General features: G+C 35.5%; 1 protein-coding gene across 1 annotated transcript; it reads left to right on the plus strand.

The window, feature by feature from the left end:
- Positions 1-2,222: 2,222 nt before the first annotated feature.
- LOC149784293 (putative peptidyl-tRNA hydrolase 2) lies at positions 2,223-33,717 on the plus strand. The gene is made up of 6 exons (XM_089932308.1): positions 2,223-2,300; positions 8,185-8,293; positions 14,498-14,587; positions 17,013-17,224; positions 20,010-20,124; positions 28,246-33,717. The coding sequence occupies exons 2-6, from the start codon at positions 8,189-8,191 to the stop codon at positions 28,330-28,332; spliced, it is 609 nt and encodes a 202-aa protein (XP_089788434.1). The 5' UTR covers positions 2,223-2,300; positions 8,185-8,188; the 3' UTR covers positions 28,333-33,717.
- Positions 33,718-69,290: the final 35,573 nt, after the last annotated feature.

Raw genomic sequence — 69,290 nt, forward strand, 5'->3', positions numbered from 1 at the left:
TAAAGTTTAGTTTGCTGAATTTTCGGGTCACCCTTGAAATTTGAATTAAAATGTGCGTTGAGAGAAGATTGGGTTTAGATAACGAGAATCCCTGATTTAAAACTATTACTTCATTTGTTTTTATTTAGTCCACTACACTTTCATTTGCAGATCCGGTCTAAGATTGGACGCAAATCGTTATTGTAGCGACACGTTGACAACGAGGACGCGTGCTGGCTACGTGACGCTTTGCCAACTTTGTAAATAATTATGCACCAACTGCTAAGTCGAAAGCAGTACGATCAGGCTATACATTTCACCGGAATTTGTTCCACTGCACAATGGCCAAAGAATATATATATATATATATATATATATATATATATATATATATATATATATATATATATATATATAAAGAGAGAGAGAGATAGACAGACAGAGAGACAGACAGAGACAGACATACAGACATAGACAGAGAGAGATTGTGAGTGTGTGTGTGTGTGTGTGGTTTGGATTGTTAACGTAGCTTTTTGTCAAATTCAGTCCTATCGCAAAGATGTCTGCAGTGTGACAGTTTATGGTGATGTCTAGCACTGGGGCGTCATGCCGCAGACATGTAGCATGATGTCCCACCCAGTCACATTATTCTGACACCAGGCCGACCAGTCTTAACACTAACCTCTTAATGCTGAGCGCCATGCGAGGCAGCTGTTAGAACCATTTTTGCAACTCGTTGGTATGACTCGGCCGTGGATCGAACCCTAAACCTTCCGCATCCGAGGCGGAGAGAGAGAGAGAGAGAGAGAGAGAGAGAGGTGTTTACGCTCTTAACATAAAAGAGTGAAATAAATACAAGAAGCTTTGTAAAATTTAACAAAATTATTGATTTCTATAATACAAAGTGAAAATGAGAAGAAATAAACCCCACCCAACTTACGGCGATGCAAATTAAATCCCAAAATAATCCAGGAATTACAAACATAAGTCCTACTAATTTAATGTCCTGAATATAAATATTTTATCAGAGCACTTTTGTATTTTCAGAGAAAATAATCACTTGGATTCAATAATTTGAACAATAAAGATTCGGGCCCAAAATAACTGGTCACATCATATAATATAAAACTTGAAAGTGCAGGATGTTAAAGCACGAAAGACCAAGTCCTCACAATCATAAGACTATATAGTTCACTACCTCAGGTCACTATTAGAATTTTCTATAAAAAAAAAAAATTATTTAAAGGAAAATAATCTTCTAGATTGATTCTGCTGTTTACAAAATCAAAGGCATGCTCTGTAAAATTCACTAAAAAAGTCCAAGAACCTTGACCCAAATAAACATGTTTACTTATTCTGTTTATACAGATCCTGATATTAAGCCATACACACAGAGAATAATTTATATATGTATTAGCTGTTTACATAAAATAAAAAATAAAAAGTCAATCAGGTAAAGAAAAAATGAACTCTTTTTTGGACACGGTCAAGTCCAGCATACAATGTTACATTGCAATAGCATGTAATGAAATATTAAAAAAATAACAATTAAATTATATATATATATATATATATATATATATATAGTGACCATTACCTGAAAATTCTGAGGACTTATAAATAGCTTATGTTTCTGTTTCATTTGCGTGGTTGTCGATTTAGAAAATGACCAAGTAAAATCTACGAGGTTTTGGCACGATTTTGTAGAACAGGATCAATCGGACATCTGAGTATCTGATGGAAGGAATCGCCTGTTTGTTTTCCATACATGTTATACTATTATTTTGCGAGTGATTATTTTTCATTTATAAATATGCTCGGCTTTGAATTTTTGTATTTTTATTTTATTTTATACTTGTATTCATTTGAGTCAGGTACGCCAAAACCAGCAACTTTTCTCTAACGTCTGAATTTATATTTTGAATATTGATTCTAAATATGTACATACATCTGATAAATAGTCCACATATCTGCGCTCATTTAAGATCTACACTTTTTAACTCTCTGATTGCAAGCACTTCTTTGATGATCTATTTTTTCATCTCTATATTTTCTATATAAATCCGTGGCTCCAAATGTTCAATTTTTGCATTTTTAACTGAATTGGCAGCATCTATCTGGACTTTCGGACCCACACTCTGTGAAAGTAACGGTACCGGTTTCTTAGAGGCATATCGCTTGTTCCTCATTGTTGAAACGCTTTGTAATTCATTCTCCATTGATCGACATTTCTTCTAGACTACATTGACAAATAATGGCTGCGCCCTGAAAGAAGAAAGCACGCCCTGATTCAATAGGTTTTAGTGATATACCTGCGGAATGTAAATATAACATAAACTTATCTGATGACCAGGCATACATGGCCATTTTATAAATAATTTCAAGAATATTGAATTGAAGGCATTTATCTTAGCATATTTTCCAGATCTTTATCTCGTAAAAGTTTTAACGTGGTTAATGCATTAAAACGCACGTATTACCGATCATAACGGTATTTGGGCTACTTTTTTATGATTTTGACCATATACATGAAGACATTTAAAATGGTTGTATTTGTATGGCTTTTCTATAAAGTTATATATGTACACTTTGTTTTCTACGGACAACCGGCATTTCTATATATCTGTATAAATAAGTTGACACAGTCACACTTGACTATTAAGCAACGTAATATGGGGCTACTCGTGGAGAAAGTTGATATATAACGGACATGTATAACAAGTGTTATATTGTTACAGGTTAGAACCCCAATTCCTTGATTCATGGACGGATACTCCTAATTTTCTTTGTAACGAACCCCTTTGTAATGGAGGGCTGTGGTATTGTGATTCTTAAAGTTTGCGATTGGCAAATATGTAAATAATTCTTACCTTAAACATATTATATGTCTGCTTGTTCTTTGCTTTGTGATAGTAGTTTTAAGAAGATATAGATTCTATTTGGGAATATGGTCATTATTTGGAAACTGATATTCATTGGTGTATTTTTTAAATAGTGTACTCATCAGCAATTCTGAGAATTTGCCAAAATCAACTAATGAAGCAGAACTAGTAAATTATGGCCATGTAAGTGTATGTTATAAAACAAGTACATGATAGGTGGCACTTAGCAGAAAAAATGCCAAATTTCTGAATACTGCCATAACATAGACCCCACGATATCATAGCAGCCTACCATAAATAATAAAAATGACCTACCTCTGTAGATTTCTTCTTTTGATAGTTCATTAAGTATTTACTCTAAAGTAAGAGTCATACAGGCCATTTATGAATTCAACACTGATTAGTTTAGTAATGGGTGTCTTTTTTTAGAATTTAATTCTAGATATTATACAGAGGTCTGGCAAGGATTTTAAAACTACAACTCCAGGAGTCCGTTTTGGTAAAAATAGGAGTCCCATCAGCAAAAGTTGCAATCCCCTACTAAAACATTATACAAATTTTTTTTGAAGAACTTTTGGTTGCCATTGAGTTTAATTTCTACATTCTTTATATCACTGACATAGCTATTGTTTGTCCATCAGAGTGAAGACTGAATTTTGTCATTCCAGGGAAGGTCTTATTCCAAGCAATAAGCTAGACATTTTCTTACAGTTAACTACTGTACCATCTGAAATGTCAGTTCTAGCAACTTTAGCACCCTTCTGAATATCATTACAATATTTGTTAGTTTGGCATTTAACCCCAAAATACTTATCCAAATTTGTGAATGGCATTTTGTTTAAGTCTCAGCATATCTTGATTCCAAGGTCACGTGCACTGCTTATTGCACCACACTCAGATATAATCACAATAATGAAAACTAAAAGTTGTTTATTTGATGTACTCTTATATATGACCACATGTACATCTCTGGGTCTTCTGCCTCCGAAATAAATCACTGTAAATATCAGTGCATCTTATTACCCACCCACCAGCCAAAGACTTTGAACTTGCTGCCCAGCTATTGCATCATATTTTGATGTCTCTTATGATGGCAACATGTACATCAGGGGTATTTCTATCACAGAATTCTATGATTGTAAATATCAGCACATTTTTTCCCACCCAGCCACCAGTCCGAGTCTTTGAACTTGTCACCCAGCTATTGCATTATGTTCTTTTGATGTACTCTTTATAATGACAACATGTACATCAAGGGGTTTTTCAGCCACTGAATTCTGTCACTGTAAATATCAGCACAGCTAATTGATCAACACATTTTACCACTGAGGAGGTGGCTGAAGCAGGAGTGGCAAGTCTTTGTATTTTCTGCCCACCTATTACATGCATACAGAAGACTCCAGCCTAAGTAATTTTCTGTGTCCCAGATAAAACATTTGGCATCCAAATATGCGTGATTAAATGGCAGGTATTCATTTTATTTGGATCCTCATACATCCATATTTCATTGGGAGGTCATTATTTACGTGAAGTTCATGTAGAAAAATCAATGTTAATGTATGTGGATATTTGTGGACAGGAGCAATTTAAATGTGTGATCAATCTGGACTGAATGTTGCGTGCTGTGATATCACAGTGAAAACTAAACATGTTGATAAATACGTACTATCCGATATTTTGATGATTAGACTTTACATGCTCTTTTCTTGACCCATTGTGGTTCCTGGCCACCATAGTAAAAATCCATAGTGATCAGTAATTTTTTTCTGGAAGTATCATTTTGATGTGACCTGTATGTCAGCCATTCCAATCCAATTATTTACTTTCTGATGTAAGACTATGTTAGTACTGACTTGATCTATAATGTCGTGATAAGTAAGAGTGATATCTGTGGTGACCCAACAAGTCCCTGAATATATTAATGCTGTTAATAATATTACAAAATATATTTGTATGGTTAGCTCTAATATAGAATCTGTAATGTCTGTGACACTGATATTTACCCTGTTTAAATGTATTTATTGTGTTTTATGGCACAAAAAGGGGTTATGTCAAAATGCTTAGGGCCCCGAGTGGTCTGAAGCGATCTCTATTTTGGATCACTGCCATCTCACTTCTTTCTGCTTGAGTTGGAGTCTCGGATTCGGCCAAAGTGGGTATGTGAGAAAGCTTGCCAGTAGCTTCTTGTGGGTCGGTGGTTCTTTCCGGGGTTTTCCTGGATTCTTCCTCCACCATTAATACTGGCCGCCATGTATAGCCTATCTTGTGCTGAAAAATGGCGTTAAACCCCACAACAACAACAAAATCAAAATGCTTCTGTCACATAGGGTGGAAATCAACACTCTAGACAAGAAAGTGCATATTTTGGTTGAGGTTTGCTGTTCAGAAAAATATGCATGGTACATGTCCAGTACACAATTGGCACAGTATCATTTCATCTCTCAGATTTGTGCTATACAAGTGATGTCACTCTCAAGTTGTAGGTTTGATGCTCCAACGTTTGTTTATGGAGTTTTCATACTATATGTTCTGCCAAGTATGCTCAACATGTTGATTTATTTGAATTCAGCAAATTGAATCTCAGAAATGAGTGATAGGAGGTCAAAACTGGCTGCATTATCTGAACTATCACCACCATTTATGCCAATTTAAGCAGGTGGCCAGTGGAACAGTATGAGGTTTTTTTAATTCCATGAAAACATCATGTTTCTGTAATATCTAGGATATTAACAGGTGGTCAGATTTAGGATTCTCCAAGGCTTTCAGCATGAACAGGGAATCTGGAAAAAGATGTAGACATCACTTTAAACTGCCACACTGTAGACATCACTATAAAGTGCTAAACTGTAGACATCACTATAAGCTGCTACACTGTAGACATTGTAGTGATATTACTGAAAAATTGTCAAAGCTACTTTAAAAATCCAAATCACACACACACACACATAACATAGAAACTGTACATGGTCCTACCTTTGTTAAAGATATATCTATATACACACTGCTTGGAATTACAATAGGTGTTGATATATGTAATTAGCATTAGGTACATGGATCTGTCTTGTTCTGTTATTGCTGGGAGAGAATACTTGTGTAGTAGAAGACTATCTGCCCTGTAAGTATTCTGTATTTCAGCCTGCTGGCATTTAAAATTATCAATCATAAGGACCACTGTTCAAAATGCAGAGCCATATAATAATCACATTTCCATCAGTCTATTTGTTCACAGATCTTGTAACAACCAAAAGTTCTGCAATCGTTGCACATAATTTAATGAGCCAAATTGCCAAATTAATGTGCCTCTTAATTGTGGCATAAATTCAGATCCAGTTTTGACGAGTTATGTTCCTATTTCTTGCCAGTTTCATGGCTCTGCCACAGTTTATAACATTTGCTAAAATCCACATAAAAGTACGCATATTTTTAGATTTAGATCCATGAAAAATTGCAGCGCTTGAGGTGTGGATACGAAAAGCTTTTTATTTTGCAATATTCTCTTTTATTTGAACCATTTCAATAAAACTATAGTATCAGTAATATAGTGTGCAAACAATCAAGCAATGTTCAAGCATTTGTAATGGAATTAGGTTAAGCTACATGGATTGGATCTTTCAGAACAAAGAAATTAAGACACCACTTAATCTACATAAGACACCTATTAGTCTGTTGTCAGTACCTAATGATCGGGTCCCTGAGTCGCAAAGTGGTGTAAAGAATTCACCATTATAGATCACTGCCATCTCATCTCTGTCTGCGTGGGTTCGAGTCTCGGGCTTGGCCAGTGTGGGTATGTGAGAAAGCTTGCCGGTAGCTTCTCGTGGGTCAGGGTTTTCCTGGGTTCTTCCTCCACCATTAATACTGGCTGCCATGTATAGCCTATCTTGTGTTGAAAAATGGCATTAAACACAACAACAACAACAATAACAACAGTTCCTAATTATCATTTTGATCAAAAGACTAATTACATGTGTGTGATTTGACACATGTCCTCAAAAAATGTTATTCAACATGATTTTAGTTTCATATATTGTAAATCCTTACATGATGTCTGGAACACTTGACTTTTATTGCATACATATTTACATATTTAGAAAAATAGTACCAAGATTTTGAGACTTACTTTGTTTGTTGCAGGAATGTGAACTCCCATAATAATCATCATAAATCATAATTCTAAAGTCAGCATTTCTTCATTGTCATGTACATAGTCATTTTTGAGAGATTATATATGTACTTTTCCAGTGGCAACATTTATGTTTCTTAGGTGCCAGGCACAAGCTGCATATGATTATAATTTTTGCAGGAATGACTTTAATTTTGGTATAGAATCAAAAAACTGAAGATACTAAAATATTCCTGGAAAAAGACAGTCCCACGGGCTGAAAAATGAGAAGATAATGGATTGTTGTTAGCTGTGTGCAAATGGTATGATCATAAAAATATTAGGATTTTGATTATAAACCTGTTAAAGGTTGTTTTAGGAAATAGGTGATTGCAGCATGCTGTGTTGCTTAAAGATGAAATGAAAAATGGGGATTGGAATGTGGTTATTTGTTTCTGTTACCATTGTCCTGGAAAATGTATTGATCTGAAATGGAACTAAGTTCATTGAATAATTTAATTACAAAAATAATGAAGAAAGTATAATCTCTTCCTTGATTCATTCTAGCTGTGGACAAAATTAGAGTATCAATGTAAAGGCATTGAGAATTATTATAGTTATAAAATCATAAACCACGACCAGTTATCATGGTTATCAAATGCATTACTTTTTCATTCATTTACTTATAAGTCCAAATAAGAAAATTATATTCATGGTCAGCAGGATCAAATAAGGTTTGTCAGGTAACCAGAACCATGCTTAATTTGTAATTTGGACCAATTCGACAATTAACATGGGCATTACTATTCCTATAACACTGTTGACACAACAAGACACATTCTGAATTATTGCATCAGGAGAAGTTTTATCATTGGGACTCTTAGTTTTAGGACTGGGACTGCAATCTTCTCCAAGGAAGGAGTGGTGGACAGCAACTCTTAAAGTCCAGCAGAGAACCCAGCAAAATTCATGAGTGTATTCAGAACATAGTCTTTAATTTCCAATATATTGGCCAGTATTTGGTGGCCATATTTTGTAATGGAATAAACCATTGTTAGTAAAATGTTCCATATCTGTATTTCGATTTCCATATCAACATAGTCCTGACATTTACCAAAATTTATTTTTCATAAAACTCTTTGCAGAAAATGTTTATTTTTCATTAGTCACTGTGGTTTGGCATCACTTGAATATAATCTGCTTTTATTCTCTTATGTGCAGAAAAATGGATTCAGCTTCAGGAGGAGGAAGTAGCACCTTTTTCCAACCAAAGGAAGACCTTCTTGAGTTACTTCAGTCCCTTGGTTTTTCGAGAAATGCATCCATAAAAGTAGGTCACTACAGGATAGTTACATTATTAATCTTGTGTTTTAAAAGGATTGCTAAATCAATCAAATCATTCAAGACATTTTGCTTTTGTTTTAGATTTACAACTTTTCATTGCTAACTTGCTGCTTTTAATTTGCATTATGAAAAAAGCAACAGAACAGAACAGATTTTTTTTATACAGGTCAACAGTATTTGTAACACCCCAGAATAAGACTACTCCCAGTGGCAAAAAAGTTTGTGAATAGTATTTGTATCCTCTGACATTTGACAGTGTGCCATCTATGACCATTTTTGTACATCTCTGACATTGGACATTGTCCAATTAAGACCACTTTTGTTCACTTCTAACACTGGAGTATCCATTTTAAGACCACTTGTGCTTACATCTGATTTTGGACAATGTCCCATTTAAGACCACTTTTGTTCATATCTGACATTGGACAGTGTCCCATTTAAGGCCACTTTTGTTCACCTCTGACAATGTGACAGTGTCCCATTTAAGAACACTTATGCTCACCTCTGACATTAGACAATGTCCCATTTAAGACCACTTTTGTTCATATCTGACATTGGACAGTGTCCCATTTAAGGCCACTTTTGTTCACCTCTGACAATGTGACAGTGTCCCATTTAAGAACACTTATGCTCACCTCTGACATTAGACAATGTCCCATTTAAGACCACTTTTGTTCACCTCTGACATTGGACAGTGACCTATCTAAGACCACTATTGTTCATATGTGACATTGGACAGTCTCCCACTTAAGACCACTTGTGCTCACCTCTGACATTGGACAGTGTCCCATTTAAGAATTTTGTTCACCTCTGACATTGGACAGTGTCCCATTTACGACCACTTTTGTTCATCTCTGACAATGTGACGGTGTCCCATTTAAGAACACTTATGCTCACCTCTGACATTGGACATTGTCCCATTTAAGACCTCTTTTGTTCATCGCTGGCATTAGACAATGTCCAATTTAAGACCACTTTTGTTCATCTTTGGCATTAGACAGTGTCCCATTTAAGACCACTTGTGTTCACTTCTACTATTGGACAATGTCCCATTAAGATCACTTTTGTTCCTGTCTGAGATTGGACAGTGTCCCATTTAAGACCACTTGTGCTCACCTCTAATATTGGACAGTGTCACATTCAAGACCACTTTTCTTCACCTCTGACATTTCACAAGATCCATTTTAAGATCACTTCCGTTCTTGTCTGACATTGGACAGTGTCCCTTTTAAGCAAACTGTCATTGATTCTGACTTTTTGTCATGAGGATGCTCACTTGCAAAATGTTGGCATATATCACTTTTTGAGAAATTACATTTTTCGCATACATACGGGTTCAAGCAGTCCGATATGACTTGCAGTGAATAAGTTCTTTCACATTTTCTTATGCTACCATTACTTGTATCCTTATTCTGTAGATAGTCTCATTATGTTCAAAAGAATGGGGAAACGTTTCCTTTACAAAGTAATCATACTATTGCAGTTGAAAAATAAAATACAAACGATCATGAAATTTGCACGGGTTGAAGATCATAGGTTGCTTGTGTAATTACATTAGAGTTTGTTGGGAAATGAAATTTTTTAGTTTGCCACAATTATTAACATCGGATTGGTTTTCTGTATTAAAAAGCTAGCTCTGCTGAATTAGGTTTGGTCAGACATTGCTATTGATTTCCTGTGGCCTTTATTTTTTGTTGACTCTGTAATTTTCTCTTTTAAGTAGTTTTCATCTCCATGACTTATAAAGAAATATAAATATTTTATCTCCAGTCTAAACCAGACTTTACAGCACTTAGCACAAGATACTTATGTGACCAGTATTTGGGTGACACTGCAGTAATGATTACTTTACTTTGAGCTTTGGGGAGTGCATTTTTTTTCTAAAATTACCTACCTTAATTGGGAATTTTTTGTACTGTAAAGAATGCCCTTTGTTGTCTGAATGTTCAAGCTACACAAGAGACCATTAATGAGATAGAAAGTCTTGCACTTGCTGGCATATCATTATGTCTGATTGTAGTCATCGCATAACTGAAAAAACTCTTTTGTTGCACAGCAATGTTGCTGTGTAGCAGCTGTTAGACGTTCTTTTTCTCAAGGGTGCATGATTGTGTGAATATCACACTAAATTTAATGAATACCTGCAGCAAAATGAACGAATTAATGAAAATTTTGTCACAGATGAAAATAAACCTTCAACATTCATTAATATCAGAAAAGCTCATGCAGAGATACTCATCATCCTGAATGTGGAGTGAATGTCCCAGAATGCTGAGCCTGTTCATGAATTTTGCCACTTGACAAAAATTATGATTTTTCCACAAAAAAAATAAACCAAAAGAAAAATTTGAGAAAGTTGAAGCCATACAAGAGTATTTTTGTCATTTCAGGTCGTTTCTGGTAATTTCTAAGATATTATCAGTTTCCAGCCTATAACATGAAAATGTTATTTGCTCTTTTCCTGACCTTCTGGTAATTTGTGACAAGAGACCTTCTGTGGCATATAATTTGTATTGACTTTTCATTTAACAATGACCCATTACATAAAATTGAGAATACTTTTACATTAACGATACAAATAAAAACTAGCTAAAGATTTTTGTAGGAAGCATGCTTGTAAGATTTTGACTGGTACCTTTTTTACTGAACAGCCACTGCCACCTACCCATCTTTTGTTACATATATTTTTGACAGCAAAGAGATATTTTCAATATTTTCCTGAGAAAAGGCAGCTAAAAGAATCAGTATGTGCCTTACGCATGATTAAAGTTAACAAATACTATATGGTGACACCTTAAGACTTCATATACCAGACTGATTAGGGAAAAGCTACTCAGTTTCAAAGATCTGGGTAATTCTGAATAAAATGCAACTTTGACATATTTAATGTAAAAATCGTTTGTTTCCTATGTTGTATTGCATTTGTGGTTGAACAAGAGACATCATATTGAGCAATAGCTATAAGACATGTTCCTATTTCATCTTTTTCTTAAGCAACATAAACACAAATGTGCTTAAAACATGTCGGTTTCATCAGTTGTCATAGATAACCTACCTTTTAATGTTAGTGCTTGGTGATATCAGTGATATCTCACAGTACAAATAGTAAAACGTTGTGAAATCAGAGAATGTAATGAATAAAAGATGTAAAAGAGACCAAGCTGATTCTCTTGTAAAAAACCGCAAAATGTGCATCTTAAGTATTTAACAAAATATGACACATACATTGATCAACACTCACACTGATTTAATGAAGAAGGTCAAATCTGTGGTACAACAGAAATTTGAGATAAAGTATAAGGGAGGCAACTCCTCAGGTAACCCAAAATATATGGATCAATATATGTAAACTGTACCACATTATTTGGGATACTCAAGCAATGAAATTTTATACACAGACTCACTCCATCAGCTGTAGGACAGTATGTATGGAGAATGTATTTTAAGTACACTAGGAAGGTCACTTTGGGGTCATTTTCACACTGGCCAGCTGAAGCAGCTGTTACTTAAAGAAGTTTCATTTTCTAGTGATTGCTACATGCCAACAATCTAATGTAAAGCAAATAAAATAATGCAGAATGGTGGTGGGTGAAAACAGTTTAAAAAGGGACATCCATTTTACACAATTCAAGAAAACTCCAATGAATTTGATGCATGTATACCTGTTTTTTTGTGAAAGCTTCACAGCTGCTGATGTGGCTGACTCCCAAGTAAATATATGATGTCATCCAGGCTAGCTGTATCACTTCAGCAGGTGTGCTACCATACACCTTGAGGACTACAAGAAAATAAAACCCTGAACTTCTTATATATAGGTCACTATATCTTAAATTTATGTAAATAATATGAAAATCTGTGTATTGAAACATTACATCATGAGTAGATATGTATCTAAAAACATTAAATTAAAGCAATCACCATTAAATTAGGAAAATATACTAAGTATGTACTGAAAATATTTATAAACTGAATAAGTAAATGAAATACATCAATGAAACCACCTTGTATGAAACTTATAAGGTTTTTGTTTTTTATTAAAAGAATGGATCTGACAGAAGTAATCCATGTTGACTCTGACAGAAGTAATCCCTGTTGACTCTGACAGTGGTGAGTTAGTGCACTAATGTGATTTAGTAATATCAAGTCTATAGGAAGTGTGTATTTGGAATACCTTTTAATGTCAGATTCAAGACAGGGAGGTAATAAAGAAATGATGTATGGCACAGCAAATCAGATTTGATAAGACTGAAAAAATGACATCAGTTCTTAGGGTCTGCCTTGACAGTATTTGGGGGTGAATTTTCATCCAACAGTGTCCTATTGCAGAAAAATGAGAATAATTTTACATTAAAAATACAAATTGAAACTAACTAATGACTTTATAGAAGGCATGCTTGTAAGATTTTGATTGAGATTGAGGTTAATTCCTTTTACAACTGGTGTCTTTCATACTCAGCCAACTCTACCACCAACCCTTCCTTTTTATATTCATTTTTGAGAGCAAAGTTCAGTTTTGAATATTTTCCTGAGACAAGGTAGCTTAAAGAATGAGATTTTGCCTTACGCATGTTTCAAGTCCATTAGTACTATAACAGATTAGCATCCTTTTCATAACCCCTCAACCATCTCATTTGACTGCTCCGGTGGCCTTGTGGTTAGAGCATCTTTCTCAGATGCGGGAGGTTGTTGGTTTGATCTCCAGCCAAGTCATACCGAAAACTTATAAAAATGGTACTAACCGCTGCCTCACTTGGCGCTCAGCATTAAGAGGTTAGTGTTAGGGCTGCTCGGCCTGGTGTCAGGATAATGTAACTGGGTGGTACATCATGCTACATGTCTGCAATGTGATGCCCCATTGCTAGACATCACTACAAACTGCCACACTGCAAACATCGTAGCAATATGACATATTTTTTTAAAGCTACATTAAAAATCCAAATCACACACACACATCATCTCATTTTATTCCTATTTACCTCAGTAGCAACATGTAAATACATAAATCAGATTCATTTGGCTGTTCATATGCAGCCCAAGTTGATCTCCAGTGCTAGTCTAATTATGACAGGCCATCATCAAATAAGTCAATCCATTTTCAAGCCTAACTCAGAGCAAATGTAAACCACATTACAGATTTAGTGTGAATTTATAAACATTAGGCTTGTGATAATTAAACTCATGCTTTCTACCTTACAGTTTAGAGGATACTTAAAAGAAAGAATGCAAAGAGCTGTGTACTGTAAATAATGTTTTATAACTGTACAAAGATATGTTTTGTAATGTTTTTAAATTATTTTATCATTCTTTTGGCTTCCACTTGGAATTTTTCTTTGCTGCAGTAAGTGTCCAGAATTTTTTAATAAAATCACACACTTTTCCCCACTTGTCCCTGGTTAGCTTTGGGCATCTTTGCTCATGTTCGGTTCGAGCATCTATGTGTTTGACTTCACATTAGCTGCCATAATCAATTTCTTACTTAGCGGTCTTTTGCATTTGAGTGATGAGAAGGTTTTCATGGATTATCTAGTTCTTACCAACTCCATGACTGACTGAAAAAAATTGTTAAAGCTACGATAAAAATACTAATCACACACACACACACCAACTCCATGCTGTGAGGTTGTACAATGTTGGACATGTAGTTTCTGGTATTTGGTGGTAATGTCTCTTCCATTGCATGCCATTGTAATGCATAAAACATAAAACCATTTTTGTAATACATGGTTAAAGGCCACTGAAGATACAACGATAATACACAACTGTTCCTGTATCATTATTATTAGTTATTTATACGTTGTAAGGGGTCCATTCAAGTAGACAGTTTTCGTATAAAAACTGCCCTCACCCAAACTGCAAATTCCCATCTTATGAAAATGTCAGTGCAGAAATTCCCCAGCTGTGCAAAAATGTCTTGTTCTTTGTGTCACAGTATTACAACAGGACTGTAATATGTCAATATGTGTTACATTGTAACACTGGTACAATGACTTGTTAATGTATGTGTGTCACAGTGTCCCACTAGTAAAATGACATTTCAATATACATGTATGTGTCACATTGTCACACTAGTATAATGACTTGTCAATATATATATATATATATATATATATATGTATGTCACAGTAGTACAGTGACATGTCACATTGTCACACACATTAATACCTTTTAATTTTGGGTGTTTTTTTTACAGAGTCTCTACTACACTGGAAATTACAATGCTGATCTTGCTGCAGCATGGATAATTGAAAACCAAGACAGAGACCTGGATGGACCATTAGAAGTAAGTATCTAAGGACATAGTTGTCACTTTTACTATCAGTGGATGTCAGCTTGGATAGCATGGGGGATAGAGCACATGACTATAATTTGGAGGATTTGCATAAATGCTAGGGGTCTTAAAAATGCGTGCATCCCATGGACTGCATGTGGCCTGTAAAGCCATATACTGTGACCCGCAAAATGATTGGCATCACAAGGTGTCATGAGAAATGTGGTGCAGCCCTTGGGCCATTCAAACTGCCCTCATGCAGCCCTCGGGGTGGTCTGAATTTGAGACCCTTGGTCTCAGTCCTTACCATAGTGTCATAGAACTTAAGCTGACTCCATTTCTTACTCTGATATGTTTGATTCTGGGAATCATTTTGAATTGTTGAATGGCAAGATATTCATCTAGCACATCACAAATGTATTCCTTAGACTGAGACATATTAGAGTCTTATTATATGCCCACTAAAAGACAGTGTCTAATTGTATGACATTGTCTGTCAGTCCATATGTGCTTACATAAGGCAACCTGATACCTTTTCTGTTTATGTACAATAACTTTAGTTTTACACCATCTACCATTTACACAACTTTGAGGATGGAATAGACATGGGATAAGGAAAAAGCCTATTGATTTTTTTATACGAATGTCCAAACTCAAAAAGTCTGATACTGACACAAAAAAATGGTTTCAGCACATTGACATTAGTTCTACAAACATGACCTTGAGGATGACTTGCAATTCAGGTTAATATATCCAACATTTTAAGGTCACACTGACCACAAAAAAACTGGTTTCCAGACAATAATTTTAATTGAAAAATTCAGACATAATTTTGTTGATAGCTTGTTCTTGGAGTAAAGAAGAAGTGCCTTCATTTTTTGCTAAGTGGTAATTTTTTCAAGGTAAGTATGGCAGCAAAATAAATAGGGTTTCTGTACAAAACATAATATCTCAACCATATGACTTCACTAAATTTTGTGGCAGACTTCATCTTTGATTTTACGAAAGAGCTTTTGACTTTTGGGTTAAGAAAGGTTAAAGGTCACAGTCACTAACTGGAATAAGAGAAATATTGTTTGCTTATTAACTTTTGTTTTAGGTCAAATTCTTTGACTAAATTTTGTTGAGGGCTTGAACTTTAGATAAGAATCATGACCTATTATTTTGTTGTTTTGTTAAAGAGGGGAAAGCTGTTGTTATTTGTGACTCAAAGAATACTATTTTTTTATGATTAAACTCCTTGACCAAAGTTGGGGATGGCTGGCACTTGGGGTAAGAAAGAAATTTAGACTTTGAGGTCTGATGTTCAGAGATTAAAGTCATAGTAAGCCTGGTATGAAAGTTTAGCTAAGAATTGCATGACTTGGTATTCTGATGTCAACTGATCAGTAATCTCTGGAGTCAGTCATGTCCAACCAGTATGTCAACTGATCAGTAATCTCTGGAGTCAGTCATGTCCTGCCAGTATCTACAAAGAGAACCATTAAGCATTGGGTGGATCTATATTGTCTCCTTGATGGTACTCTTTTTGTTCTTGCTTAACAACATTAATTTTTTTCCATGATCATTTAGCAGCCATTACATTAATAATTAGAATATTGTAATAATTGTTTAATTCCCCTGAAAAGAGCATTGTTTTACCTCTGAGGAAGCCCTTAGGATATCCTCAAATGTTAGGAATCCCTCAACTCTATTTTCATTGGTGAAATGAATTCCAGGTTTACATGTCACATTTGTGTTCTGTTATTGTATCACCTTAATTTCAGTAGTTATATGCTGAAGTTTTGAATGTGTCTGTGTTTCAAACATATTTCCAAGTTTACATCAAATTTGTCAAATATGAAAATGTCTTTTATGTATGTTTTGTCCTTTTTTGTTTATCCATAACTACAGGGTGACATTTTGTTTATAACCAATGATTTGTGGCCAAGAATATGAGAAAAATAATTGTTAATTTATATTTCAGTAATGGATAAAAATAAATTCCACAAATACTGTCTGGTGACACCTTAAGAGTTCATATACCAGACTGATTTGGTTGGAATTGTCCTATACAAAATTCTAAACCCTTGGTTGGAATTGTCCTATACAGAAATCTAAACCCTTGGTTGGAATTGTCCTATACAAAAATCTAAACCCTTGGTTGGAATTGTCCTATACCAAAATCTAAACCGTTGGTTGGAATTGTTCTATACAAAAATCTAAACCTTTGGTTGGAATTGTCCTATACAAAAATCAAAACCCTTGGTTGGAACTGTCTTATACAAAAATCTAAACCTTTGGTTGAAATTGTCCTAGACAAAATTCTGAACCCTTGGTTGGAATTGTCCTGTACAAAAATCTAAACCCTTGGTTGTAATTGTCCTAGACAAAAATCTAGACCCTTGGTTGCAATTGTCCTATACAAGACAGAATTGTTATTCTTTGTCCTTATCAGGATGATCTAGAGGAAGAAGAAGAAGAGGGCGAGGATGATTTCCCTGATGATGTGGATCTGTGTAAAATGGTATTTGTGGTCAACACGGAGCTAAACATGGGTATGGGGAAGATAGCTGCACAGGTAGCTCATGCAGCTGTTGGAGTTTATCGCCAACTGCAAGAACAACCACAAAAGTATGGAGAGATGTTGATGAGCTGGGAACAGTTTGGGTGAGGCTTTGATGATTACGATCTGTTAGACTACTATTGACTTTCCTAGGCAGTCTAGTCCTTTAAGTTTGGGGTTGGGTGTACCAGACATAGCTGTGAAAGTGAAAAATACAGCGTGAGAATCAGATTTCACTTAAATGTGTGAAGTTCTGGCCAGACTTGGTTGTGTTATGTCCAGGATAGATTTAAGTTGAGATGTCCAGCTGTGTCTTATGTGTATGAGCTCTAGGTCAGGTTTATGTATGACAAGCCAAGGTCAGACTTAGGTGTATCTAGTGCAGGCCAGATTTATGTGTGTGATGTCCAGCTCTGTATTCTTAAAACTTGTGCACAAGACTTCATATGAGGCACAGAATCCAATAAATTAGATATGATATATACAGTACAATTTTGCTATTTGAGGAATCAAATATAGAATGATGGTTCAGGTTCAGTTATTGAAATGTTTTATTTTTTCATAAGTAAATTTTGAGCTTGAGCTTGGGTAACTTTGGTTTAGAAATTTATAATAACATGTCCTGAGGAAGCTGGGTTTTTTTTCTTGTTCTTTTTATTGCGTTAGTTTGGATAGAGATCCAGATAAAAGATTTTGTTTATGGTCAAAATTAAAACTTGAACAAACTGGGATGACATAAAAATCTATGGGGTTCAAAATGTCCCATCCTGTTTTAAATATAAATATTGTTTTGGTCATGTGACATCCTTCCTTGTACTTTTTTCATGCACAGTGGGGGACTGCTTTATCTCTGTTGGCTGAGCATTAGCCTTGTAATCCAAGGGTCACATAATGATACCTGACTGTGTCAGTCTGTGTTGGCTGCCCCATTTCCTCAGTGTATTAATGGGAAAGGCACTTAGGTCCATTTAAAGCTGTCAACAGGTACCTGGGTACTTGGGTACCCACCCATTCATAATTACCTGTGTAATAAAATGAGTTGTAAGGTTACCTGTTTACCTAATATAATTTTTCTGTCAAGGCTTGATAAGGCAGCACTTTATTTTCAGGTTCACAGTCCTTTTCACAGATCATCAATTATGTGTACATTTTCCATGCCAGGCAGAGGTGTGACTCTTCTAGTAAATAGTTTACCTTAATCCCATAGCTTGTTTTCCAGTGTGACAACCCTTTCATTTTGCTGCAAGTGTGGTTCAGTGGCAAGTAACAGTGGGTGGTTATTTGATCTTGCCACACAACTGACGTGTTTAATTGCAACCTTGAATAGATTTCACAATTAGTATATAAAGTATACTAAGTGCTTCAAGTACTGGGCAAAACTGACTTAATTGATGAGGATGGAGGATTTCAGAACAGTCAGGCAAAAAAGAAATATGTGTTTCCTATTGCACTTGTTTTAAAACAACAAGTCTAGATAGGTAATTTGTTTTTGTTTTTATTTTTTAATTATACATATTATAATAATTAGTATATAAAGTATACTAAGTGCTTCAAGTACTGGGCAAAACTGACTGAATTGACTTAATTCATGAAGATGGAGGATTTCAGAACAGTCAGGCAAAAAGAAATATGTGTTTCCTATTGCACTTGTTTTAAAACAAAAAGTCTAGATAGGTAATTTGTTTTTGTTTTTATTTTTTAATTATACATTTTATAATAATTAGTATATATGGTATACTAAGTGCTTCAAGTACTGGGCAAAACTGACTCAATAGGATCTGCAAATCAGTTTCAAAATTTTAAAATTAAAAAAAAATTCTTGGAGAGGGGAGAGTTCTTGGAACATTGAACTGAATGGAAACATATCTCAGACAGTGAGGAGGAATTCTTGGACTTTGTAGCAGATGTCATTAGTTAGTAATTTTTATTGGAGACTGTGAATTTAAAAAGAATGCAGACTTAACTTCAGGTTTGTACACCTTTAATACTATTTCCCTTTGATTGAGTACATGGATAACCAATCATTAGGAACAAAGGGGACTGTGTGTTCTTGGGAAATGCACTTAGGTCCCTTTTCTTTTGTGTGTTCTTGTGAAAGGCACTTAGGTCCCATTTCCTCTTTGAGTTCTTGGGAAAGGAATTTGGATCCCATTTTCTCTGTTTTTTGGGAAAGGCACTTCGGTCCCATTTCATTTATGTGTTCTTGGGAAAGACACTTAGGCCCCATTTCCTGGGAAAGATATTTAGGTCCAATTTCCTCTCTGTGTTCTTGGGAAAGACACTTAGGCCCCATTTCCTTTATGCGATCTTGGGAAAGACACTTAGGTCCCATTTCCTTTATGTGTTCTTGGGAAAGACACTTAGGCCCCATTTCCTGGGAAAGATATTTAGGTCAAATTTCCTCTCTTTGATCTTGGGAAAGACACTTAGGTCCCATTTCCTTTATGTGTTCTTGGGAAAGACACTTAGGTCCCATTTCCGCAGTATCATATAAACAAATAGTGTCTTCATAGTGCAAGGAAAACTATCTCCTCAAAGAAAAGAAATCTAACAAATCCATTAGCAAGTGTATTAATATTTGCTGATTTCCCATGTTCATATTAGTGTACTTTTCGTATTTATGAATTACTGATTATATAACTCTCTTAGTCTGAAAAAAATGTTTGATCCTACAGCCAAGTAGAAGTAGAAATTGTTTGGACAATTACAGTTTTGTGTAACTTGCCCAGTTTAAATAAAAATAATACAATTTCATTAAAAAAAGATAATTGTGGAAAAGATGAGGATAATATCTATGTGTTTTTTGAGAGATACAACTAGCCATTTCTCTGGGGCAAATATTGTGTACAGGAGATAGCAAACATACATGGTCTACAACTATTATTTCAGGGAGACAAAGATTGTATTAAAGGGAGATAACACCAATCAGCTTAAAGAGCTTGCTGCAAAGGCCAACTCTATTGATTTGCCAAACTATCTGGTTCAAGATGCTGGAAGAACACAGGTATGTAATATTTAGATAAAGGCTACTGGTTATTTTTTTCTTAATTCTACACATAATTAAAACAGGAGACAGGAGGATTTGAAGTTTGTGGGCAAAATAATACATGTAATTTATTCATGGTCCATAATTATTTCTGCACACATACATTTTTTTATACTAAAATGTTTTATGCATAATTTTATTTTATAACTGAACACTTTTTAATTTTGTACAAATGACGTAAAAAATCCAAACATTGATCTGTTTGAGGTTTAAAGAATACATACAGATATTATACAAACAATTTCAGAAATATAGCAGATTTTTTAATGAAAAGATCTGTTGCATATGTCATTTAATTATTGCCTAACATTTTGTTGTTGTTGTCATTTTAAGATTTTTCTCTCTAGTACCAGTGAGAGTGAAATAAAGATACAAGGTACTTTCAATAGAATGAACATTATGTTGAATTCACTACAATAATTTGGGCCTTTTTGTACATTTAACTATCACACATAGCTCCTTTCCAGTCATATTAAAATGACACATACCAGTATCCTTCATAAAGAGATACATTTAGAAGGTGTGTTGATAAATATTTGCTGTATAACTTCTGGTTTTCAAAATTTGAAACATGCTATAAAGAAATAACATCCGTTATTAAAAAAAGCATTTTTCACAAAACCTTGATTATATGGTTATAGAAATCAAAGCCCATTACGCCATGTTGATTCTGTGTACATGATCTTTGTGTTATGACCGCTTCAATGGCCTAAGTGGTTAGAGTATCTTCCTTGGATGCAGGTGGCCATGGGGTCAAAATGAGCCAAATCATACTAAAGGCTTATACAAATGGCACTAGCAGCTGCGCTGGTAGGCTTGGTGTCAGGATAATGTGACTGGGTGGGACATAATACTTAATGTCTGCCGCATGATGCCTCAGTGTTAGGCATCACTGTTAACTGCCACACTGCAGACATCGTAGCAATATGACCAAACAATTTTAAAGCTACATTAACAGTCCAGATCACACACCCTCACATTCTTTGTGTTAAAGAGATCAAAGCCCTTTACAAAAACATGATTCTGTAAACATGAGCTTTGTGTTATAGAAATCAAAGATCTTACAAAAATATGATGATTCTGTACACATGAGCTTTGTAATAAAAATCAAAGGCCCTTATAAACATATGATGAATCTTTTCACATGAGCTTGTTAAATAAATCAAACCCCATTACACAAACATATAGAAACATGATTTACACACGATCTTTATGGCATAGAATTCAATGCCCCTTACTGAAACATCATGTTTATTTACACATGAGCTTTGTGTTATAGAAATCAAAGCCCCATATAGAAACATGATGTTTATTTACAAATGATCTTTGTTATATAAATCAAAGCCCCTTACTGAAACACGATTTTTATTTACACATGAGCTTTGAGTTACTAAAATGAAAACATTTACAAGGAAGACAAGGAGTGAAACAATCAGGACTTATTGAAGTAGCTTTAATCTTCAGTTTGAATGGCAATTTTGTTTTTTAAAAAATATGTAAAGCTTGTGTGAATTTAGTTTGACTGCATTTAAAGTAGGCAAAAGGTAATGAAGTAATGCCAAAACCTCTTGCGTATTAGGGTATAATAGATTTGGATCGCTGGTTGTCATGTGGTGATTGGATACCTATGTCCATGTCCTAGTTATCTGAATATAATATTGATGCTCATTTAGATAGAGTTCTCAATGGTGGGTCCTTTATTTCTCCGAACAGTGGTGGGTCCTTTATTTCTCTGTACAGTGGTGGATCCTTGTTTTTCCATCAGTGGTAGGTCCTTTATTTCTCCATACAGTGGTGGGTTCTATATTTTTCTGTTCACGTTCTCTTCCTCAGTATGATTTTAACCTTTTTCCACACTAGCTTTTGGAATTTGAGTTGATTTCTTTTATTGCGTATGGAAAAAAAGATGCAATTCAGTTGCTTAGTTATGAAAGGTATGCAGTGAATTAATATTGTTTAATAAGTTGCTTATATTACAGTGACATATCATTACTATTGAATAAACCTCTTGAAAAAGAAGTAATAAGTTACCATGATATCCATTGAGTGATAATTTACTATGATATCTACTGAGTGATAAGTTACCATGATATCCATTGAGTGATAATTTACTATGATATCTACTGAGTGATAAGTTACCATGATATCCATTGAGTGATAATTTACTATGATATCTACTGAGTGATAAGTTACCATGATATCCATTGAGTGATAAGTTGCCATGATATCCATTGAGTGATAATTTACTATGATATCTACTGAGTGATAAGTTACCATGATATCCATTGAGTGATAATTTACTATGATATCTACTGAGTGATAAGTTACCATGATATCCATTGAGTGATAATTTACTATGATATCTACTGAGTGATAAGTTACCATGATATCCATTGAGTGATAATTTACTATGATATCTACTGAGTGATAAGTTACCATGATATCCATTGAGTGATAATTTACTATGATATCTACTGAGTGATAAGTTACCATGATATCCATTGAGTGATAAGTTACCATGATATCCATTGAGTGATAATTTACTATGATATCTACTGAGTGATAAGTTACCATGATATCCATTGAGTGATAATTTACTATGATATCTACTGAGTGATAAGTTACCATGATATCCATTGAGTGATAATTTACTATGATATCTACTGAGTGATAAGTTACCATGATATCCATTTTGTGATAATTTACTATGATATCTACTGAGTGATAAGTTACCATGATATCCATTGAGTGATAATTTACTATGATATCTACTGAGTGATAAGTTACCATGATATCCATTGAGTGATAATTTACTATGATATCTACTGAGTGATAAGTTACCATGATATCCATTGAGTGATAAGTTACCATGATATCCATTGAGTGATAATTTACTATGATATCTACTGAGTGATAAGTTACCATGATATCCATTGAGTGATAATTTACTATGATATCTACTGAGTGATAAGTTACCATGATATCCATTGAGTGATAATTTACTATGATATCTACTGAGTGATAAGTTACCATGATATCCATTGAGTGATAATTTACTATGATATCTACTGAGTGATAAGTTACCATGATATCCATTGAGTGATAATTTACTATGATATCTACTGAGTGATAAGTTACCATGATATCCATTGAGGTAATAATTTCACTTATTTTCAGTGATAACAGTCTTAAGGAGGCAGGGATAGCTCAATTCACAAAGCTGTTGTTTCATATAAATTAGCTACTTGCTTCGCTACCAAATCTTTCTTGTCATACTTCATAATGATTGCTATGAGGTGAATTCAAATCTTTATTGAAATAAATACCCTATGTATATTGCCCGTGCATTTAATTGCATTGGTTTTTCTTGGAAATCGTCTAATTAATTGATGTAGCAGATTACTTTGACATTGATATCTCGTCTTATTACTCTTTGAATGAAAGATATGAAACTGTCATTATTACATTTAAAGGGGTATTGTTTCAATGAAACCCACTGAGTAAATAAGCAAAGTGAGTGAGTGAACAAGTGAGTGAGTCACACAAAAGAAATGGTTTTGGTTTTAGTAAATAAACTTGTAAAACAAACATACACCACTCCCTCGATAACTCATGCCCTGATAACTTGTGAACTCGCTTATAAAGCAGGGTCAGGCATGGATCCCATTTTTTTAACCCGAAAATACCCCAAATATTGATCCCTATTTGTTGAACTTGAAGAAAATCACGATCAAAATTGGTAACGGGAACTATGATGTATGGTTCGTTTTTTTGTCGAAACCGGTAGATAGGACCTAGAAATTTTAATCAACACTATGAAATATCAAACTTAAAAATAGGTCATACAGTGTTTTACATTTTCTTTCCAAACAACATTCCTAATAGACCGAAATTGACATTATGTAAGGAAATTTTGATCATGGAAAATGTCACTTACACTGAGTGGAGGCAGTACTTAATAAAAAAAATACAAATTAACTAATTTTTTTGTCAATTGAAATCTGTGTTCTAGTTTTATCTTTTAGTTCCTTTTAAGTGTAATTGTCATAAATGCAATGTGTCTTCTTGTAATTAGGCGTAAAATGCGTCACTCTACCTTAACAGCTATGTCCGCTAGCATTTCTTTGAGAACCTAATTAAGTGCATACTGTGTTTTGATAACTGACTTGCAGAAGTATTTGTTGTATAGTTGCACTGAATTAAAAGCTGGCCTTCTTTGTATTATCATGTTAATTACGTCTTTTGAACAATGAAAAAAGAGTTGAAGTAAAAGAAAAGTTAAAAGGCATGAAAATCCTATTAACTTAATATTTAGCTTCGGTTGTACGTCGGGTTAAACTCACTTCATGTAATCAATCAAACAGTTATAAATGTTATTGTGTATGTAACATAAACTACCTTAAATTAACCAACTTTTTCATAACTGTCATCAAAGATAACAAGGCAGCCAAGTGAAATGAATACTTCGTAAAATAAATAGCTTGATTTCACAGATACAGACCATTGTGGACAAGTGAGTTTCAGAGAATTCTTGAACCAGTACTTAGAGATATCCTCAGGGATGATAATTAGAGATATCCTCAGGGATGATAAGAAATTTAATTTTTACTTTCAATGATTTTACGACATCAATATCGTACTAATTGAACAAAAAACAAAAAATGAGTTTCAACACAGACCTGTTATGAAATAAATGTCACTTGGTTTTGTAAAAAAAGAATCTTGTTTGGTGGTGTATCAACAGTTAGTCTAGTTCCCTGCTTGTGGCCTCCCGATTTGGCAGGATACTATTAAACACCACTACGGGAACCAAACTCATCAAAAAGAAAAAAAGCAGTGACGTAATACAGATTTTTTGCGTACATGTGATGGTTGTTCTAACCAGTTGGAACTATCTTTCATATGTTGGATATTTTGAAAATAAATGTTGTTTAAGCAGAATAACAAACAGCTTTATTAGAAAAAGCTCGTTATTAAAAATTATCAGCAATGTGGTTGTAAAATGAGGAATCAGTCATTAAACAGCGCAGTTCCCTAACACATCTTCCCCCACCCACCCCGGTTTTCGTGATGTTAAAGCGATATTTTTTTAATTTTTTTAGGTCCCTTGGTAATTTGTGCCTCACTTACAGTGCGATATATCTGTGTGGACCCAGTTGTGCGCGAGTTATCGAGGGAGCGGTGTATATTGATAGAATGATGTTAGCAGTTGAGTAGTAATTTTAACCTGTAACCATGTGATAAGAATGTTAGGTTTAATTTTAATTATACATAAAAGTTAATATTTTTATTCTTTCACATGTAAAAAAAATTAAATAGAGACAAACAGTCACACATACAATTATATTTTTAGGAAGGATATACAACATATCAGTTGTTTGTTTTAATTGGCCGCTCCGGTGGCCTGGGGATTAGAACATCCACCTTGGATGCGGGAGGTCATGAGTTTGATCCCCGGCCAAGTCATACCAAAGACTTACAAAAAGTGTACTAACAGCTGCCTCGCTTGGTGCTCAGCATTAAGAGGTTAGTGTTTGGACTGGTTGGTCTGGTGTCAGGATAATGTGACTGGGTGGGACATAATGCAATATGTCTGTGGCATGAAGCCCCACTGTTAGACATCACTATAAACTGCCACACTGCAGACATCATAGCGATATGACTGAATTTTTTTTAAAGCTATGTTAAAAATCCAACTCACACACAGAGTATTTTTAATTAACGTTTTATACAATTGTATGTATTGCCTTGGTATTAAAGTCATTAGGATACAATGTATTAAGGCCATTAGGAATCCAGTAACTTTCTTTTATGAGTCTATTCATGTCTCCAGTCACAATATCTATTGGCATGAAAGAAAAATCGAGTGATTATTTGTATTAAAATGTATTGAAATATTAGAAAACTGAGGATCTCTAATTTTTTTTTATATGAAAGCGATGATGATTCATTCTCTAAAAAACTTGTTAAGTGTTTGTCCAACATATTGCATGTTACATTTTGTACAGGTTATCAAATAAATCACATCAGTTGATACACAGTTAGTGTCATAACATAGAGAAAATATTTCTTTTGTACTGGCGCTGCTAAAATAAGTACTTTCTCTTATATTTGTACATTGAGAGCACTGGTCTCTGTTACATTTAGATGACGAAAATAATCTTTTTTAATTTCCTGTCTGTTTAGTTCTAAATAAACGTTTTGCAATTTCTTGGGTCTTCGATAAGCAAAAATTGGTTTATTTTTCTAAAGTGTTTTTATGCTGTTTCTGTTTGATAAATTTAGGTGCACAGAATTATTGGCTTTTGTGTTGGTTTTTTATCCTAATTATATTTCACATGCAAAGCTTAAAGGAACTGAAGTACACATTTTTTCATCTCACATTATTCATATAAAGAACATATGAAAAAAGTCATCAACCATTCATGTGTTGAAGAGTATAAAATCTTGAAAAAAATGTTTCAACAAATACTGCTTTCATTATCTGCATTGTTATTTCATGGAGAAAAAAATGCTTACTGTGAATGTTGGCTTATATTGCCATAAGGCTTTTAGAATAAATGCTTTGTCAGTCGAGTGAGTGAAGTGTCAACAGATGGCATTAAAATAATTATCTTCACATAGAAATAATGCATTTTATATTAATTCCTAAAAGTTCAATAAAATATAAAAACTAAAATCAATTTTTCAGTCCATTGCGTGGCAGTCTAAACACTTTTGACCCTCATCCACAGAAATTTAGCATTCTTCATGAAAAATCATCTGTAGATATGAAAAGCAATTCTCATAATGAGAAACAAAAATATAATTCATTTTTCATTCTGAATCAGGAGATGTGCTTAACCATGATTTAAATTTTCTTTAGGATAGAATTATTATGTGTAAAATTAATTTAGAACACTTGCAAATAATGTTTCTTAAAAAATGTATTCAGTAATTTTTACACAGTGACTTCATCAACTTAATTTAAACCCAGTACCTTAAAATTTTTCTGGTAGTTCTTTTTTCTTCTAAGTAATTATCTTGATGTGTATCACCTGTCAGATAGAGAAGTATCATCAGTCAGCCTTATAATTAAAGGGAATGACAAGGATAAGGATGAACAAACATACACACTTGCAGATAAGTGGTTAAGTAAATGAATGAATGAATGAATGAATGAATGAATGAATGAATGAATGAATGAATGAATACTAAAGAAGAAGATAAATAAACGACCATTACAAGAATATGGTTTTGAGAAAGAAATTAAATCATACTAGTTCTGTTCACAAAATGATGATTCTATTTGGCAATTGGATATTTTAACTATAATGAAACCAGGAATTAAATTACAGTTTCAAGGGGTACCTTATGAGAATGGGGTTTTTCTTTAATGTTCTTTTTACACCAAGCAACAAAATACATTTTCTTTTTACCCTGTTCCTCATAATCATTTAGCATAGCAAACAAACCACAAATTTCCTGAAATAAGAGGATTTAAAGACCATAAACAAGCCTTGATTATTCTGTACCGTGTTGATACAAATGATTTTTGTGTTATCTCTGTATGTTCTTTGTACACATTGAAATGAACTGAACAGAGCGACACAGTTTTAAAAAAATTCAGTTGCTTATGGCATAGTTGATACGTTTGCCCTCTCAAATTCTTGCATCATTTCATAGACCCAGAACATGTTCACAGATAATGTGAACTCCTTTTGTGAGAAAATCTTAAAGTTTTGTAAGAACAAACCTGCTGGAAACTCATTTATTTACTAACCTGTGTTATTACAAATGTATGTTACCTGCAAATTTGTGATAATATTAATTTATGTGAGTCTTATAGAATGTGCAGATTTCAGCCAGACTTAAACTGATAAAAAAATACCAGTCTTGCAGCTTTAATATAACCTGTATAACTTGATTGATGTTTCCTTTTATTATAGTATACATTTCACATTAAAGCATCTGTACCCATTGCATTGGCAACTAACCATTGGTGACTGAGTCAGGTACATGCCCTTAAATTACAAAATGTTTGATATTTTAATTATTTTTTTATGTTAGTTTTATTTTTACCTTATTTTCTACTTTCAGATTGCAGCTGGATCCATAACGGTGCTAGGAATCATGGGGAAGGTTGCAGAAGTTGACAGTATAACAGGAAAATTGAAACTCCTGTGAAACTTTTTCTCTTTTTCTGGACCGAATTATGTATAATTTTATCAAATGTCCTTTTGCCACCATGGCAGTTCATGAATTTTTATTTATTTATTGAGTTTTCACATATTAAGCCTAACAATCTCACAGAAGTTTATCATCGATAAACCTTTTCATTTTATACTTGTTGTTTAGCTTAGGCAAATGAAAAATGTTCAATGAATTGTTGGCTGGTCACTTGTTTGTCATGCATGGTATTTTGTCCATTTGTTGGTCAATACTAACTTGTAAACATACTAGAGCAATCATTTCTGATAGATTGCAGTCAGATATGGCATGTGAGCTTATATCAAGACCCTACATGAATTCAGTTATGAGGAACATCAATACATATTAATGAAGTGATCTTGAACCTAAAGCAGATTTGCTTTGTAAGCTTGTGTTATTAAGCTCTCACATGAGTTAGATTATGTACAACAGCCACATATATTAATGAGGTAAACTTGTATCTGATTGGCTGAACTTTTGAAAACTATTGGCCATATTTCTGATCAGATTTGGTTCATGTGCTTATATTGTCAGGTCAAGACTTTGAATGAGTTTAATTTTGAGTGACATCCTTGCATATTAATAAGGCAATCATGCTTCTGATTGGCTGAGCTTTGAACATGCTAGAGGTATATTTTTTATCAGATTTGGTACGCAGGCTTATATCATCAAGATCTTTGATAATTGTGATCATGAGCAAGATCAATGCATACGAATGAGGATACTGCTTGATGATTGGTCATCAATCTATGCTTGAATCACTGAGCCACCGTTTCTGCTTTGGCGGGGATCTCAGTGGTTTCTCTGTAATGACACCAGGTGTGTGGACTGAGGTGGGATATAGACAGACCCAGTAATCCATGCTGACTACACACGTTGACTCTCCTTATAATGTTAAGTAAGTGTATGCACTTATGAGCACTTCCTGAATGATGAATTAATGGCCTATTCCCCGGGGGTGGTGGAATCCAGTGGAGATTGCTGGTTGTACAAATGACTTGTGCCTTGTATCCATGTATATATATATATATATATATATATATATATATATATATATATATATATATATATATATATATATATTAAAAACTGGCTTGAGAGACCACCTGTCTTGAGAGACCAGATTCTCCATGTAAAGATGTATGGGTTATATTGTTTTATGTCCTGTCATGAGAGACCATTATGTTTTGCAGAAGGGATGGTCATTCAAGACATGTTCCACTGTAGTATGAGAAAGAAGATAAGTTACACCAACATTTTATTTAATAACAGTGTTACAGCTATGTACTCCATCCATTTCTTAGCTCTCTACAAATGCATTGCATGTATGAATTTGTGTTGACTGCCAAGGTGAACAATGTCAGGCCAACTTGGATCTCTTGTTTAGGACTGAATTGGAAATATTTATCTCTTCTAATGTACATATATTGTATTAATTATGCTAATAGCTCAAGATGAAGTTGACCTTCTTGTCAATACTAGCAACTTAGCATTTGCTTTTCAGCTGTTATAATTTGCATGGTCTTTTATTGAAAAACTTAGATGTAACATGATAAATTTTGAATAAGATAGTTTATATCATTTTGAAAAAATTACTCTTGTTTGCACACCTGATAACTTAGTCTAATTGCTTGTTATGGATAAGTTTACAATATTGAACAGTATGTTTTGGTTGGTATTGTGCATATTAGGACATCACTGTTTCAATGTATGTGTTATAAATTCATCAATATTTTCAGTGCATATTATTGTATCACTGGGATCTAAAGTTTTAAGTAGCCTGACTAGCACAGTGATGAGTGGATATCCACCATGTTTTCTGCATTGTGATCTTGCATGTTGAGAACACATCATGTGATGCATATGTCAGTCACATATCAAATTTTAAACCACTTCCTTTAGGAATTGTAGCACATCCAGCCTTGAATGACCATGTTAACACTTAAAATAGGTACCGTAGGAAAAAGGGAAGAGAAACAAATTGTGGGTCCACTAGGGTATATTATACCAGGCACACTGAGTATTTAATGTATGAAAGTTCATCATTTTAAAAGAAATTTTTTAATATATACTCGCTTATAATTGGATCCAGGTTTAAGCACCATAGACCCAGATCTGCCATCGCATAATGAGCCAGCAAACATGGGTGTATGCAGTTTGTTTGTTTTAGTCAGTAGAACAAAAAAGGTTATTCCTGGTCTGTTTTTGCACTTCCTGTCAGCAGATATGGGTCTCAGTTGATTTGCAGTTGGACCCAACATATAAGCTAATATATACAGTACATTCTGTTCCATGCTTAAACATCCATCAAAAATGGTAGTAATAAATAGTTTCAATTACGTACCTTTGTTCATTCTGTGTCATAAATGTCATCATGTCCATATTTAACCTGGTTAATATTAGGATAAGAATATTTTTGTTTTGTTTCTGTTTGTTTTAATTGCACTTTTAGCACATTATTGGCTTAGTCGTACCGAGGAAATGCGAGCTTTGTGTCTTTCTGCACAGTCCTGTGTATCAAACCCGTAACTTTTGGATTATGAATCCATTCCTCTACCAAATGATCTACTGCAGCTCTCTAGGATAAAATAAATGAAATATCTAAGTGTGTTAAGTTTGTACCATCTTCTTTCCATGCAGATATTGCAAATAGTCTCTGAAGAAGTTTATGTAAAACCAGAAGTTCTAGATGTCATAAATTTTATTAAAATTAAGTCAGATTTTTTTTTGTTTTCTTTTTTATGTTTCATTATTCACTTTATCAAATAATGTTAGAAAATGTTCTAAAAGATGCGTTTCAAATGTCAAAAAAGATAAAAGTACATATATGTTATATTAGTTTGGCCAGATTTGTTATAACATCTCAAAAAAGATAAAAGTACATATATGTTATATTAGTTTGGCCAGATTTTTTATAACCATTTCTAAAGGTGTCACAAGCAGAATCTATATGAAAGTAATTGGAGCCTAACTTAACTTTAGGAAAAATTCAGGTAATTTAAGCCAGCCTAGCCTCATCTATAATTCAAGTAATTAAACTTGCCTAACTGTGTACAATTCAGTTAATTGAAACCTGCCTAACTGCATGTAATTCAAGTTATTTAAACCTGCCTAATACCATCGATTGTTAATAAAAATCTTCACAGAACCTGAGTGCCATTTGAGCTTAATTTTAGTTTTCTTGGTGGGGAATAGCACTATTTCTCTTTGCCATCACACCATAATCAGTCGGACAGGGTGGGTAAACATAACTATGTGTTTGTTATCCCACCGTTTTCAGTTGGACTGTTTGGAGTAAATATACCTGTGTGTTTGACATCACACCATAATCAATTGGACAGGGTGGGCTACACATGCCAGTGTTTGACACCACAGGGACAGGGTGAGGTAAAAAGAAAACATACCTGTGCGATTCATTTAAATCATGACACAGTAATACAAAGATGTTCAAAGCAAAAAATAGTGTGTAATATCTAATTTTTAATTTCTTCAACTATTTGAGAAATGTACTTGTAGATCTTGTTATTAAATATTGTCATGTTCCTGCGAATAAACCCATAAAAATGTAACTCATTCTTTGGCTTCGTAATCCGTTTAGAAACTGTCAGAATTTTCCCAGCTTAGATGTCTTCGTCATTGAAAATTTGATATTATATGCATCACCATGTCAGATCATCATTGTGCATAATTATCATCATGCCAATAAAAAAAATTAACAAACTATTGTGTCATTAGAGTGAGAAACTGCAAATAAGACTCGAAACAGTTCAACATCATTGATGCAACATGCTGAAACTTAAAATGTGTTTTATCAAGTTTTTATTAAACAAATGCCACATGTCTGTAACATTAATTTAAATAGTTCAGGAATTAAGGTGAATAAAACACTTGATATCTATCAGCCAGGTCATTGTAATGAAAATTATCATCAGCCTTTCCCTTGTGTTTTCATCCGTCAGCACAGTGAGGCCTATATTGTGGAAATTGTCATCAGAATCCTCCTTTGTTTACATTGATCAACACAGTCAGTCTGTTGCAGTGGACATTGTCATTGTTCTCCATGGGTTTACATCCATCAATACAGTCAGGCCATTGTGATGGAAATTGTCATCGGCCTTCCCGATATGTTTACATCCATCAACACACCATTGTAATGGAAATTGTCATCAGTGTTTCCCCTGTGTTTACATCCATCAACACAGGCAGGCCTTTATAATGGTAATTATCATCAGTCTTCCCTGTTTATTTATATACATCAACACATTTAGGTCTTTATAATGGAAATTGTCATCAGTCTTCCCCCTGTGTTTATATACATCAACACATTCTGGTCTTTATAATGGAAATTGTCATCAGTCTTCTTCCTGTGTTTATATACATCAACGCATTTAGGTCTTTATAATGGAAATTGTCATCAGTCTTCCCCCTGTGTTTATATACAACAACACATTCTGATCTTTAAAATGGAAAATGTCATCAGTCTTCCCCCCTGTGTTTATATACATCAACACATTCTGGCCTTTAAAATGGAAAATGTCATGTCTTCCCCCCTGTGTTTATATACATCAACACATTCTGATCTTTAAAATGGAAAATGTCATCAGTCTTCCCCCCATGTTCATATACATCAACACATTCTGGCCTTTAAAATGGAAAATGTCATGTCTTCCTCCCTGTGTTCATATACATCAACACAGTCGGGGTATTGTAGTGGACACTGTCATCAGCCTTCCTGTGCTTATATCCATTGATACACTATTGCAATGTAAATTGTAAACAGCCTTCCGCCTATGTTTTTATCTATCAACATAGTCAAGCCATTGATGTCAATGGACCTTGCCCCCATTGTTTACATCAATGGTGTTATTATGCATCAGGTCTCTTTTGGTTTATATTTTTCAGTGCCTTGTCATTTAAATTTTTACCTGAATACAGTTTAATTTCAACATTGATACTCATACTCTAATTGGCCTGCATGCTCTCTGAATTTATTTGCTTTTCCTTTACCCCCAAATAGATGAGAATGGCTTGAGTCAAAATAGATTCTGTATAAGGTCTGTATTCAGAATAATATATCTATTATATTATCAATTCTATCTTTTAGTTTCTGTAAAAGTTTTGTTTACCACATTAACGTGCCATTAGATTATAATCAGATTAATATTTTATTGTAAGTTTGTATAATTTTAACTTTATTCAGCTCTGTTTTTTATTTGACAGTTTGAAAATTCATATGTATCTTTTTTAGTGGTATCCTTTGCAATTGATTTGTAGCAGAAACATTATCTAATGATTAAATAATTTTATTGTTAGATATATTTCATGCATTTCATTTGTTATTAAAGTTAAGTATTGAACATATTTATGTTGTCATTGTCTTTTTTTCTTCAAAAGACAATTTGTCAGTATAAAATCATTTTCTCATTATAAATATGGGGCCTGGGCTGGCTGTGTGGTATAAGTCAGTTGCCTTTAAAGATCACTCACACATCTGTCCTCTATCTGTCTGAGATTAAGTCTTAGCTTGTCCAACGTGGGTATGTGAGAAAGCCTGCCATTAACTTTCTCTGGTTAGTTGTTCTTGGAGTTTTCCTGGATTCTTCCTCCACCAAAAATATTAGCTGTTATGTTATAGAAAATGTGGTTAAATCCCACAAAATGAAACAATCTTTACAAAAACAAAATTACTGTTATGACAAATTTAGTCAAATACTCTGAGCATTCATTGGTAAAAAGTATGTAATGCAAATATAAAATTTTAGATTTTTTTTATGGACTACATTTTGCTGGTTGGATTATAATATAAATTTGAATGTTTTAACAACAAGCCAATCCTAATCTATAAAGGGCCATTTTAAAATTTGTTATTGTTTGCTTGTTCAGTAAAAAGCCATACAGAATATGTACAATTTCAAACTCAATTTGTTTTATAAATGTTTTTTTCTTCTCTTCACATTCATTCCACCTTGGATATTTCTGCAAGACAGAATTATACCTTAAATGTAAGACATCAAAGTAATTTACAGATAGTCATACATTTTCAAAGCCAGAAATTGTTCTGCAAAGACAAAACAGCAACCAATTTGAAACATCTTGCTTATTTCTTTGTAGAATTAACTGTATGTTGGACCAAGAAGGAACAAATGAATAAAGTAGTTTCATGCATTCACAACTTGTTGGTCAGTCCATGTTTTGTAAATAGATGAGGTGGTCTGAATGGCAGATGAGGTATGATCTGTAGGATTACCCTTTAAGTTGCAAATGGCATAATCAAATTTATGTAGAGTAGTCGTCTCTCTTTATAAGGCAAACCTTTCTGCAGCAGGAAAGAAGCCTTACATGAAAGGCGGCCTTTCTATCGATGATACAGTTAAATGCTTTAAATATAAAGCAAGAAAGACAACTCAAGTAGAAATATATAATATCCTATGCAAAAGTTATGGTATTTAATAAATGTGATAGCTATGAGTTTTTGTCATTTAAAATAATTGCAAATAGTCATTATGTTTTCACAGCTGTCTAAGTACTGATATTTGAATTCAAATCATCTGTCACTGGTGGGACATTTGAGAAATGATTCTTAAGAATTCTTAAGCATGACATATTATTCAATTGTTTCTTTTTTCTTTCATGGAAATATCTTGATAAATTTTATCACTGTTAAACTATTTTGTAGCTTTTATATGAAATGTCCACAAAGGCCATGTGCTGGTCATGTCATGAACTGGTTATTGTCTGGTACCTTTCAAATAAGTTTAATATTCTGTGCAAGTGAAGCCAAGAAAACTGTCACACCCTTTTATTTTGAAGTTGTTGTTGTTGTGGTTGTTGTTGTTGTTGTTGTTGTGGGGTTTAACGCCATTTTTCAGCACGCGATAGGCTATACATGGCGGCCAGTATTAATGGTGGAGGAAGAACCCGGTAAAACCCCGGAAAGAACCACCGACCCACGAGAAGCTACTGGCAAGCTTTCTCACATACCCACATTGGCTGAATCCGAGACTCGAACCCACGCAGACAGAGGTGAGATGGCAGTGATCCGTAACGAATAGCGCTTTAGACCACTCGGCCACTCGGGGCCCCTTTATTTTGAAGTAAACCCACAATTGCACAATGATTTGAACTCAACACCTCTGTGCCCTAAGCTGTTAGATTTCGTCATTTGGATAATTATATGTGGTAATAATACAGCATCAGTATAGCTTAAAAGAAAAAGTGAGAAAATATTTATATCAGTAAATTCTTCATCAACCGATGAGTTTGTCTCAGAAGGGGCAAATTGGACATTTTCTGCGCTGTCATATTGGCCACATAAACAGGAATGCCATTTAGGAAGGTCGATTTATGAATATAAGACCACAGATGGGAAAGGGTACTGACTGTAAACAACAAGAGTCTGATCATCACAAGGGTGACCACGTTACCATAATGGATTTTAGTTTTGTGTACAGTGGAGAAAACAAATTCCTCTGAGCTACATAAGAAAATATGCTAAGTATGAAGAATCTGAATTTTAGCTGCATAGAAATGTCTGAATCATAGTTGTATGTATAAAGGTTTCCAGGTGTTTTGAATCATAAGTATCTGCATCCATTTTAGTGACCATCAGATGTTTTGAGTCATTGGTGTCTGGAACCATTATTAGGGCCATCAGATGTTTTGAATCATAAGTGTCTGCATTCATTATAATCATAATAATAATAATAATAATAATGAGGACTTTGTATAGCGCCTAATCTTTAGAAGCTTTAAGCGCTTTACAACATTAGACAACACCTATAAGATAAAAAACATATATAATGATAAGATTACAAAAACAAACACCATGAAATTAGAAAACACAAAAAACATGCTGAAAATATTTAAGGTAGGAAACATTATTAGGTCTTTGAGATTGTTCTTGCAGTCGAAATAAGTGAATTTTATGAGCACTCTTGAATGGGATCACTGTGTCTTTGTGTCTAAGTTTAGTGGGCAATTCATTCCAAGTTGCTGTGTCCTGGTATGCAAAAGAACGCTGTCCATATTTGTTTCCATAGTGGGAGTAATGAGTATACGATTATCAGAAGGGGAGCGTAAGTATCTTGCTGATGTGTATACATGGGTGAGGTCATATAGGTATGTTAGACTGGAGTCCATCAGTGAAACGTAGCACAGAGAACAAATTTTGTGTTTGATTCTGGATCAAATGGATAGCCAGTGTAGGGTACAGAGCAGCGGGGAGGTGTGCTCTGATCGTGGTACTCTAAGTATGATCCGAGCAGCCGTGTTTTGAATTTTATGAAGTTTCTGGAATAGATATTTAGATGAACCAGACATAATGAGTAACAATGGTCCAGTCTTGAATGTACTAATGAACACACACATGTTTTAGTGGCATCAACTGAAAGATATTTGCAAATTGAGCTGATGCGTATCAGCTCAAGATATGCAGCCTTGCATATGTTCATGACATGTTGGTGCAATGTGAGAGTACTGTCCAGAGTAACACACAAGTTTCACATTGATTGTGTGAATCTAATGTTGGTGTTGCTGATATTTATTGTTTGAGGTAAACGATGTGAATGAGAAAGTATTTGTGTTGAGATCAGAATGGCCTTAGTTTTATCATCATTCATCTGCAGCTTGTTACATGTCATCCATAATTTCACATCAGAAATGCACCTCTCTACACCTTGGATGGCAGCATCAACATCAGTTGGGTGGCTAGATTTGTATATTTGGGTGTCATCAGCATACAATAGGTGAGACACTGGATGATGATCTATGACACTTGAGAGCGGCTGAGTGTATATAATGACGAGAACAGGTCCAAGAACAGACTCCTGTGGAACACCACAACATAGATCAACTGGGCTGGAGTGTATTCCATTTGCAGACACAATGTATGGCCTGTTGACCAAGTAGGACTTGAACCACAATAAGGCTGTATCATGAATGCCAAATACATCCTGGAGATGGTGAAGTAACATATCATGGTCTATTGTGTCAAATCCTGCAGGCAAATCAAGGAGGGTGAGGACTGTAATCTTTCCGCTATCCAAAGCAGAGAGAATATCATTAACTACTTTTAGAAGAGTAGTTTCAGTACTGTGGCAAGGGCGATAAGCAGATTGTACTTTGCCAGCAAGACTGTTTGAATTCAGATGAGATGCAAGCTGGGATAGAACAACCTTTTCCAAGATTTTTTATATGAATGGGAGATTAGAAACTGAGCGGCAGTTTTTTAAATCGTCATGGTCTAGTGTTGGTTTCTCCTTCAAATACGTTCCCCGATCACATTAACGTTAGGAATATAAGCCTGCTACCTCTCGAATCCAGCCCTACTAAAAGACGAAAATTCGTCTTTTCGGTCTATCTTATATAGACCAAAGGGCAATAACTCTTGCCCCTTACCTCCCCTTGCCACCCCAGGTGTCGCTAGTTTTTAAGCTTCGCTTGTACGGATAACACGTACATTACACCTCCAAACAATCCAAGCCATCTTAGCGTTAAATTGGACCATCCGAAATTAAATTTGGATTTATTGTGTTGTACAATCATTCTTCGACAGGTGGTATACATTATTTTTAAAAAAATTTCAAAATTGAGTGACTTTGTCACCCTTACGGATTTCGTTTACTGAGACCATGTTTCACACGCTATCGCGGAACTCGTGTTGTCAATTAAGAGTTAACGCGACACTGACTAATTTCGCTTACTCCGTTAGTAACGGTTGTGGTATTAGCGAATTAATAACATGCTGAATTACTAATTTGCGCCTTGTTTTCTTTTCTTGTGTCGTTTCAGTAGAAATGTCAACCAAATGCATGAAATGCAAAAAGTTCAAAGCAAAAGAAGACAACCATGACTCTTGTATTGTATGTACCAAGTGTACATCATCTATACCATGCAGCGTGTGTAATACTTGGACAGAGCAAACGTGGGCGGATGTATTCCAGAAGGCAGCAAAAGAGAGGGATAGACGGAATAAGTCGAAGAAGGATAGCACTGATGTCCTCAGTATACATCCGAAGACAGCCTCCATTGCGAGCCTCGTGGGGGACGTTGGGGTCCCCCCTCCACCTAAAGTTCGTCGTTTGCAACCGTCAGCCACAGTAACATCAGCGGCAATGGAGGAAAGTAATGTTGACAGAGTACAACAGTCCAACTTCGAACAGAGGCGTCGTTTGGTCCAGGAAACGACGACGCAGCTATTGACATCAGGCCAGATAGTACCCTTATTTCCCTCGCTCGCTTCCACAGCTTTTTCTGACTCTTTGGGGGAATGTTCCCCCAATTTTAGGCTGCCCAGTGGGCGTAAGTCCCCCCGCATGTCCGAGCATGGCCTTCGGGCCTGTAAGTCAGGACGCATGGGTTTTTTACCGGATCCATTGGATCCATATCTTTATACAACCTCTACGTCACCGGCCGTCCAACTGTCCCAGCATGGGGACCATATTGCTAAAACGGTCCGACCAAACATGACTTACGCTGGCAACATATAATTACTATGGCGGAGATTTTAGTGAGAAATCTGTCCGTCCAGCCAGGCCATTGGAGCAGCCGGTACCGGTGATAGCAGGACAGTCGCCAACAAGCCAGACAAACCAGCCGGCAGAGCCGACCATACATATGTTCACGGCTTATCCACAAGGGAGAGTTAGTGACAGTGTTAAGGATGACGGAATCGCGTCATCTATGCCACCTGGTATGCTCTATCCAGAAATGCAAGCTATTTCAGAACACGATTCGGCACATAGTGAGGTGACGAAACTCCTGCAAATCAGCCGTACACAGATCCAACCATGGAACGGACTGAGTTTGGCTTCAAGGCGGCAGTGGAAGAAATTTATAGGGTGTTGGCAACTTCAGAATGACCTCCACCTCCTACCGCCACTCAAGACTATAAAGTTAAGGCGTCTGTAGATCTTGACGGGGAGGAAGAGACGCCGTCCTTCCGGCTCCTTCCCCATTCGGCAAAAATTAAGGAGATCAATGATAGTCTATCAGGACGAATAGGTGATCCGGGGAATGCTAAGGCGTTCTTTTCAGAAAGCCAAGTACCAGCGACGTTCTCGTGTCGCTGGTACAAAACTCATTCAGACTCCTTCAGTACGGATCTTCCGGCCCTGGACAAAAATATGGCAGCAGTTTACATGTCCGCTCCACTGTTTTACAAAGTAGACAAAAATGTGTTCCATGCCACGTCAAAGCTAGTCCGGAACGTAGTCGCTACGTCGTCAATGTTAGACTTGGCTTCATTAGCCATTTTCCGACTCGCAGAAAAATCCGACAATGACCACGCTTGGGAAGCGACGGCCCGGATTGCTAGAGTTATTAACAGCACAGCTCACCATTCCATGGCTAATGCGTTGACTGCTTCTGCCAACTTAGATCTGATACGACGGGACGCTTGTCTACGGTCCACGTCGCTCAAGCCCCATCATACTCTGGCTTTACGGACGATTCCGTTTGGGTCGCCTTTACTCTTTGGAGGAAAAATTGAAGAAGTTCGGAAGCAGGCAGCTCAGGAACTGCCCCTCCAACTCGCTGTCCAACCCTCGCATTCGTTTAGGAAAAATCAGCCCCTGCCACAGCGGAGGGATGATTGGCGGACCAGGGACAAGGGATCCTTACAATCAAATATGCAGTATAGATCCCAACCCAATGCCAGGAGACAACAGTCTAATCAAACTAGGAGGCAACCATACAGAGGCGGTAAGAAACAAAGTTTCTCCGTCTTCAAGCCTCCTAGCTCTAAAATTGACATACACTTTCCACCACCCGCGAACAGACTGCCTGTGGGCGGCCGCCTCTTGCAATTTCAGGACCACTGGACCACCTTTTTCCTCAGAACGATTGGGCGATCCAGGTCATTTCGGAGGGACTTCGGATTTCATTTATCCAACCCCTTCCCCTGTCCTCCTTTCCCCTCTTCACGGACGTACCGTCCGATCGGGAGAAGGATACCTTTCTAGAGCAGGAGATATGGTAGCTCATAGAAAAACGGGCGGTGGAGATTGTGAAAAACCCGCAGTCGGCGGGGTTTTATTCCAGGCTGTTTCTTATCCAGAATGCAAACGGCAAGTTGAGGCCGATTATCGACCTGAGTCGCCTCAACCAATACATTTTACCGCCGAAATTCAAGATGGAAACGGCGAGATCAATCCGTCTTTCCATCCGGCGGGACGAGTATGCCGTCAGTCTAGATATGACCGACGTATATTTTCACGTTCCTATCCACCCCGCGTCACGGAAATTTCTCCGATTCGCTTGCAGCGACGCGGTTTATCAGTTCCGGGTCCTACCTTTTGGTCTCAACATCAGCCCTTGGGCTTTTACCAAGGTTATGGATTGCGTCGTCACCCTGTTCCGCTCGACTTCATCTACCGGGATGGCAGTGTACTTGGACGACATCCTCCAGAAACATATGGTAAGTTCTGTTCTGCTCAAAGGCAGAAACGATCTTTTAGCGCTTTTAGATCATCTAGGCTTTCTAGTGAACTGGAAAAAGTCCGATCTCCGTCCATCTCAGCGTTTTGTCCATCTGGGTATGGAGTTTCTCACCGATCGGAATCTGGTACGGCTTCCTCGCGCTCGCGTAATACGGATCATCGAACTCGTCGAGTCCGTTTCCAACAGGACGTGGATTTCAGCGAGAGAATTCTTGCAACTGCTCGGATTATTCAATGCGGCGGCGGACTTGATCCCGCTTGGCCGTCTTTTTATGCGTCCCTTACAAATGACGTTACTGGCACAATGGCGCCCCTTTTCAAGTCCCCTCAATCAAACAATAATGATCACGCCCGAGATACGATTGTTCCTGCGTCAGTGGCACAACCCCGGTTGGCTGTCCACGGGGATTCCTCTGGAGACGCCCCAAGCGGAGATAACGGTATGTACCGACGCCAGTACCTACGGTTGGGGTGCCCACCTGTTGCCGGACTTCACTACAGTCAGCGGCACGTGGGAGTCAGGGGAGAGGCCTCTCCACATCAACCTTTTAGAAATGAAGGCTGTCATCAATGCCTTTCATTTCTGGAAAGATCAACTCTCTGGAAAAACTGTCCTCATTATGTCAGACAACTCTGTGGTGGTGACTTACCTCCTCAAACAAGGGGGCACCAAATCACCAGACCTGTGCTTTCTGATCTGGCAGTTTCTACGTTGGTGCGACAACCTTAACATCAACGTACAAATCAGACACATTCTCGGCAGACTCAATGTCTTGGCCGACACTCTATCAAGGAAAGGTCAAGTCATTCACACGGAATGGTCACTCCATCAATCAGCCTTTCTTCGGATTTGCACACTTTGGGGGCGTCCGATGATCGATCTTTTTGCGACAAGGTGGAATCGCAAGTTGTCTACCTTCGTCTCTCCGGTTCCAGACCCAGAGGCTTGGGCCGTGGACGCTCTGTCAATCAGCTGGGAGGGGTTGTGGGCATTCGCCTACCCTCCCACGGTTTTAGTACCGAAAATAATCCAGAGGTTAAGGGTCAGAACTGTCGGATGATTCTGATTGCCCCTATCAGATGGAACAAGTCCTGGGTCACCGATCTACTCGATCTAGCAATAGATCTACCCAGGAAGATTCCAACCAGCCCACATCTAATCAAACAACCGCGGTCACAGGTGTTCCATCCCTGCCCAGACCGTCTTCTTCTTCACGCTTGGCTCTTGTCCGGGCAGCCTTGCGAGACAAACAATTTAAACCTTCGATTGTGGAGAGAATCTCAAGAACAAGAAGGCCCTCGACTCTGAAGGCTTACGAGGGAAAGTGGCATGTTTTCAGGGACTGGTGCCATATCAATAACATCGTCCCTTTGAGTGTCTCAATCCCTCAACTGGCCGACTTTTTTCTCTGGCTTTTCGAGGAGAAACAGTTGGCCCCAATTACTATCAAAGGCTCGCGCTCCATGATATCAGACACATTCCGCCATCATGGTAGAGGTGATATTGGGCATAACAAAGATCTATCAGATCTTTTAGCCAATTTTGATTTCAATCGACCAAAATCCCTCACCCTGTTTCCAAAATGGAATCTGTCCTGGGTTTTAACATGGCTCAATTCAGACAAATTTGAACCTTTAGCGCACACTTCGTTAAAGCTACTATCATACAAAACATGTTTCTTGATAGCCTTAGCTTCAGCATGCAGGGTGAGTGAGTTACATGCCCTTTCCAGTGACCCGAACTTTCTTCAGTTCAGATCAGATGGTTCAGTGGTCCTTCTGACGCAACCAGGCTTTGTAGCCAAAAATAGGTTACCATCCATTGGCAATCAAAGAATCGTCATTCGCTCGCTCTCTTCCATAGATAAGTCAAGAGCAGCAATCATGCAAGATCCTGTTCGTGCACTCAAGCATTATTTAAAACGCACAGAGGCATGTCGGGACACATGTAAGCGCCTCTTTCTTCCGGTCAAAGCTGGTAAACGGGATATCACCCCTCAAGCCCTTGCTTCATGGCTGAAGTGGGTTATACGCTCAGCGTACTCTGAGGTCTCACAAGATCAGAGTCGCCTCATGAAGATTACAGCTCATGAGATTAGAGCAATCTCGGCAAGCCTGGCATTCGAACGCAATGTTTCGATCCGAGATATAATTGAAGCTGTTGGCTGGCACGCAGAGTCAACCTTCTCCAGTTTTTATCTCAGAGATCTGGCTTCGCAGAGGCAAACCTTGAATCTGGTAGGTCCGGTGTCGGCAGCCCAGATGACCACCAGACCTATTTAAAACAATCAGCACAGCCTATCAGCTTCGCTGGATTCGCCAGTGAAATTTTGTAGGTAAGAAGATTTCAATAACTATCCCGATCACATTACTTAAAATCCCTCCCAACCACCCCGCTATGCGAGCATCCTCGTATAATATATATCGCTTAGCTTAAAAACTAGCGACACCTGGCGGTGGCAAGGGGAGGTAAGGGACAAGAGTTATTGCCCTTTGGTCTATATAAGAAACATAATTTACTAAAAATTTGCTTTCTTCTGCAGAGGCTTTACACTGAAAAATGATGGGTATTTCCCTAATGAGAGAGAGGTATTAATAACATCAGTTAGTGAAGACAATACTGGATCTAAGCACTCAAGCAGCAGTGATGTTGGAATTGGATCAAGTTCACATGACTTTGGTGCACTCTTCATCAAGATTATACGTACGAAATCCATAGAGACAGGTTCAAATAATGCTGATGGTTGCCGCTCAAATTCTGTATCCCAACTGTATGGTGACGAGAGTCAATTGAAATTGTGGTGTCAGGCTTATTTCTAATGGTTTGTACTTTGTCACGGAAGATATTTGCAAAGATGCCTGGAAGGTCTACTGGAGAAAAGGCAGTTGGAATTGGTTTAGATTTGTTCCTTGACATTAGCTTGTTAGTAATCTCGAAGAGCTCTTTGCAGCTGAAACTTTCCATGATCTTAGTAGTGTAGTGTGCTGATTTCGCTGCATGGACTATATTTGTGACATTCTTCTTAGCGGCTTCATAGATTTGCTTATGAATAGTGAGTCTGGTGGAAAGCCAAAGCCTCTCAGCTTTACGGCGGTCTCTTTTAGCAATGCGAAGCTGGTCCCTAACACTGCTATACCATGGAGAACACTTTTAAACTGATACTTGGTAGCTGGGGCATGTTTGTCGAGCAATGAACGCAGGCAGTTATCGAGTTGTTCTGTTGTAGGAGGTAGGCAAGGTGTTAGGTTTGCTTGGATGTCATGCATTAGTTTGGTTCTATTTATAATACGGAGGTTTCTCTTAGTAACAGATACAGGTGGAGGGTTAGGGACTGATACGTCAAGATGGAATATAATGCAGATGTGATCTGATGCATGTTCATGGGATACCAGGGAGGACCGTAGAATGTTATCATCAGGTCTATGAAGAATCCAGTCTAAAATGTGACCATGTTTATGGGTGGGTTGGTTAAATGATTGTTTGAGGTTGAAAACATTTATGGAATCTAGGAGTTTTAATGTGTTTGGGTTTCCGGGACAGTCAAAGTGAAAGTTGAAATCTCCAAGAATAATCAGGTTGCTACTTATCGAATTTCCATACTCCAGGTGATTCGGAAACTGATGCAAAGAGAGAGAGAGAGAGAGAGAGAGAGAGAGAGAGAGAGAGAGAGTCCGTCAACTTGTTTTTTCTACTAGGAGGAGGGCGGTATAGGCAGACAAAATGGACTGACCTTTGTTTGAGTGTGGTTTGGACTAGTTCGAACGATGTGTGGTCAAAATTGAATGTTGTGGTGTGGTTAAGACGTTTTATCATGGAGTTCTTTGTGATGACAGCAATTCCACATCCGCGAGCGTTACGGGAGAACGACTTGATGGAGTAACCAGTGGGTGTTAGATCGTACTTGGGTTCATCGCCTGATGTTTTTAGCCATGTTTCTGCCCGGAAAAAGACGTCGATATTCTGGTCGTTGATAAAATTAACTATTTCTGTGCGCTTTTCCGGTGGTCCGACTGATTGGGTATTGAATAATGCAATACGCAGAGGTATCTCTTGGATAGTTGACACAAAAGTTGACGAATTAATAGGGATATGAATTGGGTTATCTAAATTAACGGTCGAATTTTTAAATTGTTGAGTCGGAAAGGGCATAAGGCAGATAACTGGAATTCTTCTTCCTGTTCTACGCGGCCAGCTTTCACATAACGTGTCTTTTTTTTTTTTGTGTGGCTTCTGTTCACATTTAAGTAATGATGAATGTAGTCTCAGTTCGTTTAGTCTAGAGCACACATGTAGTGTGGAGAGCCAAGGAGTGGTCATTTAAAGCAATTAACGAGGGTCCATCATACCATAAACGGGTTGACTGGCGATTATGACATGATGGTAGTTTGTTCAAAAACGAAGGAAGTTGTAGCAGTGGAGCAAGACAGCTCAGAAGAAGTCTAATTGTTCTCGTTTCCAAACCAAGGAGATGAAGAAACACATACGAACTGAACAGCCAATACATAATGAACACAATAACGTAGACGAAGACAGGCAACAAGCACAAATATCATGAAAACGGCACAAAAAACGGAACACCTGCTTAAAGCCGGTTAAGTGATAGCGACCATCTTGAATAATGACTGTCAGATGTTTTGAATCATCAGTAAATGTAACCATTATAAGGGCTTTCAGGTGTTTTGAATCATTCGTGTCTGCATCCATTAAAAGGATCTTCAGGTGTTTTGAATCATAAGTATCTGCAGCCATTATAAGGCTTTTATGTGTTTTTAATCATAAGTGTCTGCATCCATTATAAGGGACTTCAGATGTTTTGAATCATAAGTCTGTAAATACACAAAAAATCATATGAGTTTTGTTGCAAGTTTGTGCAAAGAATGAATTTTATATGGCATTGGGATATGTAAAAGTTGTCAGGCTGAGAGGTATTTAAACATTATAGCAAAAAAGATATTTTTCCCAACTGAAGGAAATTTTAAAAAAATTTATCACAAGGCCTCTCTACTGATGTTTTCCATATTTTAGCTATATAGTTGAGACGAAATTAAAAATAAATTAGAATGAAAAGTTTTACTTAAGAAAAGCAATTTGAGCTTGTTATTAAAGATTATGTTTAATATATAATGTTATTTTAAGTGTGCAATAAGGAAGCTATGGGAATAACACCCGTATTGAACATCTGATCAACTAAATATGATTACCGGTATATAAGTTTGTATAAATGGATAGGCTAGGGACCATACATGTTGTTATTTATGGACAGGAGCCATTTATATAGAGGTAAAATATGTATTAACTTTAAAAAAAATATTCTTTATGAGTTGTTTCATTTATAAGGAAGTGGATGCTAATACGGAAATCAATGTACTGTGTGTGCAGACTTACAAGTCTAGTCCAACTACAAAAAAAAAAAAACAACATAGAGCCTGATCTTCTGTTGCATGATGCAATGGCAGATAAGGAGTAAAATTATTTGGTCTACTGATTACGTCTAGCAGATGACATAGCCCCAGATTTGCTGTATTGCATTATGTAATGGCAGATCCGGGTCTGTGCATTATGCAGTTGGAGTCAACTTGAAAGCAAGTATGTACAGTATGCTACACTGACTTGTGTCACAAAAACCCAAGCCTTAAACCAGTTTGAACTGATGAGATTATGTATGAAGCCAATCTGAATATGACAGAACAAACTATCATTTTCTTATCTTGATTAAATTTAGATTTAGTGCTACTTGGTTTCCCTGAAACTTTTTTGAAAACATCAATTCACGGTTAGACCTCTCCAGTGGCCTAGTGGTTAGAGCATCTGCCTTGGATGTGGGAGGTCACAGCTTCAAACCACGGCCGAGTCATACCAAAGACTTGAAAAACTGGTACTAACAGCTGCTTCGCTAGACGTTCAGCATTAAGAGGTTAGTGTTAGGACAGGTCGGCCTGGTGTAAGGAGAATGTGACAGGAACATAATACTTTATGTCTGCGGCATGATGCCCCAGTGCTAGACATCACTATAAACTGCCATACTTCAAGCATCATAGCGATATGACTGAATTTGTTTTAAAGCTGTGTTAAAAATCCAACACACAAAACATACTCAATTCTCTGTTACCACTGGTTAATTGGAAACATTTTTTTCTTATCACAGGATAGAGCAAGGTTATGGTATGGTCATATGTCTTTATGTCTATTATGCATTAACTTTCCAAAACTGGTTTTCAATTACTCATAATTATTTTCGTCATTATCAGCCAAATATTACACAGGGCATTATGATATGTGGACATTTATTTTGTACTTGACCACAAGTGATACTGATATACCATCAAAACGTTATCCATGTATGCTGGAAAAGAGTTCTTTAGGCGACTAAAAAACCCAGACATCTATATGGTCATGTTACAGATGCTTGACCAAAGTGGACAGAATGATTGCATGCATAAATTCCTTTGAATTTCGTAAAGAACATAATGTTGCGTGATTTAGTTGGAGTTGGAGTTCCCAGCAAAATAAAGTCTCTTCAAAAATTGTTAAAATAAAAGTTGGTCTTTGCTTGGATAGGAAGATAGCCTTGCTTGATGAACTCAAGATGTGATGATGTGCCAAAAAATCCACCCACCAAGACATTTAACTATCAGCCAGTTAATCCATTTTTTATCAGAAAGCATTCTGTCGTCATTGCCTTTGATCACTCACCAAGACATTTATCTATCAGCCAGTTAATCCATTTTTTATCAGAAAGCATTCTGTCGTCATTGCCTTTGATGTTTTACATTATTAAATATTGCCACCATTATTAAAACAGAAAACCAGACTGCAATAACATGATATATAGAGCATACTGACATCAAGGCTAGTCAAATTATTTACAAAAGACTTTAACATGCCAATAAAGTACATTAATATAAAATATCATTAGACTACTTGTGTGAAACAGATCATAAGACAATTGACTCATTTTAACAGACATCCTCACTGCATCAAGTCATGTATTTGTATAATGGGGTTAAATTATTATCACATGACCATTCTATAAAGCCAGAAGAACGAAATAGACCCGTATGGAACAACTTTTTAGACATTAATTGAATATGATAGAAAGCACAATGGCATCAAGGTGTGGTTTTCGTTTGAATAACAGATAAATGTACCACCACACATGGCTCAAGCTACTAAATAGAGGGAAGCATTTTTAGGCAAACGAATATTACTCAACTGCATTAGAGAAATGTTGATATATTGGCAAAACAGATTTGAACTGTTGCACAAACAATGCAGATTTATCAAATAACAACTACTTTTATAAAATAGAAAGCCCTTAACTGACTGTAAAAAGACTACAGTAGATTTGACAATTCCATAGGAGGGATTCCACGAATTCAAATTACATTGCCAACCTTGTTTGGACTTGACTGATAATGTCAGCCATTAGAGTGATCTGAGGACTATTGGTCTCTTGTTTTTCAGGTACTGATAACTGTTAACTGTGGTGCCATGAAACATGGTTATTGAATGCAAGTCTTTAAATGGCAATTATATTTCAAAGAGTTCGCCAATTTTGACGCATATCAGGTATCAAAGACTTTATATAATTTTACGTTCAGTTTCTTAAGCAGATGTCTTCCTTTCGATTCATTAAAGTTACTTAGTATGTCATTCTTAACCACAGTTTGACTGTCGATGGTGTTGGTATATTGAGTTCATGTAATATAGATACATTACTATGTATTTCATGTTGATAATGTATGTGTGAAGCAGCTAGTGTGTTGAAAGTTCAAAGGAGGATATTCCAATGATTGCCAATAATCACGAATTTAACCTGAGAAAAAAACTTGTGTAAAATAAAAAATAAATGTATATTATTTCAGGACTGCTAACAGAAAAAGATGAAATCCCCTGTATATGGTCATAGTCAACTGATTATTCATAGAACCAGTCTGCTTGTGTGACTTCCTTATTCATAGATCCAGTCTGTTTGTGTGAATTCCATATTCATAGAACCAGTCTGCTTGTGTGAATTCCCTATTCGTATAACCAGTCTGCTTGTGAGAATTCCCTATTCATAGAACCAGTCTACTTGTGTGAATTCCCTTGCTGCAGACTACCAGTGTAACAGTTCAAGGCTGATATATTTAAAAACAAACCATACAACTTAATTCTTGTAATCTCAAAAGGTGACACTATGCCGAAAGTATTGCCTGCCGTGTCCTGGTCATGGTAATGTTACCACAATAATGTATCTATTTTTAGAAACATTACCATTATAGTCAACTCTTTAAAGGATATCATGGCAACCAGCCCAACATATCCACCATCATGGATTTATCATAAAGTTACAATTAGAGAAATAATTTAGAGAGATAATTAATAATACTAAATAATAATGCATGATATATTCACTTAAAAACATCCCCTGTGCTCATAACCTGTCTTGAAATGTTCATTTTGTTTTGACTCCTAACAAAATGCCAAAAGTTCACACTGATCATGGAATTTATAACATGTCACACCGTTGTCATGATAAACGTTGAACCAGTCCCGCCCATCTAACTCAAGAGCAAAGTTTTGTGAATAGAAATACAACAATGCAAATGACATGGTCACTGTAATTAAGATTAAGAGAAAAGTTTTCTTACATATACATGTTTTTCCTCCTTATAATTTTTACCAAGAATATATTTTCACCTGACTTGAGTGTCAATATTATGTAACGGACTTTTGGAATAATTATCACGTTCCAGATGTTTCTTGTAGAGTCTTAATAGAAATGTAAACTTTAACATTTTTGAACTCTATTTGTTGTTTGTTTCTTGTATATTTTGTTCATATCACAACACGTTTGTTCCTCATTTGGCTGGAAAACAATTGATCAGGGCTTCGCTATGGGATATCCTATTTCACTGAACATCTTGACAACAGTTTCGCCCTTATTCACTATTTCATGAGTGGACTGCACTATGTGCCCTGCTATGAAAACTAAATTTTTGTTAACTGCTCCTGATTCAACCTTATGAGCACTCATAATGAACCTTATTACTGGTTGTTTGCCCAATCTGTTACTGTATGCACATGTCAATAAGAAACTCATCATTGTTTGACCAAGGTAGTACTATAAACATACACCAGTGTTCGCCCAAGGCAAGGCTGTATTATGCATTTGTCAATTGGACACTCAACATTGTTTCCCCAAGGCAGTACTGCATGCCTTTGTCAATAAGAAACTCATCATGTTTTGTACAGTGGTAATACTGTATGCATTTGTCAATCAGAGACAACCAGTATTTGTCCAGTGGTAGTACTATATGTATTTGTCAATTAGATTCACACCAGTGTTTGCCCAAGGCAGTGCTGTATGCATTTGTCAATTACATACACAGCAGTGTTTGTCCAGAGACAGTACTGTGCATATGTGCACAACAAACTCATCGTTGTTTGTCTATAGCAGTACTGTTATGTGTTCTGGCTTTAATAAACAGTAACAAAAGAAAGTATAAAAACAACAACTTTGAAAAATTTAGCAAATAATTTATTTCTTTGGAAAAATAATGACGAAAATAACAAAAAAAGAACTTATGGTTTTAAGAAATCAAATCCAGAAATAATCCAGAATAATCGACGAATTAAATTTTAGAAGTCCTAGTAATGAAATGTTGTAATGAATTCAAGTTCGAGTCTCGATGAAAATCTCCAAAATGGAAGGCGATGATGTGTACCGTAGCTAGTATTGTGATGGTGTGTATACAGTTGTTCTTTATTATTCCACAGACAATAATATTCCGGTGTTTGAATTTCCAAATAAAATTTCAAGAAATGTCTCTGTCCAAGTATTCTGTATGAACACTCAAATATTTCCAGGAAATAGAATTAATAATTCAAAAAAGTAAAATTTAAATTCATCTGGTCACAATGAAACACTTTTTAGTGTCTAAAGTAAAAGCCCAACTCAGACATATCTCAATAAATCTCACTATTAAATCTAACTACTGCGCAATTTTGGAAAACCCAGAATTGCGAAATAGAGGTTGTTTACAAAATCTAAAGTCACATACTCCCAGTATGACCTTGATAGGAGCAAATCATTTTACTCCGAGAATAAAATACAAAATAGAAAGTGTTTACTTGTCTCAGTGATTTCTGAATCAAGGTCGGGAACTAAGTCAAAAATATAAACAGTGTTTATATTATTAGATGTTTATGAAAAGGGTCAGGTCGAACTGAATTTTCTGAAAAAATGTCAAATCAAGTAAACAAGTTTACATTCTTTGACATGTAACAAAGTTAAAAACAAAAAGAGTTTTAAACTTACAAACAATTAAATTAGATCAAATATAAATTAAATAAATTATGAATTTCCTATTGACTCAATCTAGGAACAACAATGTGGTCATCGCTCATCAAACCTCAGGTGCCCTCCATTTCCTCATATGAACCACATTCTTCAGGAAGTTAAAGTTCCTTCCTGTGTTGATTCAGTTTCACTAATAGCTCACTGAAACAGATCTGTGGATCTTATTCCTGTAAGAAAACTAGCGATTATATTTTAGAGAATGTGTTGCCAAAAGAGTATCACTTTGACCGATACTTTTTGATTGATCAAACCTCGGATCAAATGTGACCTCATTAAAACAGTAACCCCCAAAATGGTCCATAAAAAATTATTATCCTTTTCAAAATCATCATTATCAAGAGCATGTTTTGCCATAGATCTAGTAAATACACAAACTGGATATGGACACGGGATTTCTACATCGATGGCATCATCACATATATCCATACAAGGCTTGTCAGTTACAAGTACATTAGACTATACCTTATCTCCAGCATGGTCATTACCTTGTGACAAATGAACGCTCTGAACATGCAAGGAAATCACAGATTCTTTTCTCACTGGTCTCTAACTAAATCTGATGGAAAATTAACAAATGCAGATCATCATTAACAGAGCCAAGTTCTACTTGCAAAAGACTTTTCAGAAAAGGATAAAATACGTGCTAACAAAAGACTCTGAGAAGCTACTGTGTCTCATAATATCTCATTAGGAGTGGCCTTAACTAACTCACTAACGACTTATATTGAACAATTCGACAAGAATAGTTCCTAATTCTCGTTATCAAAATCGGTTTGGAGTAAGCTGGCCTCCAGTCTTGTATTTCGTCCAATACATGACCGTGACATTGATTTCTTAAAGTTATGAGTATTTTTTACTTTGTGACTTTGTTAGAATTTGGTTGCCAATAGAATCAGACAAAACTTGCCCTTTCCTCTTACAATAAAGTTACGTGGGAGGAGATAAGGATTCTGATCCGTCTTTTCAGAAATCGGATTCATCAGAGTTATGCCAGTTTGAGATTTTGTAAATACTCAAACGAGACTGAAAAGGTTTTTAACAAGAACTTGTTGAAACGAAGATTTGTTTACAAATGAAATATTTTAAACATAAAAGAAAACATCTGTATCAGCTGCCTTGGCTAAAGTTTCAGTCCCTTTATCATTAAAGTATGATATAATGTCACTACTGACGCAATCCCGAATTCTTATATCAATGTGAGGTTTTTTAGATTATCATAATCTTTGTCAACCCTCCTGGATTTTCACGCTCTAGTTAACAAAAGTTATTCTTCCTGTGCATATTTAAGATGACTTTCGTTAGTTTCCTTTCTTTAATTTCTAAAGTTTTGACATGCCTTAGGCACCATCTCAGCTTTAAAGACATTTTTTTTTTACCTCGCCATAATCAGCAGCTTGTTCAAGTCAGAGTGCAGTATAGACATCACTACTTTCACCAGTAACCACTCTCTGCAATAACGAAATCCAATAATTTTTCGGCCATTTCAAATTCTCAGCAATTTTCTCTAAACTGAGAAAATATTTATTTAACTTCATTTCTCTAAACGGCGAGACATGTCTGATATGTTTTAACATATCAAACTTTGAAGCTGTAACTCCATGAGAGTGCCCTTTACTGGTTATTTTCAATCCCTTTAATCTAAATTGCGTATCTCCCTTTTCTTTCGCTCTTGCATTTTGAATTAGTCCTTTTCCGTCTCCTTTCTTCTTTGTCTCTTCTCCTTCTTCTTTTTTGTAGTTGAATTAGGCCTCTATCTGCTTCTCCGTCTCCCTCCTCCTTCTTTCCTGACATTGTCTCTGTCCGTCTTTCATACATCCTTCTATCCTATCCTTTTCCAATTTTTTTTAATTGTCATTTGTGGAAGCTGTCTTCTTGAGTCTATTTCCCTTATTTACTGCTCGAACCAGACGGAGTCTTCCTTGTCAACCATAAAGACTATAATCGAATACGATTAGTTCACCAAATAATGTGTCAAAGGCACATTGATCGCCTGTTAACTCCAGGAAGGCTTCGCCTCAGCAGGATCATCATGTTTGGCAAGGGCAAGTTACTCGTCTTTCTAAAGACTCTAGGTTCTCTTGGGTAGGATCTGCAATAACATTCTCTACTTTGGATGTCATGGTGAAAGCTTTTTGGTTTCAATATCACTTTCCCAGTTATGAAATCAAAACACCTGAGACGGCTAAAATTGCTAACAATGAATCCAAACTTTTAGAAAAAAACATATTGTGAAATGACAAACTCTTTGAAATATTAAAGCTTCGAAAATATTAAAATAAATTCAAATCATGAACATATTAAAATGATGTTTCAATTCCGAGACGAGTTCACATTAATACCGATACATCAAGGGCTTAAAATTAAGTAACAAACCAATGTACACCTAAAAGGATTTAAATATCCAAGATATATTTTTATTTACATAAAATTTAAAAACAAAGTGGAAGAATCATATATATGAATTCCTATAATGTTATCCTCAACAGTGCTATCAATTTCACAATACTGAGTAAAATGTCCACATTATTTTGAATGAAGGTTCTAACATTTTTATGTGCTACTGTGCGAGCACCACTGAAGAAATCACAGTTCCAAATCCAAATGTTTTTCTTCAAGTTAATCCCGTGAACGTATAATTTTAACTTACGTCCTTGAACGTTTCACATACTTGAAAGTTTCACATAATTTAATAGAATCATTTAAAATTCAATTCCTTGAATATTTTCACATAATACAATAGGTACTTACTGTTCAAAGTAAAGATTTTCCATTCTGCTAAATCAGACACACAAATATTATTAAAATAATACATATTTCTCCTCAACGACTCTTACAGAACTGTCATAGACGGACGAATATGATAAATGATGTGCGTATTCTCACCATATAGTCTCTAAATACGCACCAAATCAACAAAATCTGATTCAATAAACAGCTAAAAGATGTTCCAACAATTAAGTAGCAATATTCTGAAATAACTCAACCAGTCATATTATGACCGTATAAAGCTATTGGACCAATCAACAATTAGGGCGTGCATGGATTCTCAATAGGGCAAATTCACTCCTCCTTTCATGTGATGTCTATGTGACTATTCAAATTAATGCATGATATATTTGACCTAAATAGTTTTTGATATGGTCTTAGTGTTCGGCCTTGGTTGATGAATTACTAGATTAAGGTTCCTTGTTTGTTACATCACAATTCATAGACATATACTGTGCATACATAGGAATTCCATAGACACATAATACGAGGGTGACACGACAGTGCTGATGTGCTCAAAAACGAGACATGCAACATAGAATTCTTATGACGTCAAAATATGATGCAATGACTAAAGTATGACCAGATTTGGCTTTTTATGATAATTTACCATGACAGTTTATTTATTTAAAGACACATTACCATTATGGTTATGCAAATATTATTTAGTTGTCCGTGCCTGCATGTACATTACTATATTTAAGCTCATGCTTTCGAGGTAACTATTTAAAAAAAATCAAAGTTTAAGATTGCATTAGAGTAGATATATTGTCTTCTCCATGTGGGAAGTGGCGAGTTGAATAGGCCGATGCACCCCATCCTCCGTCTGAAGGAAGGATGTGTTGTAGCGAAGTAATTAGCATGTCGAACTAGCCACCAAAAGTATGCGCTATTGAATCCTACCACTGGAGCAGCACAAGTAGCTATCATTTATTCCTTGGGCAAGGCGCTCTGGTCATATTATCTCAGAATTAAATAATATTTGTGTTTTGCCGCGCGGTAAAACCAAACCAAGCTAAGCATATAAGGACAAGGGCAAACACTATTTGCTGTTGTTGTTGTCTTTATTGTTGGTGCTTTTTGTTTTTTTTTAGAGCTCGAGTTTTAAATGAATCTATGAAACACACATCTGACTGAGCTTAGAATGGCGACCGCATGCTTAATATATATGTCCCGTCGCATTCTCTAAACCACACGCTGATTGGCGATTACATCTAACTTAGCTCATAATATGTACTGTTACGTTGCCTCAGAAGCTCCGAGACACAACTTACGATTGTCTTTCTACTTGAATACGTTAACCGAATTAGCAAATTTATGTTTGTTTGATCCCCATATCATATTGGTCATTTATTATGCATTAACGTCAAATTAAGACCAAAATCACAGTACATGACTGATATTCCTGCTTTGTGGAGCAATGTAGTAAACAACGTTCCTCATCTCTGTCTTCAAATATCACATGCGAGCTGAACCATTTTCCGGTAATGTTTGTCTAAATCACATTCATCTAGTTAATTAGACTCGACTGAACCCATCATATCTCATCCCAACCAAATTAGGCAGAACACTTTTTGCTTTGTTAGTACAAATAATTTGTACTCGTGATGTTTACCATTGATCAATTATGAATTTTGTTTTCCCCGTTACATGCACAAATTGAATTAAATGGTGCCCAAATGCATTGTTGAATCGTAGATATGTGACGATCCAGATAATTGCATTAGTAAACTTAGTGTACGGTATCTACATACACTGTAAACTTAGTGTACGGTATCTACATACACTGCTTGTGTTAATATGTAATTTGTTTCTTCTGCATGACCGCCATATCCACTGTGGTGAAAGATTGGGTCTTTCCAGCTTTTGTCACCTTAATGTGAGTTTCAGGAAATGATCAGTACAATTCGTGCCGTATTTGAAAAACGGAACTCTGGATTATTTTAAATAGAAGTGGTTTGGTTTTGTTTTTTCCCTCAAGTTCAGTACTACCCCAAATTATCGTTTTTGTTTTGTGTTTTAACCAGAAAACACTATTCAGTCTTGATTATTTAGGATTGACAAATATATTTGTACTCAAAAGACAATTCCTTAACATTATTTACTATCCTGAGTATCCGTACTAAATGTTTGAAAAGGGAAACGCTAAGTTATCTGATATTTTCCTTAATTAATTCGGAGTCTTTTATGGGCATCTTTAAACCACATGTTGATCGTGGTTTTATTCAGTTTTTTGCTTTGATATTCTCGGTAGATCTGGTGTATGCTGTAATTTATACTTATTTAAAATCGTCAAGAATATGTGTATCAGTTTGTGTTCTATATATTACCACGTCACTAGCTTTATCAACAATTTGATTATCACACGTATAATCAAAATCTATCACACCATCTTTAGCCTTGTTCACGCGCTTTAGGTGAATCAAAAACAACTCGGAAAAGGATAATATTTCACGTGAAACAACGATACGAGTAGCTCTATAACTCACGAAAATGCAAGAATAAAAAACCATTTGCAAAAATTGTTGTAAATTGTAATGAAACGGAGGAACACATTAATTGTAAAATAGCTGATTAAATGGACGTAGAGCAAACCAAGGCAACGAATGTATGGCTAACACGAACATCATATTTCAGTTTACAATAGTTCTGTCTTTAGCAGCCTATAAACTCGAGAGCTGAGATCATATCACCATGCAACATTCGGCATTAAGATGAATAAAATAACAATTACATTAGTTTATCGACAATATATGCATAGTCAGCACACAAAAAAACACACAATGTCTTAAGGCCATTATTCCATTACTGTCGAATGGAATGTTTAGTATGACTGAACGTTATTTATCTTGTTCTTTAGACGTGTTTCTTGCAATCAGGAACTATATGGTTATCGTCATACTAGTTAATGACTTTCGAAAAGAAGATAACTAGCATCTTGATATTCTGTCTGAAATAATTCATTATAGATTTCTACTTCTGCAGTATCACACATACATATGTTCCGCAATATTTACCCTTGAGTACTAACCAGGCGAATCTTTGTGCAATTATTTTTGGATATAATAAGTTGGGACAGTCGCATATCAATCACAGCGCACTATTGCCCTGGAACATATGAACGTATCTGTCACAATTATACCGTCTCCATTAAACAACCATTTCCTGATGTAAGTCTTGTTGTCTGCAAAGTTTGGACTGATGATGACAGGGAGAAATAATTTCTCCTATTGAATTTCTTTCAAATCTACTGCAGACTTGGAATTTTCAGACTTACTAATGATAGATTCTTTATTCAGGTAATTCAGGCCAACGGCCCATCATTCAATAGCTTATACCAATACAAACGTTGCTAACATCAATGCACCAACTCTGCGGTACAAAATAGATTAGACTAAACTGTTATTCTAGATCTGTTCAATATTTTCTCCATGTGGTCAACCACTTTCGACACAATGAATAATATATGGACACTTGCTTCTTCCAGTCTCAATCTTCAGCCACTGATTGGAAGTCTGAAATCTAGCTAAAGGTGTATTTAAGTTATAAAACAGATATATCAGTAAACCCTTGTAATTTTAGCATCGTATATTGCTGATTCTGCCAGATTTTCATACCGTGAAATCAACATTGCTAAGGAAAATATTTCAATCTTTGGGAACATATTTTACATATAGAAGGTAATATCACCAGCAGAATGTTGTTAATTTACATACCCCAAATCTTACTCAAACATAATGCTTTCAACTTTAGCAACCCATGTTAATCTACCACGTTCGTGTATTTCCTTTGACGGCTTGTTGCGGTTAGCTGGATAACAATAGATTTTGTATTTGAAAATATTTACATGAGAGTTTCAAATGCGCCACAAAAAAAAAAACAACGATGAATTATAATTATTACCAGTTTGAGCTAGCATTTACTGTTGCCTATTTTTGTTTGTTTGCAGAACTCCTTGTGTCTTTTGACATAATTGTTTAAATAGGTTTCTTGCAGATTGGAATTAGCGGTACAGGTGTAATTAACATCGGTATCTTTAAAATATTGACCATTTGGTATGTGTACATCGTGAGTGCAGCAGAGACTGTACCATATAAGCTATACAGAATTTAATAGTCTTTAGACGTTCTGGGGATAGATATACAGTCCTCAATGTATTATGCTTCCTTATTTAGTAACACCTTGATAATCCTGTTATTAGGTTCTTTCCGATGCATCATTTAAATGCCGATAAATTTTCATATCAGCATTGTTAACAGTAACCGTTTCCGCGCTCACCCGGAGGAGATATTATAATTCATCTTTTTGAGATATCGCATTTTTCCATTCTCAGCAAAGTCTTCTGCAGAATTCTTCTCTGAAGGATTGACACAGACATATATGGCATACTCAGACAATAATCAGCAGGGTTCCGCAAAGGAAGGGGTTGAATAGATCAGATATTTGCTCTATGCAACATAATAGAACATTGTCCCTTTTTACATCAGCTTCATTGACTTCAAGAAAGCATTGTACAGTGGTCACAGCGCGAGTTTGTGGGAGATTTCAGAACCTACGGAATACCACCGAATATAATCAAACTCATTGGGACGTTTCACGAGCACTTAGAATGCGTCGTTATCCTTAACAAAGGATACCGAATGGTTCAAAGTGAAGTCTGATGTTAGGCAAAGTTGAATCCTCCTCTCTCTCTCTCATTCTGTTCCTTATCACCATTGACTGTATAATGCGTCATACAAAATCTGACCATGTCAGATGGATTCGGTGGACACTCTTCTCACACTTTAAAGATCTTGACGTTGCTAATGTCCTGGCTGTCATTTCATCGAGACACTCTCATCTTCAAAGGAAATTTGACAGACTCATCACTAACGCTAAACGGAATGGTATTCATGTCAATGCAGAGACAACTTAAGTGATGTGCATAAATGTCACAGCATCTCCTTCCTGATCTTGTTTCAGTAACTTATAGAACTATCAAGTACATTTTGTTCGGGTCTGTTGTAGAGTGTTTGATTTATAGTCAACATTAAGATCGGATTCTATTTCATGCGGGCATTGTATGGGTAATATACCTCTAATAACGTGTCTCAGATGTATCAAGATTTTGCTCCCTATTGTTGTTTTCCAGCTGTCTGTTACCTTTTAACTTCTTCTGATTTGGAAATTATTTGGTAATCACATTCAGACATGTTTTTATACCGTGTTGACCAATTGTGTCATTCATTTTGCATCTAATTTATGTACACGTTCAAGTTTGTAATTCTGTTGCTACTAACATTCTTTCCTGTTTAATACTGTGATTGTTTGCTCGATTTCGTTATTAAATATTTATGTGATTATCCCAATTGCAGTTGAAAAACGTAGTTTTTGTTCCATATATTTCTTAAAACAGTTTTATCAATCTGTCTCTAAATATGTCCTCTTGTCAATGTGTTGTTAACTGTTTGAAATTTCTCCAAGTTTTCTCTTACATGTGGTAAAGCGTTCATACCACTTGAACGTTTGTTACTTTAATAAAAGCATTTTATTTAATATTCAGAGTTTTCTACTTAACGTTAATTTATGCATTATATATTCGTATCAAAAGTCTGACGGAATAATTCCAGTTATTTGCATCTGTTCATTTTAAATTTAGGTCACGGTGGATAAATCCTTAATTTAGTTCGATTGTCAGCTTTGGAAGAACACATCTGCATGCAAAAAATAATAGATTACGTTCCAGACGACGATCGAACTACATATTATATCACTTTTGCCAAAGCGCATTCAGTCTTGTTATCTCGCAATGTACACCTCTTTAAATTAACCGGATTTGCATTTCATTTTAATCATCCACAGATCTAAGTTTGTTTCAAGGAAAAACCTCCTCTTGTTTAAACTCTGACTCATTCCTATGTTGACCTCCAGTTAATGTTTCTCAGTTATACGCAGAAACTACTGATCTATTTGTTAGCTCATTTGGCACGAAATTCTTTCACGCAATGGAAGAGATGGTAATGTTAAAGCTCGAGGCATCAGAACTACCGATGGTAAGGTAAACTGAAGGTCAATCATGATCAGATATAACACAATATAACAATCTAAACAAAGCTGAACTATTTTTAAACGACATTTGAGTGACTGCCCTTATTTGAAACTGTGCATTGGGAAAGATTCTTGGTTTGAATCCAATAGTAACATAACAGTGTGAGATAATTTCTTTTCCTTTTTCAGCGAAGTTAAATTTAAAAAGAACAAACAAGTAAAATATGTTCCCTTACTGACTGTCTTATCCATAGTCGTGCATTTAGATCATATATATTTATAGCATTGGACTTGTATAAAATCGCTCTTAATTAGCTCTTGTTTCAAATTACCCAGTATGCATTCTGCATGTTGTACGGATATCGTTTATACATGATTACTTTTAGTCATTTATCATTTATTTTGAGTGTTAGAGCGTCTGACACTTTGACAGGGTGACATACCAATTTATTAAAGTGACGTTTTTAATTTGTGCAGGTTGAATAAATAAATACAAGTTTTCATTGTTAAAATTGGTATTCACAGTTTCCAAAATTGAATTTGAGCCGAGTAAAGGATGCTATTTATCGTCTGACAAAAATAACGATTTTATTAAACAAATGTTCCGTATGGTGTAGTAAAGTGTATTCTGCTGCCTTGGAAATCACACGCTTGCGTACTGATGCCATTAACATCATCATGGTGTGTTTGAAATGACAAAAACCTAAATAGCCCAATGATGCTATACAATTTATACCTTACCCCTCACGATTGCCGTTAATGTATTAACATCAATCACCAAGACCGATTCTTAGCCGCTCTAATTATACGATCACATAAAGCAAACGTTTATACCGTAATGGTAGTTCATTCTACTGATCGGACTTCTATCCAATAAAATATCGATGAAAAATGGCTGCATTCAATAAGTGATTGCTTTTTATACTTATTTTGGACATGGTTTCGTGAATTCACAGCATTTGACAAGAGAACAGCCGTTACAATGTTTGATCAAATACTGGCTATACATATTTTAGAAAGAGAAGATAAAGGAGGTAAGCGTTTGAGAATGAGACATGAAATGAATACATCAAATTGAATTGTAGAAAACGAAGTTGATTCTCATGGCCTTGACCATGAACTGCATGTAAATAACTTACATGTCTCGAACACACCCTGTTTCATGTAATTAATACATTTATAGTAGCTGGTTAATTGTATTTTCAGTATACTATCTGGATGTAGGATATCGTGAAAAGCTTTAATATAGCATATGTTATTCGGTATTTTCTAAATCTACGACAATCTGTCTATAGAAAGCCATCCAGTAGATCAGTTTAATGCAGTACGTAAACTTAAACCTGCATAAAGATGAGTTATTTTATCTGTAAGGCCATGTTGAACATTTCTTTACTTCATATACTTCCTAATATTCTAATGCCGGACTATTTTGCTACGTTTACTCCTTTAGACGGTCTTCAAAAAAAAAGAACTTAATTCACAGGGGATTTGAGCTAGAGTGGTGTTCAGTATTGGAATTTAGTTTTGTACCAAACGGGTCTACTCAGGATAAAATAAAATGGTTATTACTTTAATTCCAGTCTGTCTTGATAGTATAAAGAAAATATTTAGAAATCTTAATGGCGGACTGCAAAGGGTTAATTACCACATAATGTGTTTGCTTCCGTTTCTTATGTGCTGTGAGATCTCATTAAAGGCGAATAAAAATGTCATAAATGTATTTTGAGGGTAATGGGTCTGTCCTTGTGGCCTCCTACTTGAATAAAAAAAATTACCACAGCAGTTTTAATATTATATACTGTTTTCAAATATACGGGGAAATTAAAATAATAGCATATTCATGTTGTCTAAATTGTCACTTGTGCAGTTTGAGTGTAAAGAGCCACTTGAACAGTTCGAGTATAAAGGACCACTTGTACAGTTTGAATACGATGTATATGTTGTTTAACTTGCCATTCGTACAGTTTGAGTGTAAAGGGTCACTTGTAGAGTTTAAATATGGAATCTTTGTTGTCTAAATTGCCACTTGTATAGTTTGAGTGTAAAAGGCCACTTGTAGAGTTTAAATATGGCATATTTGTATTCTAAATTGCCACCTGTACAGTTTAAGTGTAAAGGACCACTTATACAGTTTGAATATGGTGTGTCTGTTGACTAAAATTACCACTTGTACAGTCTGAGCGTGAAGGGCCATATTTACATTTTGAACATGGTATGTATGTTGTCTAAATTGCCACTTGTACAGTTTGAGTGTAAAGGGTCACTTGTATAGTTTGAGTCAAACAGGCCAGTTGTACAGTTTGAGCCAAAAGGGTCACTTGTACACTTTGAATATGGCATGCTTGTGAAAAACAATAGTGCAATCCCATTGCATATGCAATGGGAGATCTCGGGGAATTAAAGAACATTTAACATGTGCCTACCGACATGGATGCTGCCTATGGAAAGGGTGGGATCATATGTTTGCCCTTTGTACGAAAGTTTCGGTCAAGATGAACGGGTCCAGCTGAGATTTTTCAGTTTGTAAGGTAACATTATATAAAAACAAAACAAAAAGGTTTGGAAAGATTGCTTTTAAATATTGCAAGAGACGCTGATTGAACTACTACATATCATAAAAATTAATTGCAGATGCGTACGTGGTTATGTACTATTGAGGAATTACAAGAGTGCGTCGCAAAATGCTGGAGTAAATTTGACAGGAAACAAAATGAAAGAAGCGAATTTATCATGTCATATTAAGGACAACATGAATTTCACTGAGTCCATGAACATAATACAATACTACCAAGCATATAATAGAGAGCAGAAGTCAACACTAGTGCACATGCGCAGTTCTTACAGTAGTTTTATGATCCTTTTCATCATTAGTATGCTTGCATTAAGCTCATACAAAGGTATAAAATCATGCTCGATATCGAACATGCTATTGTCTTCTACTGGGAATAAAATTGCTGGACATTAAAATCAATAAATCTAAGTATAATTGACTGTTTCTATTAAACCATATATATATATATATATATATATATATATATATATATATATATATATATATATATATATATATATATCCTTTTTATTCAAGACATAATATATTGTGCATTCTACACAAAACACTAATAGACTGAAGCTAATGTTATCAAATTAAATTTTCATTATAGTCAAACTGTCGCTAAGTTCAGGATGTAAATACATTTTCCACATTGCTTCAGGTGAAAAGAGAAATGTTAAATAAATATGACTATAGTTTGTGGTGGTGGCTTTACTTGTGAAAATGTTTATTGCTTTATGATTTATCAAACGCATATCATGTCTTGCATCAAAATATATTCATTTCAATGCTTGTAATATAGAGGTTTGGGCAGATTGATATATTGACATGCGGACTATTTGATATACTCGATGTAAACATAGTGATGTTTCTCATATAATAATATATCATTTTTCGAATTTTGCCACATTAGTTATGCAGCAACTAGATTGTAGACATTTTGGAAAGAGGTTGTGAAAATGTTCAAATAAAGATTTTAGTTTCCATGTATGTTCATATCCGATTTTTATTAAGCTATTTAGTACTCTGTACAGAGTAATAGACAAAATCACGCTCATGTAAGATTACTATGGCAATAACCGTTGTTTTAGATGTTTTGTGTTTTCGCTGACGAAATCAACGTTTCTATTTTTCCATGTTTTGTACGACACTGAAATTTAATCATCATTGTCACGGATTCTTATTAAAAGAAATTTGGAAAATAGACATTTTTGAATAAAAAATTGTCTTGAACATGAAATTAAAAATAATCGCCTCTATGGCGGATTTGAAATCATTCTTAGCTGCACGAATAAAATATTTAGGAGCTGATATTTGTATGGCTGTGGGGATTTCAATAAAAATTCGCATGTTCCTGCCATTTTGTAAGCATTACAAGGTATCTTAATAATAATAACCATCGCCGTTACAATCATGTGTTTCTTTTTTGTCACAGTGCTTTGGGTTTGATAATTTTTTCTTTGAATAGGATAACACTTGAAAATAAAAGGAGTTGAATTATACTATCATTTTACCATCTAATCGCTCAGTCACTGGCAAAATTACAGTGCTTTAATATAGAACCTGTTAATAACCGGTGCTGTTTGGACTTGAAAACTGTGAATGGTGTCCTTATCAAAATGATTCCCTATTTTCGTCACCAGAGTGATAATAGTACTAGTAATAATACTAATACTAATGCTAACAGCATTATTATTCTTGTCATCATTATTATTATTATTATTAGTAGTAGTAGTAGTAGTAGTGTTTATTTGTGTGAGTCTAACATTGGTCACTTAACAGTGATGTGTACCATTCTAAATAATTGGCAAAAGCACTTAAGATTGCGTTTTTCGATAACCTACTTTCTTAATAACTGCCTATTATCACTTCTCCTTTGTAACCACACCCTACCATTTATTTAAGGAATATCGACAAATTAGACAATGCTAGTATTCTTAATCAATATGCACATACAAATTTGTTTTTCTGCATGTGCCTTCGCTTTTGTCTGGTTCTTACGCTTTATTGGGCTATTACTCAGTTCACTGACAACCATGCCGGTAGATAACTTGCAATATTACAATTGTGAGAAAATTAACGCGTCCTCTTACCGGTAAAATTATATCGCATAAGTTGACGTCTGAATGCTTCGTACTGAAATATTATATTGCTTTCAATGTTTTTCTTCTCTTCACTTGTTGCATTTCCAATCCTTAAAGAGAAAAGAGGCACTGAAAGAGCAGCACTCGTCGATTGCATATACTAATATGCAAATTGGTGGATATAAGTAATATTATTCAAGAGTCAAGGCGAAGAGATATGAAAGAAAGCTAAATGGGGTAGAGAACCATATCATTGTACAAAAACTATGTCTCTATAACAGACGTAATTGTATTAAATGCAATATCCGATATATAACGATTAACATCTGCTAGTTTCGGGAATTTACGGTTGTAAACTTTATACTGCATAATCACGAACGTCTTTCTAAAGCAGGTTTTACAGAAACAGCTTAAACTGTCAGGGTTTCCCAAGAAGATTTACTGAACAAGACACATCACATATATGTTGTCAGTGGAACCCCAAGCATAAGCCGTTATGAATAATATAGGCAAAATTTAATCTAGACATGATATTGTGTAAAGCCCTGTTTAAATTGCTTCAGTCCTAGTAGAGAGATATAGTCTGAAACTGAGCTGTGAAGACTGACACATGTAGATCACAGGAAACCAACACATTGATTACCACACCTTGGATATTTGGTGCTTCTTTGGCGTCGTGTCCCATTAGAATATATTAGTATAGAAGAATAAAGGTCACTTCAACATAGGAATCTGCTTCAAAAATGACTTCATTTGGTACTATAATATAACTCGTACGTTTTAAACATTAAAATTGGGGTTTTGGAAAGCGGCATTTTAATATTTGCGATTTAAACCATATGTTGTGGTTGTTTTAAAGTCTGAGCTTCAAAATGATTACTTCTTGCCATTTACATTCTTATGTTGTGTTCCGACTGCATGCTAAACAAAATGTAAGATACCGCCAATATTACTGTTTTAACGGAATGAAGCGTTTTCGAATTGCCGAGGACAAATCGTTTTCGTATATGTTGAAATACACATATGGCTTAGCACGTCGTTTGACTGTTGAAAAGCAATAATACATACATAAGCTAAACCCTAGGGAAATTAGTGATAAGAACGTGTACAAAGAGCCGGTTAATGCTGGGTGTGAAATGAACCATTATAAAATTATATGTTATAAAGAACGGCGCCTTTTAACACGGAGTGATAACAGGTGATATTTTCAGCTTTTAAAGACACCATGAAAGTATTAGGTTGCTTTGCTGATTTAATTTAGAAACATCTGATCAAATTTTTATAACGAAATTTTCTAACGAGATATTACGTTGGCTATATCTGCTGCTTCTATTGCGGCTCTATGGCGCCTTCTAACAGGGAGGGATAACAAGTGATGATTTCAGCTTTAAAGACACTACGAAGGTATGAGGTTGCTTAGCTTATTTAATTTAGAAACATCTGATCAAATTGTTATAACGCGATTTTCTAATGATATATTACGTTGGCTGTATCTGCTGCTTCTCTTGCAGTCTTCGCTTGAACTTTTACGATTTATGTTGCTGCAATTTATTGATTGACATCGTTTAAGGGATCAATACTCTTAAATACTAAATTTCAGAATTTAATTTTCATTTAATTTAATCTAGATTTGATAAAGATTGATTCTTCTGTACATGGTAGGGCGAAAGCATTCAGAAGGCGGTTGTGTGTGTCAGATGGATAGCACGAAAAGTCGCCTAAAGTTCGTTCACATTTGACAGGAATAACAAATAACGAAAACTAATCGAAAATGTAATGTTAACAATTGTATGAGTTTCATCTACTCCGTTCCAAATCGCACCAAATGCTTTATTCATAATCAGATAACAATAATTCAACGTTGTTCTTTAAATTACATAGTTTGTTCATGTTACCAGAAATGTAATGACGAAGCAGATAACATATCATTGTTTCTCTTCTCTTATATTATGTATGGATCCATTTCTACAGTAAAGGCCTTAGCAAACGTGGGGGCCGATTGTGATCATTTTTACAGGGCTCCTGGAATTAAGCTCGGGTTCCCTTTGAGAATGGAATTTGGAAATATACTTTTATACTGCAATGAACTTAAAGTTTCTTTTCGCCACTTTAAAGTTGTTTCCATTCCTTCCCTCTCTCTCTCTTGATATATATATTAAAAAGTCACTAACACGAAACGCCCCTATGAGCGCTAGGCCCGAATTGTCCAAATCAGTTAAATCAGTCTTAGGCCAGCCCTGCATTTCTCGAAGGCAGACAGCAATGAGTAATCGAAATGAAATATACAATATAATAATTTAATAAATTGAACAAAAAAAACCCCTATAAATTGTTATATTTCCTCTCTCTTTAATTTTAAATAGTTTCATGCTCCACAAAGAGACAAAAGTGCCCGCCCACCACAGCCATCCCCTTAAAGCATGCTATTATTTCAGTCCTTTGTAATTTATCTAAAGGATACTCATTCTTGGATCAACACAAGAAAGCGTTCAAGGCATACTCGTATTGTTGCCTGGTCAGATCGAAACGTTGTCATAGTGTACTGGTATCATGACTTGGTCAAGTAAAGTGATTCATGACGTGGCCAAAATGAAACATTTTCATTTGTTGGGCAGACAAAAAGTTTAAATAAATGGCCCGGATAACAACCGGCTTTTAGGGATTATCCTGGAAACATGTCTTAGTTAGTTTATTAAATATCGAGTGACCATATAGGCTTGACAGACAATAATCTTCCGTCACATAATGCGCCAGCATATATGGGTATATGCAATTTGGTTGGAGTAAGCTGTATAATAATTAACACCGACCCTGATCTGCCAGCAAATAAAGAGACCGCCGATCAGGGTTGGTTTATGTTGTTTACAGTTGGTCTCGAATTATAAGAGAGTAAATACACAGGACAAGTATGTCCATCAATAATGACTGTTTGTATTAAGGGTGTGGACACACTGCTTGTTCAGTTACTAGATCGTCGATATGTTTGTACAAGAAAAGTAATAGCAAAACAAAAGTGTTATCTAAACACTTTATTACACTGGGAATTGATTTATATATTTAACTATTTGCTCAATGTAACACTCATGTCACGCTAACACGATACTTTCTGGTGGTAAATGCTGATTCAGATGTTTAAGATTTTTGCACACAAAAAAACACAAATTTGTTTAATGACGGTATTTCTGAGATAGTATGGCTTTCCTTTAGTTATTTATCAAGGCTATCCTTTGTATACCTTTCCCTTTCTTTGTTCATGGCAATAAAGAATCAGTTTCAATATCATTGACTTGATGTTTGTCTGAAATGATCCGATGCTATTAGTTCAACTTATTGCTATGTTTATTTACAAGCAGTGGGTTTGTGTCGCTAGTTTTCCTTGTTATTATATATGTAGTACATGTCCATTCGTTGTCGAATTAAAGTAGAAAGAATCTGTAGCGCAGATGGATAATCCAATATATGAGTAAGAGAAGGAAATGTTTTTAATATCTGAAGCATCTTAACTGAAAATAAATATGTAAGTAAAAACGCCCGCAAACGCGACATGTTAAACATAAATATTTATCCCATTCCATGTAACACCCCTCCGCATAAGAATTACACATCATTAAAAAAAACATTCATTAACCATTAAGACATCATCTGTCTAAGGGTGATTCTGCCAGAAAAACGTTATGCAATAATGCTGATTACTAATATTCCTCTACCTGTTTTCAATAATAATAATAATAATAATAATAGACCAAGGATAATATTATATTTTGTCTTTAATCAAATTGTAACATTGTTTAAGGAATAACCGTGTTATGGTTTGTACAGGTTGCTAAACAGATCTCTCCACCATACAGCCGATTATTTGCGAGAAATATAAAATAATACATAACCACTGTCATTAATGCTTTGGAAAGGATGGACAATTTTTGTGAATGTAAGGTCGAACTTTATCAGGCTTACGAAATTGTTGCTCATTTTGAAGTGCTGGTCCTGTCCTTGTAGTTACATATCTCTATCTAATGAACTCTCCATCTTGGTTGTCAATGTTGTTATCGGCTTTTAATATCGATTAATCTGTCTGTCTGTCTGTATATATATATATATATATATATATATATATATATATATATATATATATATATATGTATGTATGTATGTATGTATGTATGTATGTATGTATGTATGAATGTATGTATGTATGTATGTCCGTATGTGTGCATGTATGTCTCCGTGTTTGTATAAATGTATTTATTATTTTCTCTGTTAGTTGGCAACAACAGTACTTTCTTATACGTTTCATTATACGCCTGCAACCTAATTTGACGTGTTGTAGATATGCCTCTCATTCTCTCTCTCTCTCTCTCTCTCTCCAAGGTTAGGCCGCGTTATATGCTTTTTAGGACTTAGCTCTCGTGAAGGCCAGACCAATACAAAGCAATGGGAAATACGTTGAATGAGCTAATTATGTTTTATCTCGAGACAATATAGACATAGGTCTTTGTCTAGAATATTGAAAGACTAGATTCAAACTGAATATCGACATCGATTCCTTTTATACCCCTTCAAACTTATTACCTTTCCTGGGGTGACGAAATTCATTGTTTGTTCTGTCCCAGTTTCAGAACATCTCGGATCTAAGTGAGTTAGTCTAACTCAACAGTTACACATCTCTCATCTCGCTTATAATAATTGATTGGGATGAATAATTATTAATCAGACTACATGT

Source organism: Sinohyriopsis cumingii, chromosome 14 (assembly GCF_028554795.1).
Source record: "Sinohyriopsis cumingii isolate HCF-2022 chromosome 14, ASM2855479v2, whole genome shotgun sequence".
NCBI lineage: Eukaryota > Metazoa > Mollusca > Bivalvia > Unionida > Unionidae > Sinohyriopsis > Sinohyriopsis cumingii.

Excerpts from the sequence above, each read along its gene's own strand:
- LOC149784293 (XM_089932308.1), top strand. The coding sequence starts at position 8,189 with ATGGATTCAGCTTCAGGAGGAGGAAGTAGCACCTTTTTCCAACCAAAG. Across the intron at positions 8,294-14,497 it reads CGAGAAATGCATCCATAAAA|AGTCTCTACTACACTGGAAA; the intron begins GTAGGTCACTAC and ends TTTTTTTTACAG. Across the intron at positions 17,225-20,009 it reads ATGAGCTGGGAACAGTTTGG|GGAGACAAAGATTGTATTAA; the intron begins GTGAGGCTTTGA and ends CTATTATTTCAG.